The sequence below is a fragment of the Hemicordylus capensis genome, chromosome 1 (assembly GCF_027244095.1).
Source record: "Hemicordylus capensis ecotype Gifberg chromosome 1, rHemCap1.1.pri, whole genome shotgun sequence".
In the NCBI taxonomy this organism is placed as follows: Eukaryota; Metazoa; Chordata; class Lepidosauria; order Squamata; family Cordylidae; genus Hemicordylus; species Hemicordylus capensis.
The window spans coordinates 239,683,979-239,755,293 of NC_069657.1; the positions used below are offsets into that span (position 1 = coordinate 239,683,979).

A 71,315-nucleotide genomic window follows, 5' to 3' on the forward strand; every position below is an offset into this window, starting at 1 on the left:
AATCAATGGTGAGACACTTGGACAGGTTAACATTAGAAGAGGCATTTTCCAAGGGGACTCACTATCCTCTCTGTTGTTTGTAATCGCCATGACCCCACTTTCACAAATACTCAACAAAACAGGCCTCGGATACCAAACATCTAAAACATCCAGTCAAATCAACCATCTGCTGTACATGGACGATCTGAAGTTGTATGGAAAGTTCCAGTCAGAAATCGAATCACTGCTAAACACTGTCCGTATATTCAGTAGCGATATAGCAATAGAGTTTGGACTAGACAAGTGTGCTGCATTAATAATGAACAGAGGGAAAATAAGAAAAACAGAAGGAATAGAACTGCCCAATGGAAGCAAGATCAAGAACCTGGAAGAGAAAGAACATTACAAATACTTGGGCATTCTCCAGGCTGATAACATCGCACACACTGAAGTGAAAATAAAAATTGGAAGTGAATACATAAGGAGAGTTAGAAAAATCCTCAAGTCCAAACTCAATGGCGGGAACACCATACAAGCCTTAAACACCTGGGCTATACCTGTTATCAGATACACTGCAGGAATAATAGACTGGACCCAGGCAGAGCTAGAGATGCTAGAGCGTAAGACCAGGAAAATCATGACCATCAATCATGCTCTTGCTCTGCACCCCCGCAATGATGTCGATAGGCTATACCTCTCTTGCAGCTCAGGTGGAAGAGGAATGCTGCAAGTCCATCAAACAGTAGAGGAGGAGAAAAGAGGCCTTGAAGAATATATCAAGGGCAGTGAAAAAGATGCACTTCAAATGGTCAATAATGCGAAACTATTCAACACCAATGAAACAAAGCAGGCCTACAAGAAAGAACAAGTCAAGAACCGAGCAGAAAAATGTTGAAATAAGTCCCTGCATGGCCAATATTTGCACAATATAAGTGGAAAATCAGACATCACCAAGACCTGGCAATGGCTTAAGAATGGCAACTTGAAGAAAGAAACAGAGGGTTTAATACTGGCTGCACAAGAACAGCCACTAAGAACAAATGCAATAAGAGCAAAAGTCAAAAAATCAACCACAAACAGCAAGTGCCACCTTTGTAAAGAAGCAGATGAAACCGTGGACCACCTAATCAGCTGTTGTAAAAAGATCACACAGACTGACTACAAGCAAAGGCATGACAAAGTAGCAGGGATGATATACTGGAACATCTGCAAAAAATACAAGCTACCTGTAGCCAAAAATGGGTGGGACCATCAAATTGAAAAAGTGGTAGAAAATGAAGATGTAAAAATATTATGGGACTTCCGACTACAAACAGACAAACATCTGCCACACAATACACCAGATATCACTGTAGTCGAGAAGAAAGAAAAACAAGTCAAAATAATCGACATAGCAATACCAGGAGATAGCAGAATAGAAGAAAAAGAAATAGAAAAAATCACCAAATACAAAGATCTACAAATTGAAATTGAAAGGCTATGGCAGAAGAAGACCAAAACAATCCCAGTAGTAATTGGCACCTAGGTGCAATTCCAAAACAACTTGAAGAGCACCTCAATACCATAGGGGCCACAGAAATCACCATCAGCCAATTACAAAAAGCAACTTTACTGGGAACGGCCTATATTCTGCGACGATATGTATAATAATATCAGCAACAACATTGATAATAAAATTCAGCCATCCCAGGTCCTTAGGAAGGACTCGATGTCTGGATAAAACAAGCCAGTCAATAACACCTGTCTGACTGTGTAAAGAACAACAACAACAAACATATTTATACCCTGCTCGGCTTGCAGCACACTAGCAATAGTAATAGCAATAGCACTTACATTTATATACCGCCCTATAGCTGGAAGCTCTCTAAGCGGTTTACAATGATTTAGCATATTGCCCCCCAACATTCTGGAAGGATGTTGACCTCGGAAGGATGAGTCAACCTTGAGCCCCTGGTCAGGATCGAACTTGTAACCTTCTGGTTACAGGGCGGCAGTTTTACCACTGCGCCACCAGGGGCTCTACTGCTTGGGGCAGCTCATAACTACTTATCTACTGATCTGTTCCCCTAAGACAGTTGTAATTAGGGATGTGCTACATTTTAAAATGACATAGGAACATAGGAAACTGCCATATACTGAATCAGACCATTGGTCTATCTAGCTCAGTATTGTCTTCACAGACTGGCAGTGGCTTCTCCAAGGTTGCAGGCACGAATCTCTCTCAGTTCTATCTTGGAGAAGCCAGGGAGGGAACTTGAAACCTTCTGCTCTTTCCAGAGCGGCTTCATCCCCCGAGGGGAATATCTTGCAGTGCTCACACATCAAGTCTTCCAGCTAAATATATGATGTAGTTTTATGTTGTTTGCCATCTGAAATGACAGAAAAATTAGTGACATGCCATTTTATGTGGTGCTGTTTGAAAAGCTGCTTCACTTTCACCCACAGAACACCACCCTGATCAGAGTGAAAGACCAAATCATGCGTGTGACCTGCAATGTCCGTCGGTCTCGAGACCACCTGAGATAGGCCCATAATCGTCATAGCTGCTATGAACTCCTGAGCCTGGACAAATTGGTCCCGAAATGAACATTGAAGTTGCCCAGCACCACAAGCCTAGGCGACTCCAATACCAAACCCGAATTGAAGTGGATGACATCATTCATTCTTTCATTCATTCATCCGATTTCTATACCGGCCTTCCAAAAATGGCTCAGGGAGGTTTGCACTGAGAAATAACAAACAAATAAGATGGAACCCTGTCCCCGAAGGGCTCACAATCTAAAAAGCAACACAAGATAGACACCAGCAACAGTCACTGGAGGTACTGTGCTGGGGTGAATAGGGCCAGTTACTTTCCCCCTGCTAAATAAAGAGAATCACCACATTAAAATGTGCCTCTTTGCCAAGTTAGCAGGGGGATGCCATTTGGATGCCATTTGGAAATCCCTGTGTGTCTCAACAGCTGTAGCAAATTTGGTTCAAAGCGGTTAGGCGGTTCACAAGTTAGCCCACATGTGCCTAAAGGTTTAGGTGTCCGCCATCTTGGATTGGGGGGGATGACATCATCACAGACTATGCCGTTGGGGTGTTCCTATGTGTCCCTACAACTCTACCCAATCTGGTTCGTATTGGTCCAGGCGTTGCAAAGTTGATGGGGGGCGGGAACACACGGATGGCCAAACACACGGACGGACACACAGACACAGACACAGAATGCCGGGTGATCTCATAAGCCTACTGGAAAGTAGGCTAAAAAGGTTCTAAACTAGATCCTTAAAATTATAAACCTATAAGTCTCCTGTCAATAACTGGCAATCTGTTGGAGATTCAGCTCCGCATGGCATCAACCTTTTGCACCAGTAACCCTAATGACAACTAGGGCATTGGGAGTAGAGATAGTCAGTCAGGGTCTCCTACTCTTTCCTGATGATCTCTGCCGCTATGACCCCTCAAGTTGATTGAATGTACTCAGAAACTTCCTGGGAGTGACTTCCTCCTTCTCCACAGAATGCTTCTAGCTTGCTCGCTCAGCACCATGTTTCTATAGGTCTCTCACTGACCAACATGTAGCCAGAACCTAGACATAGGTTCATTTCATTGTAAGTCATTTCCTCCAACACAAACTCTATGCCATATATCTTAATTAAAAATTAGTTGAGGGGTGAAGTGAATAACATCTTTAGTACTGAACAAACTGCATTCTGAAGGGGCCACTCCACTTTAGATCATGCTACTGAAAGTTTCTGGAATGTAGGGGGTTGCCCACAACCCATATTAGCATGCTGGTGTCTACCTTATTTTCCTGTTTAAATTATGAGCCCTTTGGGGACAGGAAACCATCTTAATTTTTTTTAAAAATTCTGTGTAAACCGCTTTGAGAACTTGTGTTGAAAAGTGGTATATAAGTAGTAGCAGCAGCAGCAGCACAATTGAACTTGCTTGTGTGAGTTGGGGGCTCAAGTACTTTTATTTCAGGCATCCAGCCTGCCTGGAACTGCCGGTGGTAGCAGAGAAAACCCTTCTTGGAGGAATCTGGGGGTGTAAAGGCTTGGAAAGTAACATTTCTCACATTGCTGTTGATGGTGTTTCAGTTGTGTTTATTTTTAGATTGTAGACAGGGAGCCATTTTCTCAATTATTTTGCTATGTAAACTTTTTTGTGCTCAAGTTAATTCTCAACTCTCGGTGGAAAAGGAAAGCTATTACCATGTTACATTCAAAAGAGGGTTGCACAATGCTGCATATAGCTTGAATCTGCTATAAGCAGCACTAATCATATGACCCAGAGGGAAGGCAAAACAAAGCAATGCCATGCAAATAGGTGTTGTGGCCTTGTCAGTCCATTAGCACTACTTTGAAATGCCAACTTAGAATTGTGGGTAGGCCAGTTAGCCAGGGTCGGTGCCAGACTATTTGCGACCCCTCTGAGGTCTGCATTCTGCGCCCCTCTGAGTTCTGCGCCCTAATCGGCTCCCTAGTTGGCCTGATGGTAACACCGGCCCTGCAGTTAGCACTGAGGAGTGACTTTTAATAATTGGACAATCTGGGCAGGAGACCAAAGCTGCCACCAAAAATAAAGAAAGAGGGTTTTCTGATTCCTTCTCATTCTTTTTCTCTAGTCATAAGTCTAAAGTATTTTGGTTATCATGGCTATGGACAGAGGCGCTCTTACCCCTGGACTTCCGGGCTGAAGTCCAGGGCATCCAGTCCCCTTGGGGGTCCCCAAATCCTTTTTAGTCTGTCCCAGGTGGTGTGGTCACGTTAAAAATGTGTGTGAAATAGTGTTTGTGTGTGAGAGAGGAGCCTTCAAAAACCTTTAGGTCTATGCTCCAAAATTCCCTAGGTGCCCCTCTGATTATGGAACCGGTTGTCCAAGAGCCACTGAAAACATATCTAGAAAATCAGAAGTAATTTCAGAGGCTCAACATAGATTAAAAGCCACTCAGAGAAATGTCACAATGGAACTCAGGAGGAACAATGGTCCATTGGGACATGACCTCACTTGTTACACCTCCCCTTTGCTCACTCATCGGTCACATGAGCAGAGGTGCTATCTGGGAGCAGAAGCATATGCTTTTCTCTGCTCTGTTATAGTGTATATTGACATATACAACATATATATAGTTGTATTATATTATTATTATATTACATATATAGTTGTATATATGTTGTATATACAACATATATAGTTGTATATATAGAGAGTATAATATATTGACAAAAAGAGATAGAAAGAAAGCGTGCATACGTGCATCTGTGTTTGTGCTTAGGCTTTCTTTTAGTGAGAGAAACAAAGGGAGCAAGATGTAAGTAGGATTTCATAGAGGTTTCTACTTTCTGATTCTATCATTCTTATTGTGATTACAGGAGAGCCTTGGGGCTTCCTCCTCTCTATCTAAGGCAAGCATCTTTTTAATAGAGGTTGTCCTCAGGGCATGCTCTAATGCTTCAATACACCTGTGTGTGTATCTTCATGAGTCCAGGTGCTGGACCATTCATTTGACCCTTTTAAGCAAAGGCTAGTGCCACCTACTGGCTGGACATATTAGAGCAACATTTCCTAACAGGTGGCCCAAGCTCAGTCTAGGGGCAAAGAGCAGGAGGACCCCGCAAGCCCCACCTCTCATCTTCTTTCCACTCGTTTCTAGGCTGCAAAGGCTGCGGACCCTCCTGCGTAACCGGAGGCCCAAGTCTGGTCCACCAGAAGGAAGCAGCAAGAGAAAAAAAGAGGGTGCCACAGTTCCCATGGCTGCTCATCCCAAGAGCTGGCACTTCATTGCCTGCTGCAGAAAACCAAAAGAGCAACAGGAACCTGAGCAGCAGGGGGGGGTTCGCATCAGCACTCCACCAGCCCCTCCCAGAGCAAAATGGTATCATCTCTGCAGGAGGAGGGAGGCTGTCGCTCTCAAGAATGGGAGGGATGCACACAAAGACAGGCAAAGCTCCAGAGGACTTGAAAACCTGTCTGGAGGTAAGGAGATGCTCAGGATTGAGGGGGCAGGGTGGATTTAGGGGTTGAGAATCTTAGAAACTGAGGCCAATAGGTGAGGCTGGGAGGCAAAGCAGGTTCCCAGGTCGCTATACTCTTCCTAAACAAAGAGGGATCCAGTGAGAAGAAACTGGGTCCTTTTTGGAGGAAGGACACAGATGGGTGCATTAATATGTCTCCACATTCTTCATGTTCTTTCCCCCATATTCATCAGTGAGCGGTATGCACTGCTCCCTCGACTCCTCAGACCAGTCCCAGCTGGAGAACCTAGAACTGGTTGAGGAGGTCATGGTGGACCGCTCAACACAGACGGTCTGGGAAGACCAAAGTGAAACTGAGAGGCAAAGCTCCAGAGCAGATTGGAACCAGTCTGGAGGTGAGGAGATGCTCAGGATTTGGGGGGATTTAGGGGTTGGGAATGGAGAATCTTAGAAATTGAGGCCAATAGGTGAGGCTGGGAGGCAAAGCAGGTTCCCAGGTCGCTATACTCTTCCTAAACAAAGAGGGTTCCAGTGAGAAGAAACTGGGTCCTTTTTGGAAGAAGGACACAGATGGGTGCATTAATATGTCTCCACATTCTTCATGTTCTTTCCCCCATATTCATCAGTGAGCAGTATGCACTGCTCCCTCGTCTCAGACCAATCCCAGCTGGAGGACCATAAACTGGATGAGGAGCTAACCGTGGGCAGCCCAAAAGAGCGGGTCTCCAGATGGGAAAACATGGGCTACACGGACAGCCAAAGCTCCAGAGCAGTTTGGAACCAGTCTGGAGGTGAGGAGATGCTCAGGAATTGGGGGGATTTAGGGGTTGAGAATCTTAGAAATTGAGGCCAATAGGTGAGGCTGGGAGGCAGAGCAGGTTCCAAGGTTGCTATACTCTTCCTAAACAAAGAGGGTTTCAGTGAGAAGAAACTGGGTCCTTTTTGGAAGAAGGACACAGATGGGTGCATTAATATGTCTGCACATTCTTCCTGTTCTTTCCCCCAGATTCAGTGGTCAGCAGCATGTACTGCTCCCTTTTCTCCTCCAGCTCCTACCAGTCTGAGGTGGAGGACTGCAAAGTGGATGAGGATCTCATGGAAATCATCCACAGGCATATGGAGGACAGAGAGGAGGTACAAAACCCCACATCCCAGGTGCTTCCTCCACAGGTTGCTTCCATGTTCTGGACCTTTACCTTTCCAATTGCTTTTCTGCCATCAGATGGAAGGGAGGGGGGTGGGCACGAACGGTGGTTCCACATGACATGTCATATAGGACTGTCATGGTGATATTCCCTGTGAAAATCAGCAATGCCTCTCCCGACCATCATGATCTTACTGCATGATGAGACTCAGAATTAAGCCCCATTCAGCACCTGCTCCTTTATTTCATTTCTGCCTCCTCAGTCCTCACTCCTTTCTTTCCAAGTGGCTTCTGCAACTTGGGCTGATTCAGAGGCACACAAGTGAACAGGAAACAACTGAGACAAGGGGCAGAAGCCTATTTAAGGATTTCCTTTAAGGGACGGAAGTCCTGGGAAGCCTTCAGAGTGCCGTGCCTGGATATTCTGGCTCTGCCCTTGCATTTTAACTCCCAAATTGCACCACAAAGAGGGTGTGGAAAAAGACAAGAGGGCATCATTGGAATTACTGGAAAGTGCTGGGTTGCCCTGCCCTCTGTGTCATCTGGATCCCCTGAAAACACTGAATGGAGGAAATGTGTGCCTCTGGGGGGAAATGACTGGAGCAGAAGCAGCCACGGAGCCCAGAACAGTTTCCATAGTAGCCTACAGGATCCCACCCCTTTTGATTCCATCCCCTTTTCAGTTCTGCCATCTCTCTGTGCACTAGCAGAATGCTATGCAGGGTGGGAAAGTCCTCAATTCCTCTCTCATTCAGAGCCACCGCGGGATGGGTGCTGGACTCTATCAGAATGTCCTCTCTTACCTAACTGCTTGACTCTCTTGCAACTTCAGAGAGCCAGCAATCAGGATGAGGATGTCCATTTCCTCGCGGTCCTCTGTGCTTGCTGCAAGGCTGCATATAGGAGCGGCCAGGAGACTCTGGATCTCCCCTACACCAAAGGAGAATTGATAAAGGAAATCGTGGTGAGTGAGAAAGAGGACCAGAAATCGAGTGAAAAGATGGAAGTTAAATAAGGGGTGGGACTGGGAGGTCAACACATTTGTGTTACCAATGTAGATTCCGCCTTTTAACACCAAACTTCTCCCAGGGCAGCTCACAAGCTTATCTTGAGAAAGTTCTGTAAAAGAAAGGCTTGCGGATTTGCTAGAGAGTAGGACAATGCAGCCTTTTGGAACAGGACCACTAAGTCCACTTAAAAACAGCCACAAGACTGCAGTGTACTTATAATTCCCACTCAAGGGAGTTAAGTGGTCGATCAAGATATAGACAAGTGCTTTGGAAGGAAGGTTGGAAGGTTGGGTGAGGTTGGAAGGAAAGCTCAAGAGTGGGCTGAAATAACCCCTACTAGGAAGCATCATGAATTGATGCTTCTCTGCTCTGTTTTGGCCCTTGGTCTTTCTCAGGTGGTGATGGAGAAGTCCCCTGTGCAGTCTGGGCCTACCATTCTCCTGCTTTATGCCATGGCTGCCGTCTCCTGCCTCAGGTATCTTTTCTGGGAGAAGGGGGATCTCTCTTCACAATAAGCCAAGAGGACTGGCAAAAGGGGTGCAGTGAAAGGGGCGAGTGAGGGGAGAAAACCTTCAGACCTGCTCAAAAGCCCCAGAGCAGTTCAAATAAAGGGGAGAGACACGGGCAGAAAAGGAAACGGAAATTGCCTATAAAAAAGAAGGGGTCTTCCCTTTGGCCCACAACACTATCAGTACAAGTGGCTGGAAAAAGAACGGGGATGTATTGGCTCTGTGATGGCCCCAGCGGAGTTTTGATTCCTCTGGAAGTTGCTGAAAATAAAATATTTTTTAATGCTGGACATACAGTAATTTGGGCTAAGCCAGAATGCGAAGCCATAATTCGGGAGGGAACAGAGTCGTGTCTGAACTGGCCCGATAGCCTGCAACGACTTTGGGGTAAATCCAGCTGATATGTGGACTCACGCTCTCTATTCTGGAGGATATTCGAACTAAAAGCCATGTGTGTAAAAGCTCCAGGTAGGACTTGGGGGGGAGCAAGGTGTGGCAGCAATTTGCACCTCACCGCAGGCTCCCAAATGCCTTGGGCTGCACCTGAGGATGACAGCCTCTCCCCCACCCTGCATAACTTATCTTTCCCCTCTACCCTGCCAGCAAAATCAAGCCTCCAACTGACCCAGAGCTAGAGTCTGCGATCCTGCGCTTCGCTGTTCGCGGGGTCATAGAGGTGCAAGCAGGACATGTCCACAAACAGGTACATTCTTATGGAATTCATCAAACACACCTCCTGGAGCCATGATTGCTAATTCCCTGAGATACCTTCTATCTTCAGGGGTGCAGTGGGCAAACAAAGCAGAGGAGGTGATTCACGGGTGCTGACACAGTCTCTTTCCACCTCCTTCATTGCATGGCTTGTGGGCCGCTGGTGGCCTCGACTTTCCGGTCCTCACCCCCGGCTGACAAGGCCCATGCTCCCCCATGCCTTCTGCTGTGCCTTCTGAGTAGCAGCGAGAGACGGGAAAGCCAGGAAGGTGCCTGGAGAGCCCCCTCAGTGTGCACACTCCCCGCTCGCCACTGGGTCACATGCTGCTAGGGGTGCGGGCACTGGGCCAATCACAGGCCTGTGGCAGAAGGCAGAAGGAGATGTGGAAGTGGCAGCAGAATGGGCGAGTGCCGGCAGCCTCTGCCGCATAACCAGTGAAGGTCAATGGTCTATTTTGTCATCCGGAATCCATGGAATGGCTTTGATGGAAGGCTCTCGCCTTGACTGTGCTGAGCTCCTCTTTGTTGACATGCTGGAGGGCGGGGCCTGGGGGGAGTGCCGCAATTACACACTGGCTCTCTCTTTTCTTTCAGGCTCTGCACAAACTCGCAGCAGACAATCTGGAGCTGATGCTGAGGGGGTTTTTGTCAGAGGCCCCAACCACACAGCATCTCTTGTCCCTCCTGGAGGTAAGAACATTGAAGAGGTGGTGAGGTGGGAAGGAGAGCACGGCAGGGAGAGATGGACACCTGGGCCACATGTAGTCAGCGGGAATGCCCGCCATGCACCACTGTGGCTCTTCTGTGATTGGCAGCCCAACGGAAAAGGCAGGAACATCATGCGCAATCTCATACAACATGCTGTTGAACAGCATCACATATGCTCTACACATCTCTGAATAAAAGCTTGATCAGGAACAGTATCCCCAAATCAAAGAGACGCAGGAGAGAAACAACTGAGCAGACTCACCTGTTCCATCCTAGAGATCTCTGGGAAGCCACTCACTTCCTCTCCTGGACACAAAGGGCTAGACTATACATGCACAGATTCAAGAGGTAAAGCTTCTCCTTGAAAGCACCACTTTAGGGAGCAGGTGGCTGAGCAGATACTTAAATGCTCCCTGTGGCAAATCAATACTGCCCTTGACCCTGGCTCCCCCCAAAAGGATTCTCAACTTGACTCTTAGCCAATATAAGGGCATAGGGGAAGAACTGACACCAGCTCTGTGAAGAAATTCTGCTATACATGTACACGAGTGGCTGGAGGAATAGTTTCAAATCCAGGCAAAGGGGCATGAGAAAGCTAGATAGGTCCCTCACAGGTGCATCACACAGGCTTCTGACACCTCAGTATGAGCAGTTGACAGATTCCCACAGAAAAACAGAGGGCAGAGGAGGAGAGGTGAGAACAGGAGGAAATCCGACTCCTTCTTTCCAGACCAGAGGCTTCACTGGAGTCCCTGACTAAGTCCATGTGGGAGGCAGTTGTGTGATGAGACACGGGGATAGTCAAGAGTTCATACGGCGTGACAGAGACAAAAGGAACTTAAAAACAGGACTATGACTCCCTGTTTCCTGGAAATAGCCCTGAGAAGCCAAGCATTCCTTTTATACGAAACATACCTGTTTGTTTGTTTGTTTGTTCAATTTCTATACCGCCCTTCCAAAATGGCTCAGGGCGGTTTACACAGAAAAATAATAAATAAATAAGATGGATCCCTGTCCCCAAAGGGCTCACAATCTAAAAAGAAATGTAAGCGAGACACCAACAACAGTCACTGAAGGTACTGTGCTGGGGGTGGATAGGGTCAGTTGCTAAATAAAGTCAGGCTTTTGGTTTATCATTTTAAAGTTTTAGGTTTTAGAGTTTTTAATCTGTGTTCTAAACTCTTTTAATTGGGTTAATATTTTAACAGGGTTTTTTTTAAGATTGTGAACTGTATAGGGACTTGTATCTGGGGTGGTATAGGGCCATGTTAAATACTGTAAATAAATACATGTTAGCTGCATGTAATGAGATTCTGCGGTGCTGTTTCTCTTTCAGCACATCAACATCTGGATCCTCTCCAGGAATGCCCAGGAGAGAGCACGAGCCAGCAAACAGTGCGCCAGCTTGCTCCGCTTTAGTGTCATGATGCCTGATTGTGATGTGAGTATTACCACACACAGGTTGGCATAACTTGGTTTTGAAGGCCAAGAGAGTCCTTGTTTTGGGAGGCAACCATAGCAAGAGAAGCAAGTGGAAATCCTTATTCTCTTCTTGCTTTGTGGAGTGAGTCTGAAGGCTGGACTCCTTGCATCGAAGTGGCCTGAAGACTTGTCCCAGTCTCTGGAGCTGTTTCCTTTTGAGCTCACATTTGTCCCTTCGATTTGAGGGCAACAGAGGGAAAGCCAAGAATCAAAGTGGGGAAGTGAGATTGGCCTTGTCTGCACCTTCCTCTGGTCTCCGAAGACCAGAGATGCATTTCATGGAGCTCTGAAACCAGGCACAGTTCTAGCTCAGGATAGCGGGACTCTGTGTACTAAATTCAAAGCTAATCAGTCACTTGGCTGATTTTTAATTTTTTTTCTTTTCCTGACAGGGAGGGCATTTCACTTTTTTCTTTTTTATTTTCCCCGTTGATCTTGCACAAGACTGCAATCAGCCACCAGGTGGCAGCCTTGTGCAAGAGCAACAGGGAAAGCACCCTCCCTGTCTAAAAAATTATTAAAAATCAAACCATTCTCTCAAGGGCTTCAAATTTAATACACAGAATCCTGCTATCATGTGCTACAACAGAGCTTGGTTTAAGAGCTCCATGGGCACAGGAAACAAGTCTGCCCAGAGTGCTATCATGTCAGCAAAGACTTGGCAAAGCCACCCCTCCATCTCATCTTGATCCACTTTATCCGTGGGGTCTCTCCACACATCAGCATCGTATCTGCAGAATGACAGAGTATCCCAGGAAAACATTTTAGGAAGTGCAACTCTTTTTGGATGCAGATACTCTGAATTAAGCTCCATTTGTAAAAATAAAACCTGTATAATTCCGCTTGCTAGGTGAACAGTACCTTGCTGACATAGTAATGAATTTGGTCTAAATCCCACCCTCATAGGAATGCACCCCAAGCCCCATGTGGAAAAGCTCCAGGAGGGGGCAGGCAGAGTAAGAGAGAGGTGATAGTTAAAAATCAGTTGGATGACAATTGGTCAGACAATGAAGAGGGAGAAGCTAAGCTGGAGGCTTGGGTCAAGGGAGGAGTAGTGAACAGGAGGGACTTTTCTGGAGAAGAGAGAAGTCAGGCTTAAGGAGAGGCAGAGGATAAATCCAGAGAGGCGGAGGGTAGATCTGAACGTCCTGAGAGGGGAGGCACATCAGGAAGAAAGCGATCAGGTTAGGCACCTAACCCCTATGTGGAGAGGAGGAAAAGTAAGAAAGAAACTTAACTCAGAACATTTCTGTAAGCTGTAAGTTATAAGAATTTTAACATCATTCTGAAACCACTATGCTTATGTATATCTGAAACTTTGTTGTAACCATCACGCTTAGATTCCCCCCCCAAAAAAACCCCAATAAAACTTGTTACTTAGGTATGTTTTATTTCCTCTCCCTCAACACCAGCAGAAGGACTATGCTATCACACAAACAAGATGGGGGGAAAGTGAGAGTTGGTCTCAGATCCTTTCTAATGAGGTCTGAGTGGTGGTAGCAAAGTTACTCTTGGCAGCAACGTTACTCACAGGCCTCTTATCCTTTCATCTCAGAGCTAAATGGGCTTCTTTCAGCCTGACGTGTGGCAGAGTTTGCTCTTCTGGCAACATACCTGTAGGTCAAGGGCGTAGCAAGGTTGGAGTGGGCCCAGAGACGAGATTTTAAAAAGCCCCCCCCCCTCAAAGTCCAGGGCCTCCACACACCCCAGGCCCCCAAGGATTTAAGTCTGATATTTCAAAATATGTATGCTGCCTAGAAATACATTTCACTGAAGACACACACACACACACTTCACAATATATAGTGATATACATTGAGTACTATATATTTGTGCTACTTTTAATGCCCAGAACACACTAGAAACACTAATTATTAAAATGGGACCCTCGCTGCAAATTAGCAAAGGAGACTTTCAACCATGCAGGGTGAGCCTATGTCTGTTTTCTCAGAATTCTGAACCAATTCAGTCAAGTTTGATTGCAGGAGGTTTTTCACAGGAGGCTTTGAAAGCCCTTTTACACACTTCTCCTCTGGAATGGAGGTGCTGCATTCCCATGCTGGCCAGATTGACCCTGAAGTCCCTGCGAGTTACTGGGGAGCAGTTCACACATAAGAAAAATAAAAGAAAATAAAAGCACCGCACATGCTTCACAGTTCTCACTCAGACCTTCTGGGTTGCAAAACAAGCCAGCAAATATTCCAAGCGGTTTTAAATTAAATATTCAGAGACGTCTCAGTCTCTCCCCGTCCACATCAAAGCCCTTTGGCAAGCAGATCCCTATATATGGGCGGGGGGGGGACCACAAAAAGGAGTCCACCTTCTACCTGGCAAATGCTGGGCTGGGCAGAGGGTCTGCTGCAGAGAGCTGTGGGGGCCACTCTGCCTGCCTGCCTGCCTCCTTCTTTCCTTGCTTGGGGCCTCCCTTTAAGCCAACTCCAGTTCAGGCTTCACGGAGGCCTACACGGAGGCCTCCCTGGAAGCCCCGCCCACCCGCCCATCAGCTGAGAGGCGCCCAGGAGAAAAGGATCTCTTGGCAGCTGGCCTGCTGCTTCGATGGCCCCCCAGGAGGACAAGCAGGAGAGAGGCAAACAGGGCAACTGGCTGAGGGGCCTTGGGGCTGGGCAGGGGGCAATGGGGAGTCCTGTGAGGTATCCCTGGTTGGGCCCCCAGGCAACCGCCTCCCCTTGCCTAATGGTAGTTACGCCCCTGCTGTAGGTATCCAGTTCATCCTGTCACCAACCCCTTGCCAAGACAGAGAGGAAAATGCACCCTCTTGGAGGGGCCTGCTTGTCTATTCACGTTAGGAAGGGAAGAGATGACTGGTCTACCCAACCCAGGAATATCCATTGCCCATGAAAGAAGGGGAAGGGCTGACAAAGCAATGTGGATGACAGAGATCCCTCTCATTTTCCTTCCTGCTAGAACTCTGCAGAACTCCCCAGTTTGGGCCACCATGTGGCCAAACTCGGAATCTGCATAATGGATTGCAGGAAGGATGTCAGCCGAAACGCCAGGGAGGGAATCTACCGGCTCCTAGAAGTACTTCTCCACCACAAAGGTAAGGAAGCTGGTGAGACCAACACTGCTTTCTAGATTATTATGTGTTCTATAACAAATGCCTTAGTTTCACATACCAGTAAATAAGATTATAGCCCCTGGTCTTTTGTCTTGGTCCATTTATATCCACTGATTTCAGCCGAGTCCCTCGAAAGGTGCTTCAATAAGGGTGTGTCCTCCACAAAGATGACTCTGCTAGTGAGTGACCAGCAGCTGATTCAGCTGGATTTCCTCATCTCCCCTTCTCCACTAGACCCCATCCTATGAGCAAACATGGAGACAATGAGTATACAGGCCCTCTCGTAAACCAGACTCGAACCTCTTATTTCTCAAGTCTGGCTTTGGACCACTGCTGCAGTGAGCCATGGCGGGGTTCAGGCAATTCCTCTTGGGGGGGAATCCGGAAAGACTCCCAGCCATTCTGTCAGAAACCCCCTATGTCATCAGGATGTATAAATATTTAGCCCCTGATGTTTCCTTCTCAGGCCAGAGCAGCAGAGAAGCTGGGGAGCTGTGGAGCCGGAGATGGCAGGAGGAGGAAAGAATTCTGGCCTATCTGAACACCGCCAGAGTTGGGGAGGTAAGAAGATCCCTCTGGGTGGCTCCCTTGGGTGCCAGAATGACCCATTGTCCCCCTTTTTGTGAGTGTGAGAATGGGCAGAGGTGTGCTTTTCACTTTCTGCATTCAAGAAGCGCCAGAATCAGCATTAGGACATCTTGACACAGACCTCTCCAGAGACACAGTGGGCTAAATAACTGCAGTGCATGTTAGTTCATGGAAATGCAACTTTCAACCTGCTGTAGTGGCATGACACCTTGATAAGATAATGATGATTGCTTTGGTTTGGAATATCTACATCTATCAATGCACATGGTCCTTTACTGAGTAGCCTGAGCAGAAGAGCAGGTCCTTCCCCAAGCACCTTGCCATCTCAGTTCTGACTGTGGAGGAGATCAAAGAAGGAAGGAATGAAGAGGGAAAATAGGAGAAGCAGTGCTTATGAGCTGAATGCATGTGAATCAAGTTGCACATCTTTGGGCTTCAGGGGAATTAATTGAGGCTGATTCTTGATTTTAGGTTTTCAGGGAGATCTTTAACAAAGATCAGCAAAGATCCTTCCTGAGGACCACGCTTTGGGCCATTAATCATCCCCTCCACAGGGTTAAGGAGGCTGGACTGATCCTGCTGTACTCCCTCCTGGGCAAGGCCGATGCACTGATGGGGTATGAGGTGAGCCACTGGTTAAGCTGCATGGCAGTGGGGGTGGGGGGTGGCATGTAATCAAAAAGGGCCTCTGATTCTGGTGGGTTGGGCATTTTCCCCATCTCCCCAGGAGGAGGAAATCCGGAGGAAAATCTGGCGTCGTCTCCGCCAAATCAAAGAAAGCAAAGGGCTGCCTGAAGAAATCGAAGGTATCTTAAAAACCAAGGTAATCTCTATTTCCAAGGAATTGGGGAGGGTAAAACCACATCCCTGGAGTCACAGTGCAGGTAGAAGTCCTTTCCCCCACCCAAAGCCATCCCCTGTACCATAGCTGGTCTCAGGCGTTAAAGGTCCCAAACATATTGATGTAATGTGTGTGACCTGGACTTCCGAAGGGATCATGACTTGATTAGTCAGGAAACCTTATGCAAGTTCTTGCATTAAGTCAATCCTTTTCAGGCCACATGCACATGTGCAGTGCATCCTGGGAAGATGGAACTTTTGGGAGAGAAATTCCTATAGTTCCTTGCTTTTTCAGGTGCTACAGGCTCAAGGCAACATCCAAGGACCTCAAATCTAAATCTAGTAGTCCTATTATGAATGTAACCCTCCCAGCCACCCTCTCCTCCTGCTGCCAGGACCCAGAAATTCAATGTGGACCTAATGCAGAATTCGGGCGAAATTTCTGAATGTGGATGCTTATCTAGAAAATGAATCCACTAACGTGGGATTTTTTTCAGAGCCAGTTTTGAGTGGCCCACCTAACTTCCATGGCACTTAATAAAAGCTACGGCTATGACTTGCTTTCTAGCTGCATCTTTTATATGCTGTGGCCTCAAATGATTACTACCACAGTATTATTCTAGAAAAAATACCAGCAGTGACATAGGTCCAACAGGGTTCTTTCCAGGGGCATAGCAAAGTTGGAGTGGGCGCAGAGACAAGATTTTAAAATGGGCCCTCCCTCACTGAAGTAGAATATATATAATATATATCCTATGTGTCACAATAGAACATCATTCTAAGTTATTTTTACAGGGTTTGTAAATTGTGGATGATGCAAGTCTTTTAATGGTACTAGAGAAAGACATGCTGTTCTGGTAGCTCCAGGTCTTAACACTCACATCAATTTCGGAGGATGATTACAACTGAAGGAAGCCCGGGTGGGTGTGTGGCTGGGGGAGTCAGTCATGTGACTAGCCTCTGGGGGGGCCTCCATGGTAGTGGGCTCCCAGACAACTGTCTCCCCTTGCCCTATTATAGTTACGCCCCGGGTTCTTTCTGTCAAAGAACCCCCTGCTTTGGAAGCAGACAGTACTATTTGCTTTGAGAGCCTGAATGCTAACACCAGCTCCACATACAACTCCTCCACTTAGTACATTAGGAGTTCTACAGCGATTCCCATCCCTAATACTTTCCTTAGTCAAATGGTGCTGGCATCATTATATTTTTCCTTCTCTTCTCTCCCATTCAGGTGACTTACTGATGGACCTTGGAGTTGTAGCTAAGCCGACTAACCTCCCATGACACCTTCTTCCTTGTGGGGCAATAGTTATGGAAATGTCTGCTGATTTGCTTTGCTGTACTTATTATACTGATTTCCTTAGGATGCTGTATTCAGTGTGTACCTGGTCTGATTGCTATGTGTAAACCTAAACTTAAATTTTGGCCTAACAAAAGGGCCAACGGTAATGTAGCTCAATTCATTGCTTTGCAATATCTTGAGATGCATGTTCATGAGGCTTAATAAAGGTTCGCTCTCTAGTGATCACTTGATTTCTTGACCTCAGGGGGGGATTCTGATATCGGTATTAATAGGTAGATATTCTGTTATTGTCTATTGGCCTGGGTTGACGTGTTTGCCATCTTAAACTCTTTAACACAGAGCCTGAAACCTCTGCCATGACCTGGTTCTTTAATCAGCATGTAGAGGGCATCTGGCTCGGTGGTGTCAGCATTCTCGCACATTCCTATTGGGCTCGTCGTGGGTCCGCTTTTAGCCAATCAAACAGACTCAAGGGAATCAATCAAAGGCTTTATTGCATCGCGATAGCAAGGTAGACAATGGAGCTCACGCATCACATTGAATACCCAGAGCACAGTTAGAAATACACTTTTATACATCCCACAAAATGTGAAGTTCCCGGCCCCCAATACACATCCCAAACCGATGACCTAATCCTTTCTAATACGCATGCGTAACTTAACACTACTGTGCATCAGGTGATCTTCTCTCTCCTGGGAACCAAGCGCCTGTTTCATTAGCATTTCAATTGCTACTATAATTGTTACTTTGCTTAGCTAGAGAGAGAGGTAATGACGACTATTGTTAAAGACAATGTTGCAGAGAATGTCCCTGGGCTGAGCAGCTGAGGTTACTCTAAGTTAGAGCTTTTTAGCTTTCTAAGCAAAAAGGAATTTCTTTGGTTTACTGAGCAAAATGGAGTTGCTTTGGCTTACTAAAACACATCAATTCCCCCCTTGAAATAATGCATCACCCTGGATCTTCAGGGTGCTTCAGGATGCTCTCATCAATGCTTGTAAGGGTACGGATGTGTATTTAGGTCCCAAACTGTGGTGGGGTCTAAAAGCTTTCATAAACATTTGGATTAAAGTTGGAATGCATTGCAAGCAACAACATGTGATTATCAATAAAAGACAAATACATACTATGATTATGATTATCTTCTGTACCCACAGTCCCCAATTGGGTAACCAAGAAGTGAGCCATGCCCATATATCCATAGGGTTTTCCTTTCCCATGTTATGCCATATTTGATCTTTAAGATTTTGAACATGATCAGCAATGGATCCAGTCTCATTGACATAAAAACAGCAGACTTCACCTAGGACTGCGCAAGCTCCGCCTTCTTGAGCTGTGAGAATATCTAAAGTTCTACGATTCTGCATAACTACTTCTCCTAATGAATTTATCTCTGTGCCCATATCAGTTAAGGCTAACAGTGTCTGGTTAAATGAGAGTTCGATTTGTCTGGAAATATTAATGATAGCTTTTTCTAGTTGATTGACTCCTAATCTAGGTAGTATAGTCCTTGCCCATTGATGGAACTTAGTGTTTCATGTAGCTAAGGGGTTTGGAACATAATTGATTTTGGCATATCTTCGTGTTCTATGTAACAAGCTTCCAAGATTAAGAACTTGTGGTGCATTAAGTGTAGGTTTCACATAAATGGTAGGTGCTAAATGGGCTGGTGCACATCTGCCTGTCCATCCTGGGGGTAATGCACGATAGGCTCTGTTCCCACAGACCCAATAAAGGCCTGCTGGTAAGGCAACAATTAAGTTGTTTCCTGAACGTGGTAGATTGACATCATGGCTACACAAATCCACAATGTCTTTACCTGTGTGGCCCAAAAATTGCTTCCATGTTTTTGATACTCCCTCTGGAAAAGCACATGCAATTGTTACCCAGATGTCATACCAAGGCGTGTGCGTGTTAAAACTGGAGCCTTCACAAACATGATCAGTCTGGTTTGCCTGTTGACAAAGGCCAAAACCTTTTGTAAGATATATGGAAGAATGATAAAGCTTCAGGGCCTTTGAAACAGTGATCCACTCTGAGTTTGTGAAGTTAAGAAAAAGAAATTCTCTAAGAGAAGTAGGTATTGCTAAATCAAAAGGAATATGAAAACATTCTAGTTTGTTCTCTCTGTGTTGAGAGAACCATGTTCTGTCCGTGCTGTTAAAGGACACTCTGTGTGTACAGCTGTGGTAGGGATTCACTCCCAAAAACTTCGCTGTACCATTTCTATTTTCAGTGCAGATAGGATGCAAGCCGTGGCTTGAAAGCTTAATATCCGGGATACCAAGGGCATTCCTGTTGAGAGTTTCCCGTTGAATGTAACCATAGCGATTAAAGCTAATACTTTCCCCTTGGAAGTGAATTGTTTCGCTGTGTTTTCCCCAAGACCAATATGTAGTGTAATTTGAAAAATAATGGGGCTGTTCTGTGGTTTGTGGATAAGTAATCCACCAGCCAAGTGTGACTGGAATGGCCACTACATTTAAAATATCCCCTTCTGTGCTTGCCATGTGACTGCATAGCCAGCAGTCATTTAAGTTGGCAATGTCAGCTAAAGTCTGTAAAAGTGGAGCATGTGGGTGTTGAATTGACCATGTACACAAGAAATAACATGACAAACACCAAAAGAGATACATCCTCCCTTAGTACAGGAAAAATTAAAAGAAGAGGAGAAAAAATATTGTTCTTTGCAGGAAAAATATTTGAGAAAATTAAAAGTGTCCTTCATCCATTGCTTCCCACACTGCCAGAGTATCTTCAAGGGAAAGAGGCTCTGGTGGGAGTTTTGGTGGTGGCTGTTTGCATAAAGTGAGTCTCAGGTCTCCATGCTTGGTCACCGCCCAGTTGTTGTTGTCTTCTGGTTCCTCTGCTGGGATAGGCGCGAATCTCACTCGGGTATGATGGGTCCAAGTCCTTGATCCAGAGAGACGAACTGCAGTTTGGGTCACTAGGAGCACTGTAAACAGGCCCGTCCACCGTGGCTCGAGGTTAGGCTTCTGCCATTTCTCAAGGTACACCTGATCGCCTGGCTGGAAAGGGTGTTGTGGTCCCTCTAGTGGCGGCCGTTGTGTTGCCTGTAAATGAGAAGAAAGAGAAGACGAGGCAGCCGCAATGCCAACTACATGTTGTTTCAGCAATTCTTCTCCCCTGACATGTAAGTCAGATACATCAGCAGATAGAGGATTTAGAGAACACACTCTCCCATACAGAGCTTCAAATGGTGAGAGCCCACTACGCCCCCTCGGTGTGATGCACATGCGAAAAAGGGCCAGAGGCAAGGCGTCTGGCCATTTCAGCGATAGTTCTTGACATATCTTCCTCAGGTGTGTCTTCAAGATCCAATTTGAGGCCTCTACTCTCCCGGAGGACGTGGGGTGCCAGGCCATATGTAGGTGGTAGCTAATTCCTAAGGCTGTGGCCACCTCCTGCATGACTGTAGAGGTAAAATATGGCCCTTGGTCCGAATCCAAATGCCTAGGAAGTGAAAATCTTGGTATAATGTCTTGTAGAAGTCTCTTGGTGACTTCCTTTGTCTTGTTTGTCTTACAAGCAAATCCCTCTGACCGCCCAGTGAAATTGTCAATAAACAATAATAGATATTTCTACATTCCAGCTCTAGGCATGTCAGTGAAGTCTAATTGCCAAGAGTCACCTGGGGCTGTTCCTGTTCTGAGCAGACCGCGTGGTCTTGCTCTCCTTGGTGGAGCTGGATTGTTCTTAATGCAAACCACACATGCGTTGACAGTGGTGGTTACCATTGCTCTTAACTGAGGGTGATAAAAATATGTGACCAAGAGCTCATATAGTCTGTCCCTTCCCAAGTGTGTAGTCAGATGGGCTTGCTTAACTAAGGCCATGGTGGTGCCATATGAAAAGAACTGTTGGCCTGAAGTATGGACAGCTCCATTCTCAGTTTGAGTCCATTCAGGGTTTTGCAAAAGGTTATTTAAAGTAGACACGTCCTCTCCTGTCATTGGGAAAGGGTGATCTTGAGGCTGAAGTAAGGGGAAAGCTGGAATAAGTGGTAACATGGTTACTGTGGGTGGGGGTGGCAGCAGAGCTGCTGTTTTGGCTGTGTGATCTGCTCTGGTATTGCCTTGGGCAATCTCAGTGTCCTTTCTCTGATGCCCTGGACAATGCATAACTGCAACCTTGCTTGGTAAAAGTATAGCATCTAGAAGTCCCAAAATCTGGCCACCATGCTTTATTGGTGACCCATCAGTGGTAATTAACCCTCTCTCCCGCCAGATGGTGGTGTGCGCATGTACTACCGAGAAGGAATATTTTGAATCAGTGAAGATATTGACCTTCTGGTCCTGGGCTAACTGCAAAGCTCTAGTCAAGGCGATCAGTTCTGCCAACTGAGCTGAGGTCCCAGGGGGTAATGAGTTAGCTTCCACTGTAGCATGTATGGTAACCACGGCGTAGCCAGCCCTCCTGACCCCATTGTCCATAAAACTGCTCCCATCTGTATAAAATGTGAGATCTGCATCTGATAGTGGAATATCAGTCAGGTCTGGCCTGGCTGAGCAATGATAGTCCAGAAATTGCTGACAATCATGCAAAGGAGGGTCTGGTTCTGACATGTTTTGTCGTAAAAGGGTAGCTGGATTTAATGCAGTGCAGTGATGAATGGAAAGTTCTGGAGACTTGATAAAAATAGCTTGGTACTTAGCCATGCGTGCAGGTGTCAGCCATTGGTTTGCTCTGTTCTCCAACAATGTAAGAACTGAGTGTGGAACATACAGTTTAGTCTTGGAACCTAGGGTGAATTTCAAAGCTTCTTCCCAAATGACAGCTGCTGCGGCCAGGGCCCTCAAGCAAGGAGGCCAACCTTGGGCCACGCCATCAAGTTTGGAAGAAAAATATGCAATTGGGCGATGATCCTTGCCCAGGGTTTGTGTAAGTATCCCAGATGCTGTTCCCTGACTCTCAGAAGCAAATAAGTAGAAAACCTTGTTGTAGTCTGGCAGTCCAAGTGCTGGAGCACTTGCAAGAGCTGCCTTTATCTTCATGAAAGCAGACGGGCAGTCTGCTGACCATGTAAAGCTGTCATTTTCTCCTCCAGAAAGTGCATCATACAGAGGTTGGGCTAAAGCTGCAAACCCATGAATCCATTGGCGGCAAAAATTAGCTATTCCAATAAAGGAACATAACTGGCGGCGATTGGAGGGTGGGGCTATTCTGCAAATGGCCTCTTTTCGCTCTGGCAAAAGAGACTTCTGTCCTTGGCTGAGTAAGAGTCCCATCTACTTAACCTGTGGCAAGGCCACCTGTGCTTTAGCTTTTGATGGATGGAAGCCTGCATCCGCTAGATGGAGCAAAAGTGAAGTGGTAAGGATCAAATTGAGCTCCTTTGTGGTTGTAGCTAGGAACAAATCGTCTAGAAACTGCAGCAACACAAAATCTTTTCCCTCCTCGCCCTCAGGGGGTGTCCACCTGCCCAATTCCTCCCTCAACGCACCGCTAAATAAGTGAGGAGCCGAATTAAAGCCCTGAGGGAGCCTAGACCATTGGAGCCTGACTTTTACATGTGTTATCGGGTCGTGCCTTTCTAATGCAAATATTGGTTGTTATTCTGGCGCTAAAGGTATGCAAAAAAAAAAAAAGCATCCTTCAAGTCCAGAACAGTAAAAGTAGTCATTTGTGGTGGCACAGCTGTCATTAAAGTGTGTGGATTTGGCAAAATTGTGTGTAGGGGTTCCACACAGGCATTTACTGCCCTTAGGTCTTGTACCAGGCACCATCTACCGTCTGATTTTGGAATTGCAATGATTGGGGAATTCCAGGCACTTTGGCTAGGAACTAAGATTCCATTGGCTATAAAGGCATCAACAATTGGTTCATCAACAATCATCAACAATCATCAACAATCAACAAACATCAACAATCCTTCTGCGCCTCCCTTCCTTAAGGGATACTGTGGTATTGCAACAGGCTGGGTGTTTGGTTTCAATCGGATTGTCACTGGTTGGGCATACTTTGCTTTGCCTGGCACTCCCTCCTTGGCCCACACTGTCTCTGGTACTTGTAAATCAATCAATGGTGCAAGCATGGGTGGAAAAAGACCCATCACTCTAGCTTGAACTGCCCAGGTTTCTGAATCAGGAATTTCCATAATGATTTGGTCCGGGGTGAAAGATAAGGTTGCCCGCATGGCACACAATAAATCTCTGCCCAATAAATTCACAGGGCACTGAGGCATGTGCAGGAAGGAATGTTGTCCTTGCGACCATGCGCACTCAAAGGGTATGGCTTCCAAAAAGTGATGTTTTGCTGAAGCACCCGTGGCTCCTTCCACAAAGGTGGAACGGCTGCTTGGGGTAGCCCCTTTTGGAGTGATTAAGACTGAATGAGTGGCACCAGAATCTACTAACATTGAAACAGTCTGAGCATTCGCTCCAGAGCCCACTTTGCAGGCCACCAGGGGTTCTGTGAGTGAAAGTGTTCGGCAAGTAGCCAATACAGCTGTTTCCTCCGGCCTGTCCTATCTGGAGCTCCTTTGTTGAAAGGTGCCCTGGGGACTAGGCTGGTAGTGCTGTTGCTGGCTGTGCTGTTGGGATTGGAACTGTTGGAATTGCTGTGGTTGTTGAAAATGCTGCTGCGGCTGTGGCTGAAAATGCTGAGGCTGAACAGCAGAGGCTGTCTGCCAATAGGGCATTTGCTGTGGAAATGGCACTGACTGCGGCCCTTGAAACCGGGTCGGACAGTTCCGGACCCAATGGTTTGGGTTTCCGCAATGGTAACAATATGGAGATCCCTGTCAAGGGGATGCTCTTCCCGGCCCCTGCTGGGCCCCGCTTCATCTACCAGCATATAAGATATGTGGTTTACTCCCTCCAGTTCTCTCTCTCTCTCTCTCTTTCTCCTTCTCTGACTCCTTCTTCTCCTTTTCCTTCTCCCTTTCCTCTTCCTTCTCTTTTTCCTTCTCCCTCTCTGACTCTGGGTCTGGGTTCGCTCTCTGTGTATAGACGCGGTAGGCTGCTTCCACTAAAGAGTCGAGGGCCATGGTTAAAGGTGCATCTAACTTATTCAGCCTTTTTCTAATGTCCTGGGCACTCTGAGCTAAAAATGCTGCTCTCAAAATATGTTCTGCTTCTGGAGATTTAAGGTCCAGGGACGTGAACTGGCAAAGGCATTTTTCAAGCCTTTCCAGAAAGTCTCCTGGCGATTCTTTTGGACCCTGAAAGGTCTGATGAAGTCTGTTCCGATTTGTATGTCTAGGCACACAAGTGTTGAGAGCCTCTAGAAAGAGCTGGCAGAAAGTGTCCAAAGCGGCACGCCCAGCATCAGTATTTGGATCCCAGTTAGGATCCTGCAAAGGATATAGATCTGCTGTTGTGGCTACTGGTGTCTGACGGGCGCCCATGTTGGCAGCCAACTGGGTAGCTTTTTGCAAAAGGAGGCGTCGTTCCTCCGCTGTAAGCAAGGAACCGGCCATTTGCTGGACATCGGCCCATATAGGTTTGTGAGTAGCAAACACAGACTCAAAGAGACTAGAGCAGGCTACCAGGTCTTCTCTAAGTGATTTGGTTTGCAACTTCCAGTTCATTAAATCCGCAGATGAAAAGGGAACATGGACTAATGTTTGTTCCCCTGTGGCAGTTAAAGTCTCCCTCAATGGAGCCAAAATTGGGACCCTGCTGCTGCTTTTACTCCTAGTATGCCAGGCAACGGGGCTGGTTTTGGGGTTTGTAAGGGAGACGGTACCGCTGTTACTAGGCACAATAGCTAAATCCAAGGCTTCCAAATCTTTCCTTAAACGCTGCAATGGTGTTGTTCCCAAGTCAACCAAACCTATGCCTGCCCCCGTTCCCAAGGATGTCAAAGGTGTAGGAGGTGACCCCAATGTATCTCCCCCCTCTAAGTCAACCAAACCTATGCCCGCCCCCCTTCCTGGAGAGGGTGCTCTCTGTACATCAGGCACATTGGGAATTGGATGCAACTGAGGCTGGGGAATAACCTGAGGTTGTGGTGGGGGTGGAGATGGGTAAATAGGTTGAACCCAATCATCTTCTGGATATTCATAGGGCCTGGGAAAGGGTGGAGGAGGGGTGGGAGCGGAAGGAATGAGGGGAGTGGAAGGGCAAGACTGCAAGGGAAATAGTCCAGAAGAATTCCCTGCGGGCATTAGCCCACAGTTTATAGCTAACAGAGGTCTGCACCATAATTCCATGAATGGCTGAGCATAGCGGTGTTCTTCATATTTTCCCGTTTTTGAGCAATATATCAATAATTCCAAAATTAAAGATTGATAACACTTCCTGTAGATGGCCACCAGGTGGCGCCATCGCCAAGCGGATAACTTGGCCACACTTCTATACAAAGACACTTCAAAACTTTCTTTTTGAGAGCATTTTTCTCCCCTGTGAGAATTTCCCAATTCTTCAACACACACTCCAAAGGCATGCAGGAAATCCTTTCAGATTTGGTGTACTTGCTATTTCTGCTCCCCATGGCCCCTCCCTAGTCTGCCTGTGCTTGGGCCGTTTATTTTTGACTCAGCCGCCCCTCCCTTGGGCTTTTGGCTTGAGTCGCCCCTTTTCTCTCGGGCAGCCCTTCTTCGGCTGTGAGGTTTCCTTTCCCCCTGCTCGAGCTAAAAGTCCCCCTTGTGCCCCCCTTTGGGCTGGGGTACTCACCAAAGACGTCCCTGGATTTCACTCTCCACCCAGACTCCCATTCACTCCTGCCTCGATTCCCAGATGTAGCGTGTAGTAACGACTGGCACGTCCCGGGGCCACGAGAATCCTCCGCAGACAAAGGCTGTGGTGTGCGCTGGCCCTCACTGTCCCGTGGCGGGTCAGATCGTCCACCCAGGTCACATCCGACACTCACGGCACCAAATTGATGTGAATTCAGTTCGTCCTTGGGTCCGCCTTTTCGCCAATCAAACAGACTCAGTGGGAATCAATTAGAGGCGTTTTATTGCATCGCGATAGCAAGGTAGACAATGGAGCTCACGCATGACATTGAATACCCAGAGCACAGTTAGAAATACACTTTTATACATCCCACAAAATGAACGCTGAGAAGTTCCCGGCCCCCAATACACATCCCAAACCGATGACCTAATCCTTTCTAATACGCATGCGTAACTTAACACTACTGTGCATCAGGTGATCTTCTCTCTCCTGGGAACCAAGCGCCTGTTTCATTAGCATTTCAATTGCTACTATCATTGTTACTTTGCTTAGCTAGAGAGAGAGGTAATGATGACTATTGTTAAAGACAATGTTGCAGAGAATGTCCCTGGGCTGAGCAGCTGAGGTTACTCTAAGTTAGAGCTTTTTAGCTTTCTAAGCAAAAAGGAATTTCTTTGGTTTACTAAGCAAAATGGAGTTGCTTTGGTTTACTAAAACACATCACTTTCACACTCCCATATATTCTTTTTTATCTGGAAATCTTCACAAATGTAAAATTGCATGTATCAATTGGCTGGTCGCGCAGCAGGTGAAACCGCCCTGAGCCATTTTGGAAGCCATTTTATACAAATCAAAATAAATAATAACAACTCGGTTGGCGGATATCACTATGTAGACCACAGTTTCTCAAGCGCCGGTCCCCGGACCGCTGCCGGTCCCCAGGGGGTTGAGTGCCGGTCCGTGCAAGTCCTTTCACACACCCTCCTTTTCAAGCATGCCAGTCCTTTAACACCCTGGAGATGAGCTCCCTGGAGCTCATCTTTAACCAGGCAGCCTTCGCTGCAGGGCTCTGTCTTCCTCCGGAGTCCCAGACAGCCTTTTCTCACTCCCAGCTAATCTCCAGTCTCTTTGATGAGAGGAGATAGCGAGAGCGAGTGACATCACTGGTATGCAGCCGCCTGTGAAACACACACGAGGCAGGTAGCAGGGCGAGTGAGAGGGAGGGCTTGGCTTGGCTGGAGTGCTGCATGCCTAAACTCTGTTCTGAACTACTACAGAGGAGGAACAGAGGAAGGCAGGCAGGCAAAAGATAAGAAAACAAACAAAAGTAAGCAACAGTGCTGATCAAATGAAAAAAGAAGGGAAAGATAAGAAGAATGAAAGGGGTGGGGGTGAGGGGCGGGCTGATCATGTACTGACGCAACAAAAGGGGATGGAGATCAAATAAAATGGGATTTTTAAAAGCAAGCATACAGGAGAGAACAAGTACAATCTGTGTGAACTGAGAAATAAAATGTGGGGGGGGGATGAGGGAGATGAAGAAAGGGGTGGCTAGGGTGAGCTACTGACTTACCAAAAAGGGGATGAAGCTAACATAAACTGGGATTTTTAAAAGCAAACATGCAGGCAGAAGAGAGAACAAGTGCAATGTGTGCGAACTGAGAAACCCAGTGGAAAAAAGAGATCACGAGAAAGGGGATGGAGTGGGGGCTGGGTGTAGCAAGGCATGGAATGGTGAATAGAGGAGAGAGAAGGAGGGAAAGAAGGATGAAGAAGAGACCCACTAAAAGTCTTCCCACTCATGTGTGAGTACATAGTGCTCCCTCCCTCCCTTAAACCTCTGCCTAAAAATCATAACAGTTGTAAAAACCTGGAGAGATATGAATGTGTGGTATGAAGGGTTAAATCTCCCACCCCGTTCCCTGTGGTTTACTTTCCTAATGTGGATGCCATATTGCTGTGTAAAGTTCATTACCATAACATTACCTTTTCAAGGTAATGAGTGTTTTAGTTCTGAGTGTACTGCTTGAAGGTTTTTTGGATGATGTTTGTTTACAGACTTCCAGTATGATATGAGATGTCATGTTTTAAGCTTCCTATCAATTAAGTTGATAAGCTGGTTTTATGGTAGCAAACATGCATTGTCCCATTTGCTAAGGAGAGCAAGGGCAGTGATTACCAAATGAAGAGAGGAGGAAATCTGGAGGGGGAGTATTGTGTGTGTAAGAGAGAGTACTCTTTTAAAAGCAATATTAAATCACTATTTTTATGCATTTAAGAAGCAAGATATTATGTATACAGGAACTTGACACAAGTTCCTGCCTGCATGTTTATATGCAAAATAGATAGATGAGGAGTAAGAAAAGACAGAATTGGAAGAATGGAGTGTAAGGTTGCAGCCTAGTTTTAAAAGATGGTAATGTTAAATCTGGACTGGACAAATCTCAGGTGCCAGGGAGCCATGATGTCTCATCCTTTCCTCCCTCCCCCTTCTGAGCCAGAACTTCAAAAGTTAAATATTGATTAAATTCATTTTCATTAATTTCACTTTGATTTAATTGATTGATTAAGTGTTATTTTAATAATCGGCACCCTAAAAATTGACCTCGGCCCCCATGAGCCAAGTTACAGACAATTGAGTGGTGAACACCTGTGAACGCCTGTACTAATAGATAAACTTAAAACCCCTTTGCTAACTGCTGGTCTGGGACTAGAAACTGCACACACAAAAATATAGCGGTCCTTGAAACTGTGCATAACTAATTTAGCGGTTCTTGACTCCAAAAAGGTTGAGAAACGCTGATGTAGACCATTCTCTGCAAGTACAGTGCTGCCAACACGCTGCAGAAGATGCTCGTGCTGTCTGACTGCAGAAATGTTCTGAACTGCCTTCTAGACATTTTATCAGGGCCTTTGCACTGCACTAGTAATAATGATATTCACCATCTACCATCTGCTGTGAGCTGTTGTAGCTTTTAGCCTCCGTACTACTTGGAGGGTAGGCTGCATTGTTTATTCAAATTGTTTGGTCAAATCCTAAAGAAAGGGTTTAGATTGCTGTGTCTTACCAACCTGTTTCCGTTCTTTCGCCACTGTTGCTCCCATATCCTGCATCCGATAGAGCAGGACGGCTTGGGATTCTTCCAACGTTTCCCGCATGCTAAGCTCCTTGGACAGGTGCTCCTTTAGCTGCGAGCAGTAAAAATATCAAGTCGACAAACGGATGCTGATGAAGAAAAACTTTATTTGGGCCTGGTTTGGGCCTAGTCACAATCTTGAACCTGATGGATGATGTGGCCTCCGCTCATTCAAACAAACTCCTGGAGATTTCTCCAACAATGCTTTATCAAGTATCCAAAGCAGCAGGGACATAGCTAGCCCGCCGGCGGCCCGTGTGCAGCCGCAGCGGGCGCCCCCGCTAACCCCACCCCCCACTTCTGATGTCAGATGCTGGGGGTGTGGTCTGGCAGTGAGTAGTAGCTCAGCTGAAGTTAAGTGCTTAAGCCCCAAGATTTGCAAAAGGACGAATGTTTTAGCCAGTTAACATAACTGTTTCTCCTGCAAAGTGTCAGCAGATGCAGTGAACTGCCCTGCAATTGCTCCACATACATCAATAGTTGTCAGTAAGATCAAACTGACCTCATCATCCCGGGATAAAAAGAGCGGTCTCTTTTGTTCTTCTTCTTCCCCCCTTGTGTGTACACACACACTGCTTCCCCAGTATGCATATTGCAAACCAGTATATGCCACGTTAATTGTGATGCAAAGGGAAGCTTTCCACTAAAACCTGCCTAGGCTGTGCTACATTTTAATGAATGCGAGCAAGGCTTTTTGAGCTTTTCTGAGTCAGTTCAGTTGTTGAGGAAGGGAGCCTTGAGGCTCCATTCGGGAGTTGCCGTTACAGTTAAACTTTAACTGCTAAAGGGGCTGGCATCAGAAAGGCATTCACAGGGCTTGAGGGGGGCGGGGGGGGGGAGAAAGAAAAGGAAAGGGAAAAGGAGAGCTTGTTCCTTCCCATCCAGCCGAGAAGCGCAGTGCTGAGAGGGAACGTACATGTTGACATTACTTGGTCCGAGTAACCATCCTTTCCTGCTGACTGGCAGGCGCTGCTCCTCTGTTTTCCACCACCACCACCACCCCTCCACACGCGAAGCTGGAGCCCTCTGGCTGGTGCTTGTCCAGCTTCAAGGAAAAGGCACGGAAGCAACGAACATGTCATCAGCTGAGCGTCTTTAAAACTTTTGAGCCCAGTTTGTGCGAGCAGCAGGCAGCGGTCGCCTCGCTGCGGCTCTCTGAGCATGGAAAAGACTCACGACAGCAGAAAACCTCCCTTCAGGAGCCTCGTTCCCGCCCAGCCTGGCGATTCCCGCTCAAGGGCGGGCGGGGAGAGACTTGAGGCTGTGGGCTTTCTGGTGGCTCCGCCGCCTCAAGAGCGCCCATGCGGCTCCGGGGCTCTCTCAGCGCTCTGCCTCTCGCCTCGGGAGGCCAGGCCAGGGAACAATAGTCAGAGAACACCCGATGGCGAGATAGCCATTAGCGCTGCTTTTGCCATGCAGCCCAGGAGCGGCTCTTTCCTGCAGGGAAGAGCCGCTCCTGGGCTGCGCTGCTTGGGCGCCTGTCTTTTAGCTAGTTAGGCTGGCGCTGAGGGGTGGTCAGTGGTAATCAGCCGAGATGGGATGGGTGAGGGAGGGAGGGAGGGAGGGGGTGGGGGCGGCAGCCCTGTAGCGAAGGTGGAGAGTGGGGGATGCCCAAGACAAGTACTGCCTGCCTGCCTTTGAAATGCGGGGGGGGGGGAGGGGGAGGAGAGGCAGCGGCTCCTTGGAGGCAGCGGCCCGTGCGCTTTGAACACTTCTGCACTATGGTAGCTCCGCCAGTGCAAAGCAGGATATGCTTCAGGGCCTTACTGAAAAAACTAAGCACGGCTAAATGTTAGAAATGAGGCTTAGTTACACACCAAAGATAAACCACAGAGACAAAAAGAAAGAAAAGGCTAGAATGACTAACAGCCTGAATTTCCAGGGGAAAGCTGGCTTTTAGGAGGGCACATCTCCTTGGTCTGGCCTCAGTCTTGCTGACTGTTTTGGGGTTACCATTTTATTTGTATTCTACTGCATTTTAATTGGCCCTGACAGTTACTGTAAGCTGCCTTGTGTTGTGAAAGTATATGGGTAATGCCCCTGTGCACAGGGGCAGAGCCACCATTGGGCTAACGGGTTCAAAGAACCCGGGCTGCGTCTAAACATGAGCCAGGAGCATAACAAGGATGGGGCAGGCAGGGACCCTGCGCACCTGGGTACGACGCCTATGTGGAGACACATAGAGCGTCACCACCCAGGTCTCAGGGGACAGGCTGGCAGCGCTAGTGCGCCTTGTGCATCTGCCACTAGGGCGGGCAGCGGCAGTGTGCCAGCCAGCAGGCAGGCTACACTGCCAGTCCAGAGGTGGATGCAGTTGTCGGGCAGCCAGCGTATTGTTCGCGTGGACCATCATCACCTCACCCGCCTCATAGGGGAGATGATTTCCACCGATGACCAGCCGTTTCAGGTGGTCGAGAACAACGGCTTCCGCCGGATTCTCCAATACCTGGCTCCCGAATACGTCATCCCCTCAAGGACCACGTTCAGCCGGAACGTGGTCCCCTCCCTGTACCGCCAGTCAGGGAGCTCGTGTTGGTGGAGCTGCGTGCAGCTCCGGCCGGGACAAGCGTGCATTTCACGACTGACCTCTGGACCAGTGTCAGTGGGATGCACGCTGCTTTCCTGGCCCTCACTGCCCACTGGTGGGGACCGGAGAGTGAGGGGACCTCCTCGGGCGATGCTTCCGGGTCCGGCGCGGCTCCCGCTGCACTACGGCACAGGTGGGCCGTCCTGCACGTGGAGACGATGGACACGAGGCACACCGGGGAGGAGGTGGCGGCCGAACTCGACCGCCAGATAGAGGAGTGGATTGGCGGGTGTCCACACCTCTCCCGCGGCTTCATTGTCACCGACAATGGAGCCAACGTTATCACCGCTGTCGAGACGTTCATGGACTGTGTGAACATACGGTGTATGGCACACACGCTCCATCTGACCGTCAGGGACGCCCTTGGCCTTAAGGAGCTGAAGGCGTCCCAGGAGAAAGGGGGCCGCCCCGTCCCAGTTGCTGTTGGTGCCACGGCCACGCTTGTGGATAAGTCCCGCAAGCTGGCCGCCCACTTCCACCACAGCGAGAAGTCCAGGAGACTGCTTCGCCAGAAGCAGGATGACCTTGGGCTTCCTCGCCATCTCATCCCTTCGGATGTTGAGACGCGGTGGAACTCCACCTTCCTCCTGTTCCAGCGCCTGTTGGAGCAGGAGAAAGCCCTTGTTGCCCTGGCGAGGGACGAGTCCTTGGATGTCTGCGACCTCTCAAACGCAGAGTGGAAGCAGATGTCCGAGGCGGTGTCGGCACTCCAGCCCTTCCAATTTGCCACGAAGGGCTTGTGTGCCGACACCACTCCCTTGAGCCAGGCGCTGCCCACAGCTATGGGTCTGGAGAAGCTGATGGGTGAACTCCAGATTTCTCTGACCACGCCAGAGGGTCATGCTCTGGCTGGGAGGCTGAAGTCTGGGGTTGACAGGTGGCTCATTGGGGTGCTGGGAGAGAGGGAGGAGTATGTCTCTCCCCATCCATATCAAAGCCCTATGGCAAGCAGATCCCTATATATGGTCAGGGGGGTGACCACAAAAAGGAGTTCACATTCTACCTGGCAAATGCTGGGCTGGGCAGAGGGACTGCTGCAGAGAGCTGTGGGGGCCACTCTGCCTGCCTCCCTGCCTCCTTCTTTCCTTGCTTGGGGCCTCCCTGCAAGCCTACTCCAGTTCAGGCTTCACTGAGGCCTACACGGAGGCCTCCCTGGAAGCCCCGCCCACCTGCCGATCAGCTGAGAGGCGGGGAGAAAAGGAGCTCTTTGCAGCTGGCCTGCTGCTTAGATGGCCCGCCAGGAGGACAAGCAGGAGAGAGGCAAACAGGGCAATTGGCTGAGGGGTCTTGGGGCTGGGCAGGGGGCAATGGGGAGTCATGTGAGGTATCCCTGGTTGGGCCCCCAGGCAACCACCTCCCCTTGCCTAATGGTAGTTACGCCCCTGCTGTAGGTATCCAGTTCATCCTGTCACCAACCCCTTGCCAAGACAGAGAGGAAAATGCACCCTCTTGGAGGGGCCTGCTTGTCTATTCACGCCAGGGAGGGAATCTACCGGCTCCTAGAGGTGCTTCTCCACCACAAAGGTAAGGAAGCTGGTGAGACCAACACTGCTTTCTAGATTATTATGTGTTCTATAACAAATGCCTTAGTTTCAAATACCAGTAAATAAGATTATAGCCCCTGGTCTTTTGTCTTGGTCCATTTATATCCACTGATTTCAGCCGAGTCCCTCGAAAGGTGCTTCAATAAGGGTGTGTCCTCCACAAAGATGACTCTGCTAGTGAGTGACCAGCAGCTGATTCAGCTGGATTTCCTCATCTCCCCTTCTCCACTAGACCCCATCCTATGAGCAAACATGGAGACAATGAGTATACAGGCCCTCTCGTAAACCAGACTCGAACCTCTTATTTCTCAAGTCTGGCTTCGGACCACTGCTGCAGTGAGCCATGGCGGGGTTCAGGCAATTCCTCTTGGGGGGGGAATCCGGAAAGACTCCCAGCCATTCTGTCAGAAACCCCCTATGTCATCAGGATGTATAAATATTTAGCCCCTGATGTTTCCTTCTCAGGCCAGAGCAGCAGAGAAGCTGGGGAGCTGTGGAGCCGGAGATGGCAGGAGGAGGAAAGAATTCTGGCCTATCTGAACACCGCCAGAGTTGGGGAGGTAAGAAGATCCCTCTGGGTGGCTCCCTTGGGTGCCAGAATGGCCCATTGTCCCCCTTTTTGGGAGTGTGAGAATGGGCAGAGGCGTCCTTATCACTTTCTGCATTCAAGAAGTGCCAGAATCAGCATTAGGACATCTTGACACAGACCTCTCCAGAGACACAGTGGGCTAAATAACTGCAGTGCATGTTAGTTCATGCAAATGCGACTTTCAACCTGCTGTAGTGGCATGACACCTTGATAAGATAATGATGATTGCTTTAGTTTGGAATATCTATATCTATCAGTGCACATGGACCGTTACTGAGTAGCCTGAGCAGAAGAGCAGGTCCTTCCCCAAGCACCTTGCCATCTCAGTTCTGACTGTGGAGGAGATCAAAGAAGGAAGGAATGAAGAGGGAAAATAGGAGAAGCAGTGCTTATGAGCTGAATGCATGTGAATCAAGTTGCACATCTTTGGGCTTCAGGGGAATTAATTGAGGCTGATTCTTGATTTTAGGTTTTCAGGGAGATCTTTAACAAAGATCAGCAAAGATCCTTCCTGAGGACCACGCTTTGGGCCATTAATCATCCCCTCCACAGGGTTAAGGAGGCTGGACTGATCCTGCTGTACTCCCTCCTGGGCAAGGCCGATGCACTGATGGGGTATGAGGTGAGCCACTGGTTAAGCTGCATGGCAGTGGGGGTGGGGGGTGGCATGTAATCAAAAAGGGCCTCTGATTCTGGTGGGTTGGGCATTTTCCCCATCTCCCCAGGAGGAGGAAATCCAGAGGAAAATCTGGCGTCGTCTCCGCCAAATCAAAGAAAGCAAAGGGCTGCCTAAAGAAATCGAAGGTATCTTAAAAAACCAAGGTAATCTCTATTTCCAAGGAATTGGGGAGGGTAAAACCACATCCCTGGAGTCACAGTGCAGGTAGAAGTCCTTTCCCCCACCCAAAGCCATCCCCTGTACCATAGCTGGTCTCAGGCGTTAAAGGTCCCAAACATATTGCTGTAATGTGTGTGACCTGGACTTCCCAAGGGATCATGTCTTGATTAGTCAGAAAACCTTATGCAAGTTCTTGCATTAAGTCAATCCTTTTCAGGCCACATGCACATGTGCAGTGCATCCTGGGAAGATGGAACCTTTGGGAGAGAAATTCCTATAGTTCCTCGCTTTTTCAAGGACTACAGGCTCAAGGCCACATCCAGGGACCTCAGATCTAAATCTAGTAATCCTATTATGAATGTCACCCTCCCAGCCACCCTCTCCTCCTCCTGCTAGGACCCAGAAATTCAATGTGGACCTAATGCAGGCGAAATTTCTGAATGTGGATGCTTATCTAGAAAATGAATCCACTAACGTGGGATTATTTTCAGAGCCAGTTTTGAGCGGCCCACCTAACTTCCATGGCACTTAATACAAGCTACGCCTATGACTTGCTTTCTAGCTGCATCTTTTATATGCCGTGGCCTCAAATGATTACTACCACAGTATTATTCTAGAAAAAATACCAGCAATGACATAGGTCCAACAGGGTTCTTTCTGTGAAAGAACCCACTGCTTTGGAAGCAGACGGTACTATTTGCTTTGAGAGCCTGAATGCTAACACCAGCTCCACATACAACTCCTCCACTTAGTACATTAGGAGTTCTACAGTGATTCCCATCCCTAACACTTTCCTTAGTCAAATGGTGCTGGCATCATTCTATTTTTCCTTCTCTTCTCTCCCATTCAGGTGACTTACTGATGGACCTTGGCAGTGCCGCTAAGCCGACTACCCTCCCATGACACCTTTCCTTCCTTTCCATATAAAACACTCAAGTATAAACATATCAAGAGAAAAATCATATAACATCTTAATTAAATGTATTATGTATTATCATAAATGTATGTATCATATGTATCATATCATAAATGTATTAATCATGATCAAAATTCCTCAAAGGGATCAGGAAACTGAAATAACACCTTTTAAAATGTGGATACCCTCAACGATTACAAGATCAATAGGACATCAGCCATATCAAGAGATTCTCTACAGAGGCAAAACAAATATGCAAAAAGAAGAGAGGGTCCCATTTTGGTAGACTTTCATCCTGCCTCACCAAACTATCACCAGGCAATAAAAAGACAGCCACCACCCTGAGAGCTTTTCCCAGAAGTTCAGAATTTGCTTACAGCAATAGCTGTCAGAACATCCACGTGTTGCTTTCCATCAACCACCTAATCTATACAGACGATTACTGAGAGCTGTCCTAAAATCACTGATCAGCAATCCTGGATCACACCACTGTCAATCCAGCCACTGCATTACTTTCACTTTTCTAAAGAATACCATCACTTTTAGCAGTACCACTACCAAGAAAACCTATTACATCTGGGGGAAACTCATCTGTACTTCCACCTGTCATATATATTAAAGAGCGCAGATGTCCATATTGCCATATGCGCTATGTAGGCAAAACATCCTCAGACTTGAAGCCATCTTTCAGGAAGCACAAATCTGCCATCTTAACAAAGAACAACCTATGGGCAGATACTTCAACTCAGCCAACCATCATCTCAATGATATGGAGATCTAAGAGCGCCTTTCATCCAACTGCAACATCTGGCCATCATTCTTTTCTTGTCACTTGCCCTTGGACTCTGCTAACATGGCATTCTTCACTGCCATCTTATGAACTGTATGTGCTCACACACATCATGACGAACGCTAATGGAAGCCACCATGGGACATCCACACCTACAGCTTCTCTTGCTGCATCATTTCGCCTTTGTTCTAGCCACACAGGAGTCTTTTTGCCAGGAAGTACTGCAGGTATAGGCAATATAAGTAATTCAAGCACCCAGAAAGAAAGAAGAGAATAATTGATTAGAAATACATTTTAAAATGTCGCATAATAAAGAAATACGCAAACCCACTGAAATAAAACCTTCATAGAGTATCCACATAAGAAATCCAACACTTAATTATCCGCATATAAAAAAAGATCAATAAAATCAATACATGTAAATTTCCCCACTCCGATTTATTTATTCAGAAGCTTTCAGAATCCTGAGTCTAACAGAAAGAGATGATATTTTTTAAAAAAATTCTCAATTCTCCATTAGTGGAGCTAAACTAATAAACGGGGGTGGGGGGGACTAAACTTCTAAGAAAATGTTAGAAAAATTCAAAGTCTTTTCAGAACCATAATTCTAATAAGAAAAGATCAAGAAAAAGAAAAGCTCCTGCCTGCAGACTTCCCCAATGAAAGCTGTAAATTTTGTCTCCATAGGTTCAATGCTGGTAGTGAAAGCTCTAAAGTGAGAATGTAGTTATCTGGTCATAAAACCCTTCATAATGCAAACCAAATAAAGCAGGAGGATCCCTCAAGCAGAACTTAAGCTGATTAACATAAATGCAGAACTCTGTGCCAAAACTATGAAGCAAGAGCTTAAGCAGATCACATTAATCACTTCCTACTGGCTCTCTTCTCAATAGACAATACAGCATAGTTGCCTCCTAAAAAGTCCATGGGAGGTTCAAAAATGATGGAAACACAGAGACTGAGGAACAAAAATGCAAGGAATCCTGTTAGTACTTACAAGCTCAAAAGGTATTCTCAATTGTGGGAGTGTCATTAAAAACAAAAGGGATAGCGACAAAAATAGATCTAAAGTCTAATGAAAAAGATTTTTAAAAATGATTTTGAACTTCCCATTCGACTGTCCAGATAATCCAAGGGCTTAGGAAAGAAGAAAGTTAATTATTAGAGAGGAAGAAACTGACCATGCAAAGACATGAAGTATGGATATTTTAAACCCAGAGCCAAGACAAAATTCCCAACCCATGCACACCAAATACGAGACGTTTTGGCAAATGTTCATGACTGGCATCTAGAACCTATTATATTAAAAAGAGATGAACAACAGGGAGGAATTTGAGAGAAGGGGGAAAAGTTAATTTAAAGAGAAGAGGAGATCTTATGAAATACTAAAATGAAATTCCTCAATGAAAAATCAAACAAAAAAATAACTGCATCTGGAACTCTCAATCTTCTGAAAACCAAATACATCTTCAGTGCCATAATCTCATGCAATACCATCCAATCAAACTTCAGTTTTAACCCATGATTTGAAAAAATAGAGAAAAAACAATACCCTTTAGTATAAAGATTTTCCTCTTCACAAGAATTTTTGATAACAGCTGTTAAATTAACAGGGAATCCATAAAACCAGTTCTTCATATTGGAAAAGACTAATTACATGTACAGGACAAAAATATAACAGTAATTATAATTATAGATGAAATGTATAAATGTATAAACTAATTTCCCCTAGTCTCTATAATACTTTTGGAAATTACAATAACAGGGAATCCAATGGGGGAAAATTAATCAGCTTTCAGTAAAATCTATCTCTTATAAGTAAGTTCAACCTAATAGCTTCAACAGATAAATTCACCTATATGCCTTTAAACACAGATTTCCCTATTCACCAATACCATACATTTGCTATTTCTTCAGAGGGAATAAACTGAATATGTTCATATTAAATAAGCATATAATAATAGCTAAAATAACAAACTAAACATATTTGTATAAATTGTGATAACCTAAATGTATACATTTTTATCTTGAAATAAACCAATAGGAATTTAAAATCTTAATAATATTTAAAAAGGATAATAAAAGTAATGGATTTAAAGGGGGGAGAGGAAAGAAAAACATATTATTTAATTCTCAGGTATCATTTACTTCCCACATCAAAGCAATATAGTAAAGAGTCCCAGAGGAATTCAGATCGAATAAGTAGATACTATTAAGAGTCTTTCCTAGTCCTTCAAGGGGTTAACTTGAAAGTCTTCAAAACATTCCAGGTAGAAAGATAAGAGGAAACTCTGCTGGGAGACTAAACACTGCCGGAACTAGCTCCATACGAAAGAAAGCTTGTGCATGGGGAAATGTGTTATCAGGTTACGTGTAGTAAATATAAAAAGCCTTAGGTCTTCTATTTGTGATCATTCCAATTTCAAATGTTGACTTTCAGGCCAGACTTCTGAATAGGATTTACAATGCTGGGTAATATTTATACTCCATCAGTGGTGCTAGAAGGTATTCATCCAATTAGTCAACAGCAGAAAATAAAGAGAGTCCCCAAGTCCCTAAGGATGCTGAAACGTTCAAAGTTTCTTCTTTTCCCCTGTTTTTCCATCACCATAATCCATACTATAAGGAAAAGGAGGCATCAAAAGCTCAGAAATTAAGAATCCCCTTTCCATTTGTCTCTACAGTCCCAACTTCAATAATGTTGCTAAAAGTTCCAGGCAGCAAGCAAGAGACATAAACATAATTGTACCACAAGAGAGCTTCTGTATTCAAACTTCCATATACATACTGTATTCAAACCATTAAAAAGTAAAAAACCCTCATTCATGTATCTGTTCCATCCTAACTTCAATAACGCTTCTAAACGTTCGAAACAGAGAGTGCCACACAAAGAGCAAAGAACTTAATTACCAGCCATAAAACACTTTTATCAGTGCCAGAATTCCAGTGCTGTGATGATGACGACGACGACGATGATGATGATGATGATGAATTCGATTTCTACACCGCACTTCCAAAAATGGCTCAGGGCATTTTACAAAGAGAAACAACAAACAAATAAGATAGCTCCCTGTCCCCAAAGGGCTCATATTCCAAAAAGAAACATAAGACACACACCAGCAATAGTCACTGCAAGTACCGTGCTGGGGTTTGGATAGGGCCAGTTACTCTCCCCCTGCTAAATAAAGAGAATCACCATGGTAAAAAGTGCCTCTTTGCCAAGTTAGCAGGGAGATAATTAGTAACTAGAGCATCAAACGCTTTGCAAAACCACTCGCAGGAATTCTTCAAGGTAAAACTAAAAACAGATTCAAATAAGAGGCTGGGTTGTGCAAAACAGTAAGCAGTAGAATCACACATTGGTCATGTAAGACTTCATTCCTCACCCAGCCAACCCTCTTCTTAATGCCGTTTACATAATTCCCTCTGGAAAAGTCAGTAGGAGGCTCAAAAGTAATAAAGACAAAAAAAGGGGAGGCCAGAAGAAGTAAAAAGAAATGCCAAAGATCTTGCAAGCTCAAAAGCCATGGTCATCTCAGAGATTTGATAGGAAAGAAAAAAGCCGTTCTTCAGAAGGCATGTTGTTAAGCCTGTCTCCGTTCAGCCTGATGCTTAATGCAGAAAGGTCTCTGCTGAGGGTTCATCCAGGGTCCTCCAGGCTTTTTCAAGCCTGGAATCTCCACGGATCCCCCCCCCCCCCACGGGGGTGGGGATGCACCCTGCATGCATTCTGATCTTTATGTAGCCAATGAAAGATAATTAGACCAAACGGGAGCGGAAAGCCCTGGCAGCCAAATTGTCAGGTACTTCCCAGAAGAACGCCATCTTGCTTCTCTGTCCATTCCTCAAACCTATTGGGGGATCTCCAATCTCTATTTGTATTAAAATCGGGTAGCTGAACTATCGATGCTACTATCCATCAATATAGATCTAATTTGTAACTATACTAGCCATGGTATTTGAGATCCTGTTTCTTGTTCAATCTCAACCTTCTTGAATAACCTCTTATTTCTATGGACGTCTTTTATTCTATAAAAATTCTTTCCCTTCAACATCTTCAAATAAGCCAATCCATATTGATCTTCCCCACTATCCAGATATGTTAATAAAGGTGTTAGTGGAGAAATATCTTTCTTATAGAATTAAATAGATTTCTCCTAGGAATGAATCCAGATTGATCAATATGAACAATTTTATAACTAATTAATTTAAGTCAATTTGCCAATAATTTAGTATACTGTATAATTTATAATCAACATTAAGTAGCAAAATTGGTCTATAAGAGCTGACTTCCTGTAAATCTCTACCTATTTGAGGAATTAATGTTATTTTTTGAGTCATACCACGAGGGTGGGAAACATGCTCCCTGACTCAGAGCATTCATTAAAATTACAAACTATGGTATAATAATTTCTTTGAATTGGCTAAAAAATTCCCCTATCAAACCATCCGGTCCTGGAGATTTGTGATTCTGAATGGTTTTAAAAACCTCAAGCACTTCTGCCTCAGTAAATGGTGCATCCAAAATCTTAATATCCTCTGGAGTTAGTTGTGGGGTACTAATCTTATCTAAGTAGTTAAGAATTTTCCCCTGTGTTGGGTTATGAGAATTATATAATTGTTCAAAGAACGTAACAAACTGATCACTGATATCTTTAGTGTTAGTGATGGTTCGACCTTTATCATCCTTTATTACTTTTATAAGCCTCTTCTCCTTAACTTTCTTTAATAACGATCTTGTTAATAACTATCTTGGCTAACGATCTTGTATTTCTATCACCATATTCATAATAACTTTGTTTTACATAACAGGTTGAGTAGAAATTTTTGTTGTTTCCAAAACCACTAGCTCCTTCCTTTTCTTCCATATTTGCTGAAAGGTATTAACAGACCCTGTTCTATGAAATATTGCCAATAAGTGTTTAAACTCCAACTCTAGTTTATCACTCATTTGTGTTGATTCTTTTTTAATCCTGCTCATCTGATTAATTCACTCCCCTCTAATAACAGCTTTCATCACATCCCATTTCATTACTAATGATGTTTGCTCCTTATCATTTTCATTAAAAAAAAAAAAATTCTTAATGTTTGGGCCAATTGTTGCTTTGCCATTTGTCCACAAGTAATCTAGCTTTAAAACGCCAAACCGGAGAGAATAAAATTTTCTCCTCTAATTAGATACTGCTTTAATTGTGTTTTAATTATGTTTTAATAATTTTAACTTTTTAGTTTTAATTTTTGAAATATTTTAATCTTTTATTGGCTGCTTTTATTGTTTGTAAACCGCCCAGAGAACTTGCGTTTTGGGAGGTATAGACATGTATCAAATAAACAAATAAATGGAATTTAAAGATCACTGGGGCATGATCCGAAACAAGAATGGGTCCAATTTCTCCCTTATGAAATTTTATGAAATGAAATTGAGTTAACAAAGTATTAGATGCCCATATATAACCCAACCTAGAATAAGATTGGTGTCTTCCTGGAAAAAAGGTCAAACTTTTGCAGAGGGATTAAGCATTTGCCAAGAATCTATAAGCTCATATTTATGCATCAATCTTTGAAAGTTCAACGATAGTGAGGCTTGTTTCTTATAGTGTAAAGATCTTGATTTATTCTCATTAGATGACTTAGTGGCACCAATATTAAAGTCCCCCCAGGCCGCAACACTATATTAGTACCAGCAATCCTTTTCATTTTCCTCATTGTTTTCTGAAGGAAGTCAATATGTCTCTGATTTGTAGCATAGATAGAGGCCCAAGTAATATCCTTATTGTGCAACTTCTCCTTAATAAAAATAAATCTTCCATCCTTATCTTTCAAAAAAATTTCAACAACAAGATCAATGTCAGCTTTAAATCAAATACCAACCCCTCTTGCTTTGTTTGGAAAACTGTTTTCCAAAATATTTATCTGCAGTATCCTCTATCTTATAAGTCTCTTGTAAAAAGACCACAACTGGGTTAAAGGATTTAATATAGATATCCTGGCCCTTTTAATTGCATCCCCCAAACCTCTCACGTTCAAGGAAAAAACCATACAGTAATCACTCATTTTTAATTCTTAGTTCTTGCTGACAATCTATAGAATTATTTCTCTAAGCCAGAATGCATGGGGATGCGTAGGGATGCATGGGGATACCTGGTGGAATGTTCCAGCCTGAAAAGGAGGGTGGCCTGTGGGGAGGAGGACCACCGGTGGGCAAAGCTCCGCCAGCCTGAAGAGGAGGGTGGCCTGTGGGGAGGAGGACCACCGGTGGGCAAAGCTCCGCCAGCCTGAAGAGGAGGGTGGCCTGTGGGGAGGAGGACCACCGGTGGGCAAAGCCCCGCCAGCCTGAAGAGGAGGGTGGCCTGTGGGGAGGAGGACCACCGGTGGGCAAAGCTCCGCCAGCCTGAAGAGGAGGGTGGCCTGTGGGGAGGAGGACCACCGGTGGGCAAAGCCCCGCCAGCCTGAAGAGGAGGGTGGCCTGTGGGGAGGAGGACCACCGGTGCGCAAAGCCCCGCCAGCCTGAAGAGGAGGGTGGCCTGTGGGGAGGAGGACCACCGGTGCGCAAAGCCCCGCCAGCCTGAAGAGGAGGGTGGCCTGTGGGGAGGAGGACCACCGGTGCGCAAAGCCCCGCCAGCCTGAAGAGGAGGGTGGCCTGTGGGGAGGAGGACCACCGGTGGGCAAAGCTCCGCCAGCCTGAAGAGGAGGGTGGCCTGTGGGGAGGAGGACCACCGGTGCGCAAAGCCCCGCCAGCCTGAAGAGGAGGGTGGCCTGTGGGGAGGAGGACCACCGGTGGGCAAAGCCCCGCCAGCCTGAAGAGGAGGGTGGCCTGTGGGGAGGAGGACCACCGGTGGGCAAAGCCCCGCCAGCCTGAAGAGGAGGGTGGCCTGTGGGGAGGAGGACCACCGGTGCGCAAAGCCCCGCCAGCCTGAAGAGGAGGGTGGCCTGTGGGGAGGAGGACCACCGGTGGGCAAAGCCCCGCCAGCCTGAAGAGGAGGGTGGCCTGTGGGGAGGAGGACCACCGGTGCGCAAAGCCCCGCCAGCCTGAAGAGGAGGGTGGCCTGTGGGGAGGAGGACCACCGGTGGGCAAAGCCCCGCCAGCCTGAAGAGGAGGGTGGCCTGTGGGGAGGAGGACCACCGGTGCGCAAAGCCCCGCCAGCCTGAAGAGGAGGGTGGCCTGTGGGGAGGAGGACCACCGGTGGGCAAAGCCCCGCCAGCCTGAAGAGGAGGGTGGCCTGTGGGGAGGAGGACCACCGGTGGGCAAAGCCCCGCCAGCCTGAAGAGGAGGGTGGCCTGTGGGGAGGAGGACCACCGGTGGGCAAAGCCCCGCCAGCCTGAAGAGGAGGGTGGCCTGTGGGGAGGAGGACCACCGGTGGGCAAAGCCCCGCCAGCCTGAAGAGGAGGGTGGCCTGTGGGGAGGAGGACCACCGGTGGGCAAAGCCCCGCCAGCCTGAAGAGGAGGGTGGCCTGTGGGGAGGAGGACCACCGGTGGGCAAAGCCCCGCCAGCCTGAAGAGGAGGGTGGCCTGTGGGGAGGAGGACCACCGGCGGGCAAAGCTCCGCCAGCCTGAAGAGGAGGGTGGCCTGTGGGGAGGAGGACCACCGGTGGGCAAAGCTCCGCCAGCCTGAAGAGGAGGGTGGCCTGTGGGGAGGAGGACCACCGGTGGGCAAAGCTCCGCCAGCCTGAAGAGGAGGGTGGCCTGTGGGGAGGAGGACCACCGGTGGGCAAAGCTCCGCCAGCCTGAAGAGGAGGGTGGCCTGTGGGGAGGAGGACCACCGGTGGGCAAAGCCCCGCCAGCCTGAAGAGGAGGGTGGCCTGTGGGGAGGAGGACCACCGGTGGGCAAAGCTCCGCCAGCCTGAAGAGGAGGGTGGCCTGTGGGGAGGAGGACCACCGGTGGGCAAAGCCCCGCCAGCCTGAAGAGGAGGGTGGCCTGTGGGGAGGAGGACCACCGGTGGGCAAAGCCCCGCCAGCCTGAAGAGGAGGGTGGCTGGCGGCCCAAGGCCGCCATGAGGAGGAGGCAGCAGCCGAACAGCTAGCCCCGCCTTGCCTGGCCCGGCTGCTGAGGTCAGGAGGAGGTAGCGGCGGGCCCTAGCCTGGCTGCCAGGAGGAGGGGGGAGAAAGTGGAGGGGGACCAGAAGCAGGCAGAGAGGGGAACAGCCAGTCGGCTGGCTGGCCAGCCAGAAAGCTAGCCATGACAGCATCGGGGGGGGGGGGACACGGCTGGGCCCAACTAGCGCACAGATGCTCTGTGTGGTGTCAGCTAGAAATGATTTAATTTCCAAATTCAAGATAGTTCCAATCCTCTCAAATCACCCATTTCTATCTTAGTATATCCATCTATAGAATGCAACATAATGTATTTAACTGTTCCTTTTTAAAATATGCTTCCCCCTTCCCTGAAAACCCTCCCCTCCAACTGCCTCCTCTCCCTGTCACCACTTTCCCCCCTCCCTTCCCTCCCTGGTGCACTCAGACCAAAAGCAAATATTGTTGCAGAGAAGTTAAATTCTCTAACTTTTTTGGGGGGGGGAGGAGCATCAGCTCACCCTCTCTCCATTCCAGCCCAATATTCCTTATAACCAAATGATTATTTAACTAATTACTTATATTCACCCGGCCCAGCTAACCACCTTAGCATTCTCCTCCCTGCTTCCTAATTTCTCTTTTAAAATTCACGTACTATAGTAATTTATCAAATCTTCCAGCTGCTTCTCGTAGGTTCCATATTTCACAGTTCTAAGGTCAAATGGCCTAGTTTCAAAGGAGAGAGTTTTTTTAAAAAAAAAATCTTGGCAGAGATGCATATCTTAAACAAATTCTTCTGTTTCCCAGTTAACTCAAGGCTAAGTTGCATAGTTCTCTGTGAGACGTTTTAGCCCAGCTACTTCTTTTTGCATTTCTTCCAGAGATGTAATAACTTGCTTCCCTTCAGGTTTGAAGATAATTATTTTAAAGGGAAACCCCCATTGGTATCAAATCCCTTTTGAAAAGAGAATCTCAGTTAAAGGCTCAAATTCTTCACACCACTGCAATGTTGCTGTATTGATATCTTGAAAAAATACTACTTTCTCATTATTCCAGATTACCCCTTTTTGATGCTCTTTATAAAGCACTCTGTCCTTCAAGCCAAAATTAACTAATCTCACCAGGACGTCTCTCGGTTTCTGTGTTGAAATCTTATATGATATCCTATGACCTCCTTCCAGATCTCTTTCTACAGTTTGCAAGTCTGAAGACAACTCGTTCATTTTAGTGATAACATAAATAAGCTCATTAAATCCACATTTGGCAACATCACACTAATGCCCCCAATTTTTAAATTATTTCTTCTATCGCGATCATGGATAGTCGCCATAGTCTCTCTTACTTCCTCCACTTTTTTCTGAGTAGCAGATAATTCTAGGGCATTCTTAATCGCCAGATCAAAGACATTACTAGCTGTTTGTCCAATATCAGAGATTTGCAGTGAAAGGTCCTTAAATTGCTTATTAATTTGATCAGTTATACTTGCCAAATCTTGACGGACCGTTGTAAACGTGTGACTCCATTCCACTTGTAGTTCTTTATTAAGCTACATTATCAAATGTTCAATTAATTGTAATTCCAAGGTTTGTCCGGAGGTATCCCAAGGCTTTTCTTGTTTTTGTAACTCAGTTGAGCTTCTTCCTGGATCTCTTCGTCATCCACACATCCATTATGGGTGTATGGGGGGGACATACCAGCTGGCTTCAAATCATCCAGGAAGGCTCTAATTCCTTTCCCTTTCCACTTCAACACTTTCTTGGACATTTCCCCTCCAATATCACTTCAAATTAACAAATGTAGCTGCCAAACTCTCAAGGCTAGGTCTGGTAGAAGGGCTGAGATGGAGAGAGCGATTGAGCTAACACACCATCCTGTCTGTGGCTTGCGCCACCCTCCCTCTGACAATTTCATTCATAAGCCAGCCATTTCAGTGAAATACAATGACATTAAACTGAAATATCTCTTGGAAGAATGTTGGATAGGGCATTTGGCATCTATAGAAGCTATTGTCTGAAGTTACAAGGAACTATTTTATTTATTGTTAAATTTATATACAGCCTTTCATTAACAATCCCAAGGCAGTTTACAGCAAAATTTAAAAACAAGATTATAAAAAGGCAATCCCAAGGCAGTTTACAGCAAAGTTTAAAAACAAGATTATAAAAAGGACACTATTAAAATATTAAGCTAAAAATATAAAACAAATCTGATTAAAAATTTAAAATGAAAGCATAAAAGCAATACAGAGCAAACGGAGCAGCAGCAGAGAGAATCAAATAAAAGCCTGGGTAAAAAGCCACAATTTAACATGCTTTCTAAAAACTGTGATGGAGACCTAGGAGTGAATAGCTACTAGTACAACTTTTCAAATTCATTGATAGCGACCCTGAATGTGATGCAACCATCAGCACTGAAGCCAAAGGACTACTTCTAAAAAATTACCCAACCATTTTCTGGCACACTTCTTGACACACACACAGGGGCGTAGCAAGGTTGGAGTGGGCCCAGAGACGAGATTTTAAAATGGGGCCCCCCCACTCTAAGTCCAGGGCCTCCGCACACCCCAGGCCCCCAAGGATTTAAGTCTGATATTCCAAAATAAGTATGCTGCCTGGAAATACATTTCACTGAATACACACACGCACACTTCACAATATATAGTGATATACATTGAGTACTATACATTTGTTTTACTTTTAATGCCTAGCACACACTAGAAAGACGAATGATTAAAATGGGCCCCTTGCTGCAGATTAGCAAAGGAGACTTTCAACCATGCAGGGTGAGCCTATGTCTGTTTTCTCAGAATTCTGAACCAATTCAGTCAAGTTTGATTCCAGGAGGTTTTTCACAAGAGGCTTTGAAAGCCCTTTAACACACTTCTCCTCTGGAATGGAGGTGCTGCATTCCCATGTTGGCCAGATTTACCTTGAAGTCCCTGCAAGTTATTGGAGAGCAGTTCACACACAAGAAAAATAAAATAAAATAAAAGCACAAGACATGCTTTACAGTTTTCACTCAGACCTTCTGGGTTGCAAAACAACTTGAACATAAGTGCATTTATAAATGAATGAATGAATGAATAAAATAAATATAATACTGTTTCTTCCACAAGTTTTTGTAATTTTCTGCCATGAAACAAGCCACTTATAGGACTTTTTAAATAGTTTTTTTTAAGCCAGCAAATTTTCCAAGCTGTTTCAAAATAAATATTCAGAGACTTCTCAGTCCCTCCCCCCCCATATCCAAGCCCTATGGCAAGCAGATGCCTATATATGGGGGGCGGGGGGCGGGGAAGGTAACCACAAAAAGGAGTTCACACTCTACCTGGCAGCAAGGGCTCTTCTGCTGCAGAGAACAGTGGTGGCCACTCTGGCTGCCTCCTCCTTCCTGGCTGGCTTGGGCCCTACTGGAGTTCAGGCTTCACAGAGGCCTACACGGAGGCCTCCCTGGAAGCCCCGCCCACCCGCCCATCAGCTGAGAGGCGCCCGGGAGAAAAGGAGCTCTTTGCAGCTTGTCTGCTGCCTGCATTGCCGGCCAGGAGAACAAGCTGGAGAGATGGCGAACAGGGCAAGTGGCTGAGGGGCCTTGGGGCTGGGCAGGGGGCAATGGGGAGTCACGTGAGGTGCCTCTGGGGGGCCCCTCCAGGCAGTGGGGCCACCAGACAACTGTCTCCCCTTGCCCGATCATTGTTACTCGCCTGCACACACACACACACCCCGCCCGCCCGCCCGCCCCACACACAAATGTCAAAATTGATACATCCAGCTAATGCTATTCTGGAGCTGTTTTCAATAGATATTTCTATTTCCCATGCCCTTGATGTCATCCTGGCAGTTTCACAAGAAATTGCATCACTGCAAAATGATGACACTCAAAATAATGATTTTCAACTGAACACTATAGAACACCAACCAAACCATTCAAATGAAATGACCAATGCCAAAGAGGATATGTAAGTCTCTCTTCCACCTACAAAACATGTATGAAAGCAATGCTGACCGTGCTGTGATCGAGAACTGTCCTACAGATTATCAAACTTTTAGGAGAATATACAGGTGAAACTCGGAAAATTAGAATATCGTGCAAAAGTCCATTAATTTCAGTAATGCAAATTAAAAGGTGAAACTGATATATGAGACAGACGCATTACATGCAAAGCGAGATAAGTCAAGCCTTAATGTGTTATAATTGTGATGATCATGGCATACAGCTCATGAAAACCCCAAATCCACAATCCCAGAAAATTAGAATATTACATGGAACCAAGAAGACAAGGATTGTAGAATAGAACAATATCGGACCTCTGAAAATTATACAGTGTACTGTGCTTGATTGGCCAGCAAACCCGCCTGACCTGACCCCATAGAGAATCTATGGGGCATTGCCAAGAGAAGGATGAGAGACATGAGACCAAACAATGCAGAAGAGCTGAAGGCCGCTAATGAAGCATCCTGGTCTTCCATAACACCTCATCAGTGCCACAGGCTGATAGCATCCATGCCACGCCGCATTGAGGCAGTAATTGCTGCAAAAGGGGCCCAAACCAAGAACTGAATACATATGCATGCTTATACTTTTCAGAGGTCCGATATTGTTCTATTCTACAATCCTTGTCTTCTTGGTTCCATGTAATATTCTAATTTTCTGGGATTGTGGATTTGGGGTTTTCATGAGCTGTACGCCATGATCATCACAATTATAACAAATTAAGGCCTGACTTATCTCGCTTTGCATGTAATGCGTCTGTCTCATATATCAGTTTCACCTTTTAATTTGCATTACTGAAATTAATGGACTTTTGCACGATATTCTAAATTTCCGAGTTTCACCAGTATTTCAGTGCAGTTGATACAGAGAAAGGTGAAATGGCAGCTCCATCTGGGGAGAAGTATATGGATATTTCAGTTGCCATACAAACTTTAAAGATTACAGACAAAGACGACTTTCTCGACCCAAAGAAGCTTCAACCACTGTGTGAAATTTCCAAATGAACTTCAGAAATTGAGGAACTTCAAACATGCAAAGAGGTCTACGGATGAAGTGCAAGGATATGGCAGAATCTCACCAACCCCCCTCCCCCCCATCATTTCACAAGCTTACCAAACATTGTACCTTTAAAAGGAAGCAGGATAATGCTTTTTGTCCCAGAGGAGGAGCCACAGAAGTCTGAGAGGAAGGGGGGAAACTGGGGATTGAGACAGAACTATTAAAGGAGCTGAGCAGTCTCCAAATTTGACCTCCATCCCTGTAGCCCACATCCTGCTTCCTTACCTACATCTAGAGGATGAGGTGACCGGACAGATGGAAGGCCTGCATCTGCCTCCACCTAAGAACCCATCCTGCTTCAGCTACAGGTAAATTAGTGCCTAATTACCAGCCTATAACAGACTCAGTAATCTGTGATTACGAGTTGGGTTTATACTGTGTGCACGTGTGTGTTTATATGTTCTTCATTATAACACCCTCCGTTTCATAAAATACATGGTTTTTAATGTAATACATGTGAAAGGGGCTACTAACTGTTCACGTATTATTACTAGCCTACTGCTCCCCCCTTGCCCTGTTAGGAAATATTGTAACTACAGACCTATGTCTTTCATCAATGTTGACATGCAAATCCTGGCTTCCGTTCTGGCCAATAGACTGCAGTCCATTTTATCTTCAATAGTACATCCCAATCAAGTGGATTTCATTCATGGTTAACAAGGCGCAAACAATATCCCAGCCCCCTCATGGCCAACAAGGCGCAGTCAGTTTACTGAATGATCTCACTATCCCAGGACAAATCTATTCCTGCTGCTGTCTCTCTCTTGTTGGCGCTTTCCAGATTACATGCTACAACAGGGGTAAAATGCTTGAGCTTGTCAGGACGGTATTGGAAATGATCCCCAGAATCTCAAACTCCTACAATGGGAAAATGCAGCTCTTTTTCTGCAATGGACTTGTGATGTTGTAGCACTATAACGCAAAGATCAAATCTGAAGGAAGGCATCAGAAATGTGAACGGCACCCTGATGTCAGTGCGGAGACTGTGGTATCACAACACAGGAAGTATGAAAGCACACTTAGCAGATCGGTAGTGACACTGTTGTAGGGTTTAATCTGGAAAGCACCATTGCAAAGAAAGCCTTTGATAAAGTTTCTTGGTCTTTTTTGAATTATGTTCTATTCAAATTTGGCTTTCCTCCTGAATTCATTCACTGGATAGGCATTTGATACTCTGTGCCTCAGTCTCAAAAGTTTTCCAGCGGAGTTTTGTTATTGCCCTTCAGGCTTTCTTGAGCCACCAGACAAGGCTGCCTTTTTATCTCCTTTTTAATTTAGCATTAGGTCTTCTGGCTTGTACAGTCAGACAACATCTCACCATTTAAGGTATAATGATTCATAATAATTAGAGCATAACATAGCCCTCTATGCTGATGATACTCCCCCCTTTAAAGGGTCCTGTTTCTTCTATGCCTGGTTTCCCTCCTAATTCAGAAATGTGGTCAGCTCTCTGGCTACTGCATTAACTGGCCCAAGTCTGAACTGAAGCATCTGAGAACGTGTTCTCCTCTCTCCTTATTTCAAAATTGGAATTTAATAATTTGCCAAACAGATATTAAATACTTCAGAATTATTGTCACCTGCAGTAGTTGCTTGTTAATTAATAGGAATCTTCATCTCAGTTTAGGCGTCTTCATCATGAGCCCTATCACCCAATGAAATCATCTGAAGAGGTTCATCTGCGGTTGCCACTAGCCCAAGTGGTGGCTACACAGGGACGGGCCTTCTCTGTGGTCGCCTCGAGACTCTGGAATGTGCTCTCTGCTGAAATAAGAGCCTCCCCATCTCTGACAACGTTCAAGAAACCTTTCAAGAAACATTTTTTCACCAAAGCCTTTTAACTTGACTTGTGGTTTTAAATCGTTTTTAAAATGTCTGTTTTATTTTGCTTTATGTTTTTGTAAACAAAATAAATTTTCACTCAAATGAAACTTGATGTGGATACATGGATCTCCTTAGCTAACAGCATTTGGAGTACAATAAACATAATTAAAATGAATCTTCTTCCCCATTTGATTTATGTATTAAGGGGTCTCCTCCTCTTATTCATTCCCCGAAAACCCTTCAGACACTTTCTCAAGCTTTTCTGCCACTTTATATGGCATAATGATTTTATGGATATTTGAATCTGGTTTTATGTTTTAACAGTTACATTCTTGGTTTGTTTTATTCTTGGTATGTTTTATGCAGTAAACCGCCTAGAGACTTTGGTAGTGGGTAGAATACAAATTTACTAAATACATACAGACAGACATACAATCTCAGATCTTCCCTTCATAGCTTACAGTTACCAGTCCTAGAAGGGGATGTTAATTTCTCAGCTATCTTACAACATCATAGAACAAATTGGCTTAGTTGGATCTTTAAATTAAAATATGATCTTCCCAACCCTTCAGCATGGTCCACTCTTGAGGTTCGCTTGTATAGCCTCTATCAATCAGGCTCCAGATTTTAACAGACTGGAGCTACCTGTTCCCCTACCATCAAGACTTTGAGAGAAGCATGTTTATGCTCTGTGCTGACATAATGACTCTGATCCTTACATGACAAAATGACTCTCTGATATAATCCTGCAGTCCAAATATCTGGTATTATGTTTATGGAGAATAATGGGACCAGAAATCATCTTCTAACTCTTGACCAGATATTAGACACCAATCACAATTTCCTACCTTTTGTGCATACAGGATGATCTGCCCGACAGCTCAGTAGCAATACCTGCAGCTGAAACACATGACACTATAACTTCCAGATTTGGGCACTCTGCTCTAAGTGCTTCTGAGGTCCCTAAAGTTTTAGAAGATATCATTTGCACTGCTGACCTGCCGAAACCAAACATATCCATATACTGCGGATACGTCACATGATAAGTCTGACTTATCGCTCCTATGTGCTGAGAAACATGAGGAGTTGGAAACCGAGATCCTTCCAGTTGAATGGACCAATGTCCTAGGAAGCAAAAAATCCTCTACAGGAGCTTAACTACTATTAGGCAAGAGGAGGCGGCCGCCTGGGGCCACCCATGCCTTGAGGGACCCCCAGAGGCAAGTCACATGACTATATATTGTGAAGTGTGTGTATCAGCGAGGGGCCTATTTTACAATTTTGTCTCTGGGCCCACTCCAGCCTTGTTACGCCCCTGTCCTCTACACTAGAAGATCGTTCACACGACCAAGTCAGCTGGGGCTGGGGAGAAGGCAGTAGCCCACCTGGCCTTCCCCACATGAATGGTGGCTCCTCAAGGCTCTGCCACTTGCATGCCCAGATGATGGCAAAGTGGCAAGTGGCCAATGATACGGGCATCATGAGCAGGGGGAAGGGAGCTGGACCTCCTAGAGTCCCACAATGCACTGTGTGAGTAGCATGGTGCATTTGGGAAATTCCCACTGTGGGGCCACTCCCCCCCTCCCCCCAGTTCTATGGAAATGGTGGCTGTGGCAGCCAAAGCACCCCACGGCCTGGGCATGAGGTAGGAAGTGCATATGCCTCCTATGACTTCACTTTTAGCCTGGGAATGAAAGCAGATCTATCTGGGGGTGGAGTGCTGGGATCGAGAGTGATCCTGGCACTGCGCACAACCCACTCTACCTGGGGTAGCCCTGTCCTGCTCCTGTTGGGCTGGTCGTATGAATGATCACTAATTCTTAAATTGAAGCTGAAGCAGCAGATATTCTCCACCTAGTGGATACCTGTATGTTTATTTCATAAACATATCACGGCTTCTCCCTTATATTGATGCTGTGTGATGTTGCTAAAGGTTCTCCAATTCATATGATGTGGTGTTGCAATATAAAGCTCCCTTCTGGCAAGAAGTGATTGCTTGCATCAACCTAGTTTTGAATTCTGATTTTAGATTTTGTGACAACCTATTTATTTATTATTTCTCTGTGTAAACCGCCCTGAGCCATTTCTGGAAGGGTGGTATAGAAATAGAATTCATCATCATCATCATCATCATCTATAACTAATCCTTCTTCGTCATCTAATAAGCTTCTCTTATTCATTTCTCTTGTGAAACTTCTCTTGTGGTAGCAGATCATGTCTCTCCTTTTGCAGTATGTCAAGCCTTCAGTTTATCAGTAGATGCAGGGGTGGATGAATGGATAGGCAAAGTAGGCACTTGCCTATGGCGGCAAATCAGAGGGGCGGCAAATCAGCCCGACTCTACGACAATAAGGATCTTGTGTTGCCACTGCAAGGCAGGCAGCGTCGAGGTCCGGGGGTGGGGTGCAAAAGACGGGAGGTGCGTGGGAGGGAGGGAGGCAAACCCGGAAGCCTGGCAAGGAGGCTCCTCCTCCCGAGTCCCAGTGATACCTCTCGGCTGTGCTAGCATGAGGGGTGGCTGCTGGGGAGGGGCCAAAGGAGACAGGGAAAGAGCTTGAAGTCCTGGATGGGGCCAAGCACAAGCTCCCAGCGCTAGAGCAGGGCGGCAGTGGTGCTGTGCTGCCTGCTGCTACTGCTGCTTCCTGAAGGGACTGTCTGTTTGCCTCATGCTGCCGGAGATCGTAGCTGTTGCTGCTTAATCTGCAGTGCGCTACTCCCTTTGCAAGAAGGAGAAATAGGAGGAGAGAAGACCCCGAGTGGGGAGAAGTGGAAGGCTGAGAGACCGCTCAGCAGCCCGTGCCCCACCACCTCGCACAGTTTGACTCCAGCTTTCCCTCCCTGTTGCTGCTGCTTCGGCAGTCCCAGCCAACAGCCATGCTGGAGGACCAATGCAAAGGAGACTCAGGAGGAGGAGGAGGAGGAGGTTGAGGAAGCGCTGGGCTGGCTCTGCTGAATTTCATTTCTGCATGTGATGCACGGAATACTATATACTAAGTAGTTTTTTCGTGTTGAGAGTCGGACAGAGAGGGATGGCAAATCCTTGGTTGCCTACGAGTGGCAAAAAGATTAATGCGCACTGAGTGGATGGAAGATCTCTCTGACCTGGCTACATCTGAAGTCACAACTTACTGTTGTATGCTCAAAGGAGACTCTCATACCAAGATCTGGCAGGTGTATTTAGATTTGTGTAATTTCTTCCAGACTGATAATTATCTTTATCCCTTCATCCTCCATTCCCATTTCTTGTTTGTTTTGGTTTTTGTTTCATATCCCCACCTTGTTCTCTCTCTCTCTCTCTCTCTCTCTCTCTCTCTCACACACACACACACACACACACACACACACACACTTATAAACCGCCCCATCCAGAGGCTCTGGGCGGTGGACAACAACTTTTTAAAAAGACATAAACCCCACAATTCAAACACAATGCTAAAAACAATATTAAAACAACCCAAACATGATTAAAACCATTTAAAACTAATTAAGATACTTTTAAATATTTTTTTTAACAAGCCTTGGAAGGCCAGGCCAAACAAATAGGATTTTAGGGCTCCTAAAGAAAAGGTTGTGCAGAGCAAGAAGCCTCTTCTCTGCCGCCATTCCCCTGCCTGCATAGGCCAGACACCTATTGGCTGCACTGCAACAATGCCATGTTTACTTTGGGCAAGCCTCCCCTGCACACAGCCATCCCATTGTCTTCAGTCAGCTGAGCAAGAGGTTTCTTGTTTGCTGGCATCACCTTTGAGGCCATAAATCACGGTGATGCCATAACTAGGGGTGTAGCCTCAAGACCCTTGTTTTGAGAGGCCTGGAGGCTTTCCCCAAAGCTAAGGAGGAGAGAGCAGTATTGCAAAAGAGCTTTTCCTGAGTGTGGAAACCTGAAAAGTGCCCACCAAAGTTAGGTGATTAGTCAGCCTGAGGATGAATCCTATCCTAAAGGAGCTCCTAAAGAAGAAGGGTGTGGAGAGCAAGAAGCCTATTCCTCAGACTAGTCAAGGTTGGCCAGAGAGTCGGGAGGCCATCCAAAGCCCAAGCTTTCAAGCATCATCAAGTTCCCAAGATCCACCCGCCCAGAGAACATCCCCGTGCTTGCCGCTCTAGGTCAAACCTCTTGTGCCAGCATCTGCTGAGCTCAGGGAGCAGTCGCAGCCAGTAGCATTCCCCGAAGTGGTGCAGCCTCCACCCTCTGAGTCTGATCTAGGGGCTAATAGGAGAGACAAGAGGGAGCCACGTCGGGTTCTAGGCAAGCCTTCCAAGGAACAGGTCGTTTTGCCCAAGCTGCCGGCCGCTAAGCCAAAGCCGAGCACCAGACCAATACCGAAAAAGAAACTGCCAGAGGGTGGAGCACCTTTATCGTCAGAACTCTCTGATGAGCATTTCTGATATCTGTGGGACAGCAAGAAGCTGCAGAAAGGGAAAACTGTCCTTTTAGCAGTGCAGATGATGGATGAGAGCCAAGTCCTAGATACCATCCTGGCTCACCTCCAGCAGCCTCTCCAGCGGACTCCTGCTACAGACCCCAGGCAAGCTGCAAGAAGACATCTCTGCTACAAGCCAGAAAAAAGCAGGACCACAAAAGGGACCCAAAGCACATAGCCAAGAGAAGTCTTCCAATTATAAGTACTATGGGGTAAAACTGCGAGAATCGAAGCATAAAGAGTTGGTCTCCAAACTCCTGAATATGCTTCTGCGGTTAACAGGATGAGAAGGGGGCGGAGAGGGAATCGTAGAAGCAGTCAACCGGGTGGATTTTTCCAATTTGCCTGAGAACATGGCGACAATTAAGGATTATAGGCACTTGATGCTTACAAGGCACTCTTTGCAGCGAGAGATGTCTGAGTGACAGAAACATGTCCTTGAGAGAAACATGCGAGCCACTCTCATTTTGTGCTACAATTTCGCAGGAGATGTTGCCACAAGCAGAAATCCATCAGAGATCTTCTCTCAGTACCACCGTGACGACAAGGATGACGCAATAAAGAGATGCTTCCTGAAGTCTTCCGGAAGGAAGATAGCTGTGTCCCCCATAAAACTGAACTGGTCAGATGTGTTATACAAATCATTGATGAAGAGCCGCTGGGGTCCTGCTTCATTAGAGTTCTGCACCAGGCCATCATCACTGCCTTGTGTCTGACCTCCTTGAAGCCCCCACTGAGCTCAGAACTCAGATCTGACCTCGTGTACAAAAGTGTCCAGAAGGTCTTCTCTCTGCCCTCCCTGAAGATGACAAAGCTGAAAGCTGGCAGCCCAACGCACCCCATCCAAACACAGGACTTGTATCAACAGACCGCCCATGTCTGCAACAGCATGCTCAGTGGCTTGCTGTCTGAAAACACCAATATTGGGTCATGACAGGATGTTTTGATTCAAAACATGGGTTGAATCCTCCAAAAAATATGAGCAGGAAAGGGCTGTTAGGTGCACCAACTACCTACTGAAGTTTGTCTCGGAACACCCAGATTTTGATTTGGGCCAGGAGTTTCCCTTGCTTGGACATCTGGTGGCACTGCTGTCCCTTTGCATAGCTGACAGTGTGAAGGACATTGGCATGCAGGCCGCAGAGGCCCTGTACTATCTCCATTGTATTGTCATGGGCAAGTAGGCCAGGGAGATGGAGAAGAAACCCAAAAACAAAAAAGGGACCTTTGTGAAATGGTTCCAAGAAGATTTCTTGGTTCCTGGCCCCTCTGTCTTCTTCAACAATATTGCCAAAGTGGCAAAGGCTTTCGGAGAGCACCTGGACCCCAGCCAGATCTCGGAGCTTGTGCTCAAAGCAATAGACCATCTCAAGCATGAAGAGGCGGCCATCTCTCGGGGGGCAGGGGTGCTGCTCAGCTCCTTCTTGGAGGAATGTGGGATGGACATGGAGGACATGCCCATGACAGTCAAGGAAATTTACCAACATCTTCCTCACATCACCGACCCTGTCACCAAAGAGGAGACTCTGAAAGCTGTGTGTCACTTAGCTTCCAAACTCCTGAACCGAGTTTTAGACATCCTCCTTGAATGCTCGCTGGAATGTCATCACAGCGTAGCAGAGATCTGGAAGGCCCTGGCCTGCTAGCCACATCTGAACAAGAAGCTTATCAGGCCACTGCTCAGGAGGCTGCAGGATGAAGAGCCTCTTTCAGACGTCTATCAGAGGCGCCACAGTGACTCTCTCATGCCTATTGCAGCTACAAAGGCTTTGTGTCCGATCCTGTCCGTACCTGAGTGTGCGGATGCAATCCAGGGCACGTTTGCCCACCAGCTCATTGCACTGGTCACTCAAATCTATTTTCTCATTGGGGCAGGAAGGAGAGGGTCCAAGAGACTAAGTAATGGCGAGCTCCCCGTCACCCCGCTGGGCTCTGCCGTCCAAGCCCTGAAGAACCTGATTGTGTGTGCCGGCTACCTAAAGGAATATAACCTTCTGGATATGCAAGGCTGTTGGGACATGCTGGCCGCACCAGACAATTTCTTCGAAGGTGTTTTTTGCCTCATGAGTACTTTGATTGCATCTAACAAGATGCACCTGAAACATACTTTCAAACTAGCCAACGCCTACTTACTCCGTGCCGACATTAAGGAGAGAATGACTGGGATGGCCTGCTTCACTGAGCTTCTCTTTCATGCAGAGGTTGGTCTATTTATTTCGAAGCAAGGCATTCTGGATGTCCTCTGAGAATGGATGGGACAGGCCTGCCCGCTCATGCAGATCCTCAATATCGGAGGCCGGGGTACCTTCTGCAGCATTCCTCAAAGCATGAGGCTCTCGAGCCCTTCCTCTCTCCCCTGCTGACCTGTGCTTTAGATTCCGACAGGAACATTGCCAAAGAGTCCATTAAGACCCTCCGGGCTATGTTCCAGCACTTTGCCATGGAGGATTTTGTGCCCATGGTGAAGACCCTCATCTCTCACCTCCTGCAGTACATGGATGATGACGACAATGAATTGCGAGGTGCCTCCATTGGTCTCTTTGGGATGCTGCTGAGGGGGATTAAAGATGGCTCCAAACAGAGCCTGAAGGGAGAAGTTTCCAAAGCGTATGTTCCCCTCTTAATTCAGCTGACAGACCCTTTGACCAGAGAAGTCTCTAAGGGTGTGTTTGCCAACTGTATCAATTATATGAACTGGGTAGATATGCCCAAAGATGTGCTGGAAATGGACCCCAGTGTAAGCCTCTTCTATACATATGGAAACATCAGCAAGTACCTGTCAGGATATATCTCTGTTAGGTGTTGTAGTAACATGCCTTCAGGTGAAAACTGCAAGTCACTGTATTTACTGTGATTAGTGACTAGCAACATGTGAGGCCAATTACAAGCTGCTGAGTAATGATCTGCAGTGATTGGCCAAGGCCAGTATAAGAAGGAGGCTCAGAGAAGAGCAAAGAGTCCACAGTGGCAGATGCTGCTACACTGTGGTCCAGCTGGCTGAGCTATGTGAATGCTGTATCCATGTGCCTGATGTATATATATATTTACGTGTAATGGACTTACTGAGCTGCAATATCATGTGAGTGCCTTTTCTACAATATATTCTTCAGTTTAAACCCTTGCCTGTGTGTTGGAGTCTTCTTACTTTTCCACTGGGGTACTGGAACGTGACTCTGCGAGTAGGGCGCAACACCAACAGGTTCTGGGCCCAGCACGCTTCCGCTGCGCCCTGTGATGAAATGTGAAGCCCTGAAGAAGGAGGATTGAGTACCCCTAGTAACGTGAAGTGTGGACTATGGCATGTGGACAAACACATAACATCCCGGTAAGCAAGTTAAACGGGACAAATTACTTGGCTTGGAGCCTGAAAATGCAGATGTATCTGTGGAAAGAAGGTATCTGTGGGGAGCTGTGATTAACCCCCCTGATGAACCAGATGCTGAAGAACAAAGGCTGGATGAGAAGGCGTTGGCCAGCATAGTGTTATGTTTGGAAGATAACTTGCTGGTTCATGTGAGAGGCCTTGATACAGCTCTGGAATGTTGGAATGTGTTAAGAGAGCTGTTTATGCGTAAGACTGCATGTTCCAAGGTCATGTTGACTAGGAAGCTATATCGCAAGCAATTAAGAGCCGGGGAATCCTTGGAAAAGCATCTGGAATATATGCTTGCAACATTTTCTGAACTGTTTGAGCGTGGGATGGACTTTACAGAGTGTCACAAAGCATTTGTGATTCTGTCCTCCTTAAACGAATCTTGGGACACACTTATGTCCCTGGAGGCTTTGGACGAGAAAGAGTTAACTGTAGACCTGCTATCTGCCCGGTTGCTGGAGGAGGAAAAGAGACGAAAAGAAAAAGCAGAGTGTCGGCTGGACAGCTGGAAAGCTTCAAGTCATGAGGAGACTGAGACCGTCCAGAATGTGAGGAGGTGCTTCAAATGTGGTTCCTGTAAACACTTACAAAGAGACTGTAAGCAGAGATTGCCTGCAGCGCGAAAAGGAACTCGGCAACAAAGAGGCGGTCGGCACGTGAACTTGATACGTGAGAGAGACAATGTGAGTAGCTCAGAGTGGATAATAGACAGTGGATGTTCTCAACACATATTCGTGGATCCTGAACTTTGTCCAGAACTGAGGCCAGCTACCGGCAAACATGTGAGCCTGGCTAATGGCAAGTGTTCGGACATTATGGGGGAAGGAACTGTATGTATTCCAGAGTTATGTGATAAAGTAAATGCTTTATGTGTGCCAAGCATTAGGCAGAACCTAATCAGCGTTCCTCGTTTAGATATTGCTGGATACGAAGTGAATTTCAGCAATAAGGAATGCTTAATAACCAAAAATGGCAAAGTGATAGCAAAAGGAAAAATGCATAATAACCTATATTATCTAGAGCAGAATGAAGCAGCCTCAGCTGTGCATGATAATACCTTTTCATGACAAGTGTATTCATCTATTGCATAGAAGGCTAGGTCATGCATGTTTTTCCACAATAACTAAAATGCCTGAATTTGCAGAGGGCTGTGATACAAAGAAGTGTATTAAATACCTTGATTGCTCTATTTGTAAGCAAGCCAAAAGTAAGGTCTATTCAGTAAGTAAAAGAAGTAACAGAGTAACCAAAAGGCCATTTGAGTTGGTACATGCTGATCTGATAGGGCCACTAAGTCAAACGAAAGGAGGGGCCAAATATGCTATGGTTATTGTGGATGACTTTTCCAGATTTGGGTTCTGTTACCTATTAAAAGACAAAAAAGAGGTATTTGCCAGATTTAAAGAATGGCTTACCTATGTGGAAAGGAAATTTGGAACTTCTGTTGCTGAGATACAGAGGAACAGAGTTTCTGTCTCATCAGTTCCAATCTTGGTTGAAAGGTATTGGGGTATTGCACAGAAAAACTAATCCATACACCCCTGCTGAGAATGGGGTGGCTGAGAGGAGAAACGGGTTACTACAAGTCATGAAGGATGCCCTGCTCCTGGATGCTAACCTTGAAAGAGTGCTCTGGGGGGAGGCAATTCTAACAGCTAACTATATTGTGAACAGACTGTGGAGCTCAGCAATCCAGCAGACTCCCTATTACATGTTATATGGTAAGAAACCGTCTGTTAAACATCTGCGTGTTTTCGGGAGCGATGCTTATGTGCATATACCCAAGCAGTTAAGGAGAAAGAACCAGAACAAAAGCAGGAAGCTGAGGTTTGTAGGATACGGACCAGCCACCAAAGGGTATAGATTCCTAGATAAGGAGAGGATCATTATTTCCAGATCAGCCAAGTTTGCTGAACAAAGTAATTGGGAACATGTGCACGATAATACTGAGGTTTTTCTACCTATAAGTGAGCCAACAAACAGACCAGTGAAACCTGATACAGACAGAGAAAAGGGAATAGCTGACAGTAACGGTCTCCCTAAAACAGAGGCACACTCTGAATCAGAAGATGAGGAAGAGGTAGCGTCAGAGGAAGTACTGCCCAGAAGGTCTGAAAGGGACACAAAAGGAATACCCCCGGAGAGATTTAAAATAAACAAAATAGAACATGTGTTAGTGGAGCCCATGACATACCAGGAAGTTATGGAGCTGCCTGTAGGTGAGAAGAGAGAATGGGAGAAAGCTATGAAAAAAGAAACGCAGGCAATGGAAAAACTCCATGTGTTTGCTCCTACAAAATTACCGGAAGGTGAAGTTGCTTTAGGATGCAAGTGGATATACAGGAAGAAAGTCACACAGAGTGGAGAAGTGATTTACAGAGCGAGGCTGGTAGCACAGGGCTTTACGCAGCGCGTGTTCATACACGATGATGAAAGTTATGCTCCTACTACTAGAGGGGAATCAGTGAGAATATGTTTGAGCTTGGCTAAGCAGAGAGGGTTTAAGGTATACCATTATGAGACTGAAACCGCATACCTCAACGCTGAACTAGATGAAGTTTTGTACATGAAAGAAGCACCAGGCTACGAAAGCAAGGAGCCTAACGCGGTGTACAGACTAAAGAAATTCATATATGGGCTGAAGCAGTCAGCTCATCACTGGAATCGCTGTCTAGATAAGGAACTAAAACATCTGGGTTATAAACAGAGCATTGCAGACCCCTGTATGTATATTAGAGGATCAGGAACCAATAGAACAGTAATAGTGGTCTATGTTGATGACTTGTTAGTGCTCGTGCATGATGAAAGACAAAGGAAGAGAATTGAGGTGGAACTTGGCAAGGTATTCACCCTCAAAGGTTTAGGCTTGATCCAAACCTATATTGGCATGCATGTAGACCATACAGACGAGGGGTACATACTAATACAAGACAATAAAATTGCACAGATGTTAGCAGAATGCAGCTTGGAGCAATGTAAAACAGTAGAAACACCAATGGTGACAGGTTTCTTAAACGAAGACAGTTGTACAAGTGAACCATTTGAAAATGTGGAGCTATATCAATCTATAATTGGGAAATTATTGTACGTAGCCCAGTAGTCAAGGCCTGACATATTGACAGCTGTAAATATCTTAAGCAGATATTCCACCAAACCCACGCAAAGACATTGGGTAGGTGTTAAAAGAGTCTTAAGATATCTAAAAGGTACAATGAGCAAGGGGTTGCACTTGGAACCCGATGAAAGCCTAAAAATTGAAGCCTATGTGGACAGTGACTGGGCTGGCGATGTAAGAGATAGAAAGTCCACCACAGGATATGTCATATTACTTGGTGGTAGTTTAATTGGATGGAAGACGCGAAAGCAGAATAGTATTGCGACGTCCACAGCAGAAGCAGAATATGCTTCATTGTCTGATCTGTGTACAGAATTGATGTGGTACAAACAGATATTAAATGAGTTGGATATACATGTGAATTATCCAACGAGGAACGCTGATTAGGTTCTGCCTAATGCTTGGTACACATAAAGCATTTACTTTCTCACATAACTCTGGAATACATACAGTTCCTTCCCACATAATGTCCGAACACTTGCCATTAGCCAGGCTCACGTGCTTGCCAGTAGCTGGCCTCAGTTCTGGACAGAATTCAGGATCCACAAATATGTGTTGAGAACATCCACTGTCTATTATCCACTCTGAGCTACTCACATTGTCTCTCTCACGTATCAAGTTCACGTGCCGACCGCCTCTTTGTTGCCGAGTTCCTTTTCGCGCTGCAGGCAATCTCTGCTTACAGTCTCTTTGTAAGTGTTTACGGGAACCACATTTGAAGCACCTCCTCACATTCTGGACGGTCTCAGCCTCCTCATGACTTGAAGCTTTCCAGCTGTCCAGCCGACACTCTGCTTTTTCTTTTCGTCTCTTTTCCTCCTCCAGCAACCGGGCAGATAGCAGGTCTACAGTTAACTCTTTCTCATCCAAAGCCTCTAGGGGCATAACAAGTGTGTCCCAAGATTCGTTTAAGGAGGACAGAATCACAAATGCTTTGTGACACTCTGTAAAGTCCATCCCACGCTCAGACAGTTCAGAAAATGTTGCAAGCATATATTCCAGATGCTTTTCCAAGGATTCCCCGGCTCTTAATTGCTTGCGATATAGCTTCCTAGTCAACATGACCTTGGAACATGCAGTCTTACGCATAAACAACTCTCTTAACACATTCCAACATTCCAGAGCTGTATCAAGGCCTCTCACATGAACCAGCAAGTTATCTTCCAAACATAACACTATGCTGGCCAACGCCTTCTCATCCAGCCTTTGTTCTTCAGCATCTGGTTCATCAGGGGGGTTAATCACAGCTCCCCACAAACCTTCTTTCCACAGATACATCTGCATTTTCAGGCTCCAAGCCAAGTAATTTGTCCCGTTTACTTGCTTACCGGGATGTTATGTGTTTGTCCACACGCCATAGTCCACACTTCACTCTTCACGTTACTAGGGGTACTCAATCCTCCTTCTTCAGGGCTTCACATTTCATCACAGGGCGCAGCGGAAGCGTGCTGGGCCCAGAACCTGTTGGTGTTGCGCCCTGCTCGCAGAGTCACGTTCCAGTACCCCAGTGGAAAAGTAAGAAGACTCCAACACACAGGCAAGGGTTTAAACTGAAGAATATATTGTAGAAAAGGCACTCACATGATATTGCAGCTCAATAAGGCCATTACATGTAAATATATATATATATACATCAGGCACATGGATACAGCATTCACATAGTTCAGCCGGGTGGACCACAGTGTAGCAGCATCTGCCATTGTGGACACTTCGCTCTTCTCTGAGCCTCCTTCTTATACTGGCCTTGGCCAATCACTGCAGATCATTACTCAGCAGCTTGTAATTGGCCTCACATGTTGCTAGTCACTAATAACAGTAAATACAGTGACTTGCAGTTTTCACCTGAAGGCATGTTACTACAACACCTAACAGAGATATATCCTGACAAGGCGCCAGGGAAAAAAGCAGCTTGCCTGCTGCTTGGATTGCCGACCAGGAGGACGAGCAGGAGAGGGGGCAAACAGGGCAAGTGGCTGAAGGGTCTTGGGGCTGGGCAGGGGGCAATGGGGAGTCATGTGAGGTGTCTCTGGGGGGGCTCCTCAAGGCAGTGGGGCCCCGAGACGACTGCCTCCCCCTGCCTAATGGTAGTTATGCCCCTGGGTCTCCCTCTTAGCCCCCCCATTGCAGAGGGCGGGGCTCTCAGGACGGGGTATGTGTGCTCTGTGGGGTGTGTGGCTCCCCCTCCTTCCCCTCCTCTTTCTTGGGGGTCTTGTCCCCCACTCCCGTGAGGGGCCGCCTGACCGGACTGAGAAGGGGGTGTGGCTTCCTTCTTGCGTGGGGAAGTGCCCCACCCCCTGAAGCCCCGCCCCTTCCCGCCCCCACCCAGCCTGGGAAACTCCCTGCGAAGAGGGAGGATGCTCTAACTCCTCCTCCCGGGGCCGAGTACCTGCCCCGCTGGCTCCTCCCATTGCGCCGCCCACCCCAGCTTGGCCTCGGCTGCAGCAGCCCCTCCCCTCCTCTTTCTCCTCCGCCTCCTCCTCAGGGGCGGGGCTTGCTGCCGCTGCCACTGTGGGAGAGCAGAACCACTCCCCAAGTGGTGGTGCTTATTCTGCATGCAGGTGGCATCCCATCCCCTAAGGGGAAAGTCTTGCCCTGCTCACCTGGAATCTCCCATGCAAATGCAAACCAGGGTGCACCTTGCTTAGCAAAGGGGACCAGTCATGCTTACTACCCCAAGGCCTCCCATATGCCATGCGGTGCATCCGCCCCCCCCACCCCAAATTGAGATGTCTCACCCCTGGCTACAACTCCCCCAATCATCCACTGCCACAAAGGACATTGCGGCAGCAGAAGATAATGGGAGTTGTAGTCCAGCCACATCAGGGGACCCAATGCAGGGAACCCCGGCCGTTGTGTATGGGGGAGACCTGGAAGAGAAGTTCCACTTCCAGGGAGGGAGGATGGAGACCAACTGAGAACTGGAGCTCTCCCCTGGAGAATGGAAATGCATGTCCTGCTTCTTCCGTTTTCCGCCTTCAGCTTTCCCTGCTCTGGATGCTGATACTTCATGCAAGTGGAGACTTCCTGTGGTGGCCCTAAACCAAAAGCCAGACTGACTTGTATTCAAATATCCCCAAAGCTGGCTGTCCAAAAGCAAACTGAGAGCTTTGTGGGAAGTCCAAGCATCTGCTTAGCCTTCGATGAATTTAGACTTTGGAAGAGGCTGTTTTCCTCATGGCGGAAAAGGGGATGCCCTTTCGGGTGGGTCTCCTCCCCAGACCTTCTGCTGCTGCTGAGTAGAGCCCCTGCCTGATCTCAGTCAGGGCCCCCCCACATCTCCTCCCCTCCAGCAGCACCCAGAGCAGGGAATGGATGGGAAGGTCCTTTTGGGTTTTGCAAGCAGATGGGCGAGTGGAGGGCTCAAGTTCTCAGGGAGCATCTTTCATCTGTGCAAGTGGAACAGGTTCACCAAATACTCCGTCTGGAATCGCCAGCTCTCCGTCTCCATCTGGGAATCTCCAAGATCCACATGATCGGGGCAGGCCAAGCAGCCCACCCTAGCTGGGAGCTGTGGTGGGTGCTCCCATTTGGTGATCCGGTCCTCTTGATGACCAGCAAGATCGGAGGGGGAGGAGCTGCCTCTGGCAGCATTTCCGCCCACCTGGGTAAAGTGCTGGGCACCAGAGCAGGGTGGGACAGCACCATCCATGCCAGCGCCTCTCTCCCAAACCGACCTTGCTTGTCCCCTCGCACAGGCTCACCGAACGGGAGCACGCACAGCTCCTGAACAAGGCTGGGATGCTTAATCTCCCTGAATCGCCATCGTGCAATTGATTCTTCTCATGATTCCAAAGGGAGGGCTCGCCAGTTTGAAAAGAAACACTGCTATTTTTCAGTATGCAGAGCCAGAATGCTTTCTCTCTTGCCTTTTGTGAATGCATTTTTCAGAGGGGAAAGCAAGGAGATTTCTGGTCCTGCCATGGCCTCTTCCACCAGAAGGTCTTTGCAGAGCTCTTATGGTTGGGATTCTCCGTGTTGGCCATCTGGGAATGCGAGAACCCCAGATCTCCTGTGGCCATTGTGGCTGGGAATTATGGGAGTGATGGTCCAACAGTGTCTGGGGACCCAAGTGGGAGAACCCCTGCTTTGTGTGGAAAGAGCATAAGCACAGACCCCATTGGATCTAGGCCACATTTGGCTGGATATTCCAGCATCAGCCAGCAGGGGGTGCTGGACTGAAGAGTTAATACAACTCTTCGAGGAGAATAATGCAGATCTGGTAGAGGTGATGCCATTGGCCAGATGAGGAGGGCAGATGAGAAAGCCTGTTCCTCTGGGTCAGCACCAACAACAGCTCCACGGCTGTACCAGGGAACCCATCCTTGATTTCACTCCTTCTCCCTTCTCGGCATCCAAGGTTTCTCCTGTCTGTCCTCTCACTCCTACGAAGCTGCCCTATCAGACCACTGGTCCATCCAGCTTTTCAGGAAGACGCTTTCCCAGCCTTCCTGGGGTGCTGCCGGGGATGGAACCTGGGACCTTTTGCCTGCAAGGCAGATGCACTTCCACTCAGCTACAGCCCTATGATCCCCCAATGCTTGGTCCATCTAGCTTGGGATGGGCTACACTGACAGGCAGCGGCTTTCCCAAGGTTTCCGGCAGGAACTCTTCCCCAGCCTACCTGGAGAATACAGCTGGGATGGGATCTGGGACCTTCTGCATGCCCAGAACCACCACTGAGTTAGGACTCCATCCGCTCGACCACTGAGCTACGACCTACTCCCTTCCAGCTCCCGGAACAATCTTTTCGCACACCCATCTCACACAGCAGCCATGTCTGGGCCCCGGCTCCTTGAAGCACGGCCTTCTGCCAAGTGAAGCTTCCCAGCACACAAGATCTGTTGGGAATACCTTGCTCTGTGTGCCCATCCTTGCTGAAGCTCAATTGTCGTACACGCAGGATGGGGCTTTTTCTGTGCTGGTTTTGGGGAAGGTCTGGGAAGGGTGAGGACGGGAAAACACATCCTTTGCCCACCAGACCTTCGGAAGTGTCCTTGTCACTCCAAACAAGGGTCCTGCCCCACGCGGGCTGCAGCCTTGGATGGCCTCGTTAGGGACTGGGGAGACCCTGTGGCAGCATTTTCCTCCACCAGATATGTGGTGCATTCCGTCATATGATGTGGTTTTGCAATTCATTCTAATTTCTACAGCTATTTTGAAGACACACGTTTTTTCTTTTCTTGTAGGGTGCATGGCCGTCCCTCACCCCCACACCACATACCTTTCTACCCATTATCCGCATGATTAGGGCAACCCTGGTGCTTTATTCTGCTTTGGGGTTTGTTTGTTTTTTACACAAGCCATTTCTAATAGAAATAACCACGCTGCAGTTACCCGAAACTTGCATGTGCGCAAACCTAGACCCAAACCACAGACGCTTCTCCTGCGCAGAGATCTCAGGGAGGTTTCTCCTGCTGAATCTGGAGAAAACAACCTGCCAGATGCCCTGAGCCTGACTCTCTGCCCAAGATTGGGTGCTTGAATTTCGGGTCTTTGTTTTGCCGGTCCAAAGAGAAGAGAGGAAGAAAAGCATCTGATGCCAGAGTGCTCCGGTGTGGGTGAACAAGGGGCAAAGTGCTAAAAACCTGTTCGGCATTTCCCAGCAGCAGCCAGTGTGGAAGAAAGCTCCCCCCATTCTAACCCAGATGGGCTTCATCATGTCAGTCCTTCTGGAGAATGTTTTTAATGGCCCTGTGCTTTACCTTGAGTGACATACCATACTATGAAGCCTCAAAAGATACTGGAGGAAAATGTTTTTAGTAACGGATTTTCTTCAAGAACAACAATACCTTATTAATACTAATAGTAATAATAAATAAATAATGAAATCCATTGAGAGAAACAAGTATATAAAACCAGGGCACAAAGATGTCCTTAGAAATTAAGTAGGCTTCACCTCGGTATTAGCATGGGAACCAATTCAGTTTCTTCACATTTGGCTTCATGCCCACAAAGATCACCTTCAAGGGCATTGATGAACTTGCTCAAACGGATCCTTTCTGTGCTAGTAAACCAGCTTTCTTTTTGAAAAGACTTATGCAGGTACTATAAAAAGTGTGGATGGTCAACAAGGATGAAGACATAGAAGCAAGTCCTTTGGAACTACTTGCTGCTTTAAATATGGTGAACCAATGGCAGCGGAAGGCAATTTCACAGTGGTCAGGTCAAGTGCAGTTCCAGTATAGCAACAGCATCTCAATCCAAGTAGGAGTAGACATAAATAAAGAAAAAAATAGTAGGTTTTCCCCAGACCCCAGCCCAAGAAGACACGTAGACTTTTTATGGGTGAAAGGACCACAATTTTATTAAAGAAACAACAGACATGGCGGACTGGAACGCCAGGTGATTAATCACCCTTAGAGAACAGTGCGGGCCCCTAGGCTCGGGCTAGGACTCTAACGTCCTACCCATCGCCTCACTGGGCGACACACCCTGGCTCAGGAAACAGGCAGGTACGCCCCGCCTAATTCCTTCAAAGCCAACCGCCCCCTTTAGAAGAGGGGATCTGGATACTTCAAGGTCTTCACCCACCCTGGACCGCACAGCCCAAAGGTTGGTGACGTCCTGAAGCAGGTTTCATGGCAATCCATTCTCCCTGTGCCGCACAGGCCACAAAGGAGCAATTGACCAATCAACCTTTAAAGATCCAAGGGTGCTCACCGATATTCTAACCCTCAACTTACCCCTCAGCCCGCACTGTTACTGCCAACTCTAACTCTAACTAAACGCCTGAGTACAGAACGGAGTAGGCGAAAAAAACCCCAACAGTGGCCAATGTGTTGAGAGCAAAATATTCCTACTCGGCCCCCGCAGGCGACCAGCCGCTAGACCCGCTCTGCATCAGGGAAGGAAGGGAGGGAGGGGATTGCCAAGGCAAAACTGAAGAGCTTGGGGCGTGGATCGGCCGATTACGGCCCAGACCACGCCTCCAATTTCAAGGGAGCCAATCGGCCCGCTTCTTGGGCCTCGTGCGGGGCAGGGCTGGGACAAACTCCCTCCCCTCCGCACGAGGCCAAGGGGAGGGGATTTTGTACAAGTTGACTTGGATCTATAATAACAAGAAGTATATGTAATAACATGAAATACAAACGTCACTAGGGCCAGATTCTCCTCCGTTTGATCCTGCAAAAGAGAGAGGAGGAAAGGAATCAGTCTCTGCGGCTGGCCAGGGTTTGCTCTGCAGGCTTCCGCCCGTTCAGATCCAGGAAAGCACCCATCCCAGCCCCATGGCTTTCAGGCCCGGCCTCAGGCCTAGTTCCCACATCTCCATGGAGCTGACCAACCTGTACCCCTTCCCATGGCGCAGGGTGGCCACTACTCAGGTGAACAAATGCTCCCCCATCCAAGAACGTTTCCCCCTCGTGGACAAAAGGTGGATCAGGGAGAGGCCACACCAGAACCCCAGGCCAGAAAGGGAGACTCGTCCGGATGCCGGAGGGCATGAACCACTTGATGCATCGCGGAAGACCCCACAAGAGATTTCTGCCCCGGGCCAAGTTATTTTTTCTGCCTGTGACCCTGCAGAGCTGCTGCTAGTTGTTGATGCCAGTCCTGGTCTGGGAGGACCAAAGCTCTGGCTGTGCTTCAAATCCCCCACACCACCCCAGCCTTCCTTTCGAGGTGGAGATTAACACATCAGGAAAGCTTCAAACAAAGTTACCTTGGGCCTTCTCCTGGATCATATGGCCTTTTCCTCTTCCTGCTCTTCTTCTAAAGGTAGAAAAGAGAGAGACATGAGGATGTCATCCCAGACAAAGGATTCATGAGTGAAGATGAGTTTTAATGGCTGCACAAGGAGGGGGTCTTCCCTGACCCTGCCCTTTTTCAGAGGAGATCCTTCAGGAAAGAAATGCTATCCTGTCTTGCCTCTTGTTTCCCACCCTGGCCATTTGCTGCCTCTGGGAAGCCCCCAGGCCAGAGGTGAAGGCCTGCCCCCTCCCCTGCCACGGCTCCCTGCAGCTGCTACTCAGGGGCATCCTGCCTCTGAGCCTGGAGGTGGCCTACAGCCATCCAGACTAGTGGCCATGGATAGGCCTGTCCTCTGTGAAATGGCCAGAGTCCCCTTTAAAGCCCTCCAAGCTGGTGGCCAGCACCGCATCCCGTGGCAGAGAATTCCCTAGATTCATGATACACTGTGTCCAAAAGGACTCCCTTCTGCTGTTCCTGAATGACTTGGCAATCATTTTCACGAGATGGCCACTGGTTCCAGTCTAATGGGAGGGGAAGAAATTCTTCTCACTCTCCACGTTCTAGACACCAGGCATCATTTGATAAACCTCAATCATGGCTCCCCTTCGTTGCCTTCTCCCCTCAACTAAAAAGCCCCAGATGTGGAAACTGAGCCTCATAAGGGAGGTGCTCCAGCCCCCTGATCCTCTCAGTTTCCTCTTCTGTACCTTTCATACCTCCAGAATGTCCTCTGAGAGATATGGTGACCAGAACGGTACAGAGTATGACTCCAAATGTGGATGTCTCAAGGGGTGATCATATTAGCAGCTCTGTTCTCAGTCCCCTTCCTGGTGAACCTTTGCATGGAAATTGTCCTTTTCACAGCTGCTGCACACCGAGGCAACACTTCCCAAGAGCCGCTTCCTCCACACCTACTCCCTGGTCTTCACCAAGGCATGCAGACTTTGAAAATGGAGTAATCTGCACTTGTGCTTGGAAGGAGCTGCTGTCCTCTTCCCAGGGGGCAAGATGTCCCCGAGGCACCCACCAGACCAGCTCTCACCTCCTCCCCACTTTCCAGAGTACCAAGGCCCTACTGGGGCTTGCCTTAGACAACCCACACGCTTCCACAAAGAGGCAGAGCGCAGGGAAAAGCTTGTCCCAGAGAACTTGGTACTCCGTTTACTTCTGATTTCCTCACCTCATTCATCTTACGGAAGCGTTTCAATGTCTCGAACCTCCCATTCTTTTTAAAAAATGTTGTTGTGGGGTCGAGGCCACAGGTAAGGCAGACCTGTTGGTTTTGGGGAGCCTGGTGGAATAAAAGAGCCATTCGTCAACCAAGACAGAGACTCGAAGTCTTGGCACTGTAAGATATTCCCCTCCGGGGAAGAGAATGCTGCTCTGGGAAGAGCATCTAGGTTCCAAGTTCCTTCCCTGGCATCTCCAAGGTAGGGCTGAGAAAGATTCCTGCCTGCAACCTTGGAGAAGT

At 46.9% G+C, this 71,315-nt stretch overlaps 2 protein-coding genes and 1 long non-coding RNA gene across 3 annotated transcripts; 1 reads left to right on the top strand and 2 right to left on the bottom strand.

The window, feature by feature from the left end:
* The first annotated feature begins 5,204 nt into the window (after positions 1–5,204).
* On the top strand, positions 5,205–17,544 carry LOC128339502 (maestro heat-like repeat-containing protein family member 1). The gene is made up of 15 exons (XM_053283563.1): positions 5,205–5,284; positions 5,627–5,949; positions 6,182–6,343; positions 6,575–6,739; positions 6,955–7,082; positions 7,925–8,056; positions 8,498–8,577; positions 9,215–9,314; positions 9,917–10,012; positions 11,367–11,471; positions 14,438–14,573; positions 15,058–15,152; positions 15,651–15,803; positions 15,907–16,002; positions 17,251–17,544. Coding segments are annotated over exons 1-15 (1,785 nt in total). The 5' UTR covers positions 5,205–5,282; the 3' UTR covers positions 17,263–17,544.
* LOC128339504 (uncharacterized) lies at positions 12,186–13,954 on the bottom strand. The gene is made up of 3 exons (XR_008313059.1): positions 13,840–13,954; positions 13,044–13,126; positions 12,186–12,243 (listed from the first exon to the last, which is right to left on the bottom strand). It is a non-coding gene; the product is annotated as an uncharacterized LOC128339504 (long non-coding RNA).
* A 254-nt stretch (positions 17,545–17,798) lies between the features above and the next one.
* Positions 17,799–25,964, bottom strand: LOC128339503 (uncharacterized). Its single transcript, XM_053283564.1, has 2 exons — positions 25,198–25,964; positions 17,799–25,116 (listed from the first exon to the last, which is right to left on the bottom strand). Exons 1-2 carry the CDS (start codon positions 25,493–25,495, stop codon positions 24,122–24,124), a joined length of 1,293 nt encoding a protein of 430 aa, XP_053139539.1. The 5' UTR covers positions 25,496–25,964; the 3' UTR covers positions 17,799–24,121.
* Positions 25,965–71,315: the final 45,351 nt, after the last annotated feature.

Coding starts and splice junctions, on each gene's coding strand:
- LOC128339502 (XM_053283563.1), top strand. Junction 9,315..9,916: donor CAGGACATGTCCACAAACAG/GTACATTCTTAT, acceptor CTTTTCTTTCAG/GCTCTGCACAAACTCGCAGC. Junction 14,574..15,057: donor AGTACTTCTCCACCACAAAG/GTAAGGAAGCTG, acceptor TTTCCTTCTCAG/GCCAGAGCAGCAGAGAAGCT.
- LOC128339503 (XM_053283564.1), bottom strand. CDS start 25,495: ATGGAATTATGGTGCAGACCTCTGTTAGCTATAAACTGTGGGCTAATG. Junction 25,117..25,197: donor AGGAAGGGGGGCGGGCATAG/GTTTGGTTGACT, acceptor GGGCAGGCATAG/GTTTGGTTGACTTGGGAACA.